Below are 72,089 nucleotides of genomic sequence, written 5' to 3'. Positions count from 1 at the left end.
ATGGGGATGGTCTTGATCCCTGTCTCCTGTACAATGTCACGAACCTCATTCCATAGTTCATCAGGCACTCTATCTATCAGATCCAGGCCCTTAAATCTATTTCTCACTTCCACTGTATAATCATAAGGGATTTGATTTAGGTCATACTTGAATGGTCTAGTGGTTTTCCCTACTTTCTTCAATTTCAGTCTGAATTTGGTAATAAGGAGTTCATGATCTGAGCCACAGTCAGCTCCTGGTCTTGTTTTTGTTGACTGTATACAGCTTCTCTATCTTTGGCTGCAGAGAATAGAATCAATCTAATTTTGGTGTTGACCATCTGGTGATGTCCATGTGTAGAGTCTTCTCTTGTGTTGTTGGAAGAGGGTGTTTGCTATGACCATTGCGTTCTCTTGGCAAAACTCTATTAGTCTTTGCCCTGCTTCATTCCATATTTCAAGGCCAAATTTGCCTGTTACTCCAGGTGTTTCTTGACTTCCTACTTTTGCATTCCAGGCCCCTATAATGAAAAGGACATCTTTGGGGGGTGTTAGTTCTAAAAGGTCTTGTAAGTCTTCATAAAACCATTCAACTTCAGCTTCTTCAGCATTACTGGTTGGGGCATAGACTTGGGTAACTGTGATATTGAATGGTTTGCCTTGGAGACGAACAGAGATCATTCTGTCGTTTTTTAGATTGCATCCAAGTCCTGCATTTTGGACTCTTTTGTTGACCATGATGGCTACTCCATTTCTTCTCAGAGATTCTTTAGTAAGTTATTTTAGTTGCCTTCTTTATTCTTTGCTTAACCTTAGCTTTAGTGCCTTTATTTATGAAATGTGGAACATGAAGTTAATAATTTTATGTCATAAATGTCATATAAAGAAAAACATTTCATACATTCATATGAATAAAGAACTCAGGAAATTACTTAATTGTAGCCCTTAATAGGCAGAGAAGGCAATGGCAACCCACTCCCAGTACTCTTGCCTGGAAAATCCCATGGACGGAGGAGCCTGGTGCCCTGCAGTCCATGGGGTCTCGAAGAGTCGGACACGAATTCACTTTCACTTTCACTTTTCACTTTCATGCATTTGAAAGGGAAATGGCAACCCACTCCAGCGTTCTTGCCTGGAGAATCCCAGGGACGGTGGAGCCTGGTGGGCTGCTGTCTATAGGGTCGCACAGAGTAGGACACGACTGAAGTGACTTTAGCAGCAGCAGCAGCAGCAGCCTTAATAGTAAGGACAGGGAAGAGTGGCAGGCTGCAGTCCATGGGTTTACAAGGAGTTGGACACCACTTGTGTGCTTAGTCATGTCTTACTGTTTGTGACCCCATAGACTGTAGCCCACCAGGCTCCTCAGTCCATGGGGATTCTTCAGGCAAGAATACTGGAGTGGGTTGCCATGCCCTCCTCCAGGAGATCTTCTCAACCCATGGATCAAACCCAGGTCTCCTGCACTGCAGGCAAATTCTTTACTGTCTGAGCTACAAGGGAAGCCCAAGAATACTGGAGTGGGTAGCCTATCCCTTCTCCAGGGGATTTTCCTGACCCAGGAATCATACTGGGGTCTCCTGCATTGCAGGTGGATTCTTTATCAGCTGAGCTACCACTTAGCTACTGAGTAACAAAAATGACTATTTCTGGCATTTATCTCTTTGTCTGCAAAGACTCAGAGGTGACTTAGCAACTGAACAACAACAACAACAATCTCTTTAAAGACTGTCAGTGGAGGAGGCATTCATCTCTTAAAAGTGAGACAAAATTTTTTTTAAAGAAATTGTTTACAAAATTAGTGCCAAAATTGATTTTGATATTCAAACCTTGTTTTCGAATCTACTTCTTCTTTTTTTATGTTTTAGGAAACCCTAGCCAAAACTTATGCCCTAATGGCCGGGTGCAGAAGAAAGGGAAATGCTGTAACTTTTTCAAAACCTATCAATCATGGATAGATAGCCAAAAGTTCTGTTCAACAATGAAATCACATCTCTTGGTGATCCAAGATAAGGCTGAGTTGGTAAGAGCTCATTTGCCATGAAAAAGGGGGAAAAAAGCCCTTTTAAAACAAAGAGAAGAGCTTCTGTGTACTCAGTGGTGTCTGACTCTTTGTGACCCCATGGACTATAGCCCACCAGATTCATCTGTCCATGGATTTCCCAGGCGAGAATACTGGAATGGGTTGCCATTTCCTTCTCCAGGGAAATCTTCCCAACCCAGGGATCAAACCTGGGTCTCCTGCACTACAGGCAGATTCTTTACTGACTGAACCACCAGGGAAGCCCAGAGAGGTACTCATCAAAGGCGCTACCCATATCTGACAATATTTCTGGTATCTTGGGTAGGACAGATGGAGGCTCCTTAGTGTTGTTATTTATTTTCCCCATAAACATCAGTCTTCTTCAAGACTGCACATTGGTAGGAACAGGATAGCTATCTCTCCTTTGGAAAGACATTAATTCCCAGTTTTTGCTTCAAATTCTCTTTGCACCCCTTCATCAGTTGCTGTTTATGTCATCCTCATGAATTCCATTAAGTAGCAAATACCTTTACACAATATATGCAAGAATACTTCAGAAACCTTTCCATATTAATTTCCTACCTTAAGTATGTAGAAAACCTCTTCAACCTTCTTAAGATTTTCCTGAGTAAGAGGATAAATATCAAACTTTTTAAAGTCTGAACAAAGGTCAGAAGAAGCTGTTTTAATAGTGTAACAGTTCATTTCCTCTGGATCCCTGTCACAGGATTTCTTACAGAGCAGTATACAAGATGGAATTTACTTTTGGATTGGATTGAACATTTCTCATCCACAAAATACGTGGACCTGGCTGGATGGCACCCCATTAAATCTACAACTGTGCATGTTTGGCATTTGAGTGTGTGTGTATGGCCAGTCATGTCCAACTCTTTGCGACCCTATGGACTGTAGCCTGTCAGGCTGCCCGGTCCATGGAATTTTCCAGGCAGGAGTCCTGAAGTGGGTTCCACTCCAGAGGATCTCCCCGGCCCAGGGATTAAACCAGAGTCTCTTGCATCTCCTTCATTGGTAGGCAGATTATTTAACAGTGCATCACCTGGCATTGGAGTACTTTTGGGGGAATTTAATAGTTCAACAGCCAATCCCTACTGGGGGCTGCCTGAACCTGCAGGGAGCCAACTTGTTCCTACAGACTGAAGACTTTAATCTTTGTTAGTGTGTAAATGATCAGGAAATTTGCCTTAGAGAAACAGACTCCTAAACTAATTTATTTTCATATATTCGGCTTTCTTTTAGCTTACAGATAATGCTAGAGGTATAAATGGAAAATCATAATCAATGCAAAATTCTCTAAATTTAAATTCTTATTACATATTTCTTAAGAAAAGAGGTTTACAGAATAATTCTTATTTTTCTAAATTGGAGTATAACTGCTTTACAATGATGTGTTAGCTCTTGCTGTAGCACAGCATGAAATGGTCACATGTATACATATATCTCCTCTCTCACAGCAAAATGAAGATCTTAGAGGACTGCTATGATCTGCATGTTTGTATTACCCAAAAATTCATGTGTTAAAATCCTAACCACGATGTATTAATACACCATGATATATTAAGAAATAGGACCTTTGAGAGATGCTTAAATCATGACGGTGGAGCTTTCACAAAGGTAGCTTCCCCACCCCAATAACTGAGAAATATTAAGGAAGAAGTTATATGTAACACAACAGACAACTATTTGACTCTTTTCAAATTCTATTATCCCAATAAACAATATATGTATCTATTTTATGTACCTCATTCATTTCTGTTTAAATTCTATGGGTAGAGAGTACTGAATCTTCGGGGATTCTGTGCTAATCCTCAAAACACAGACAGGTTTGGAGTGTCCAGGGCAAAAACTTCTACTCTCATTATCAAGGCTTGGGGGATCATTAAAAGTTGATTTAACTACTTGAAAATTTGAAATGTTGTGGTATCTCTTAAAGAGATGTGATGTGGAGGAAATGAAGAAAGAAAATAGAGATGTTCGAGAGTGATACAGCAGCCTTATCAGGTTGGCTGAGGGGAAGTAAAAATTGCTCAAAAGAAGAAAGTCACCCAGCAAACGAATATTCTTAACCAGAGACTATTTACAATATCTTTTGTTAGAATTCATACTCTGTACTCACATATGCCACAATTTCTGTACACCCTCCACACTAAATTAACTTAAAAAATTTATCATTGATTATTTTAATGGCTATCTCCCAGCATATTTTTACTAGAAAATCAGCATGACCCTTTTTTATTTTTTAAATATTTTATTTTTAAGTGTTGTTGGAGTATGTATAATTGATTTAACATGTCCTATTAGCTTCAGACCGAGAAGGTGATGGCACCCACTGCTGTACTCTTGCTTGGAAAATCCCATGGATGGAGGAGCCTGGTGGGCTGCTGTCTATGGGGTAGCAAAGCGTTGGACACGACTGAAGTGACTTAGCAGCAGCAGCAGCACCACCACCACCACCACCAGCATTAGCTTCAGATGTATAGCAAAGTGAATCAGTTCTACATATATCCACTCCTTCTACCATTATATTTTTCATATAGAATGTGATGCTCTGCCACCCAAATGCAAACCTGCTTAGAATTATTAATTTGCTAATCTGATTCTTTGAGTATTTTCTGATTTCTAAGATATTTTGCAACTTATTTGTTTAAGACAGGAAAAGTTGGTTTGAACATCATGGAAAACAGAATTTAAGGGAAGTTTCCTTCTTTTAAGTTAAGGATAAAGAATCTGGGTATATCCTTATACACTGACATTTACAGAAATTTTCTTGTTGAGGTGTCTATGTGAGTTTACAAATTTTAAAACGGGGTTGATCTTTTGTAGAAGCAAAGAGGCTCATTACAAACAGTGAAAAAAGATTTTTGAAAGGTCTCATTCTATTTTGGCTCCTATAACAAAATACCACAGGCTGGGTAGCTTATAAGCAACAGAAATGTATTTCCCACAGTTCTGGAGTGTGGGATTCCAAGATAAAAGTACCTGAACGATCCTGTTTTGTTAAGAGGATTCTTCTTGGTTTGCAGCCAGAGCCTTCTCAACATGTTCTCACATAGTGGAAGGGGCTCGAGATCTCTCTAGAACCTCCTTTGTAAGGAAAGAATCGCATTCGTGAAGGTTCCACCCTCATGACTTAAGCATCTCTCAAAGGTCCTAATTCCTAATATATCATTTTGAGGTTAGGATTTTAACATACGAATTTTGGGGTGATATAAACATGCAGATCCTAGTAGTCTCCTAAAATCTTTAGTTTTCACATGATGGAATGGATTGGGAAACCAATGTTTCTTACATTTTAATTTTCATTTTAATTCCACATAGTAATGATATTTACAAATGACTGTTTAGGTTAGAAAACTATTTGGAGGAACTCCTTCATTAAATAAATTGCTTTTAATGCGCATTTGCTCTCTAAATATTGCAATGTCTCAAACCTCCAGATTGGAGAGTACACTCTTCCTAAGAACAGAGAAAGCACAGAATACAGAGAGTTGTGCTTTTAGCAGAGTGAGAACAGATGTCTGGGAAAGAGTCCAGCTTTCATGGGAGTCACTAGCATGTTGCGTTCTCCTCTATAGATTTCAAGTTCTTGATGAGATTGAAGATGATGCTTGTGCCTTAATAACAAAGAAGGGGTGTTTTTTTTCTGAAAAGTGCCTCATTCAGAATTACTGGATTTGTCAAGGTGTCATTCCTTCAACTACAGACAATGACCTCTGAATTGATCACAGGTATAAATCTTCCTGTTTAAAAAAATCATACATTTTTGTGGAAACACTTTGTTTCTACAACAAATATTATTGTGATAGTGCTGATAATAGTGTGGATGTGGGTCACTACCCATCAAGGCAATCAGCCTTGCGTTCTTGACTCTACTTGAGGACTGAAATGACATTTTCATAGTCATCTCTCATGAACGATACTAGCTGTTTCAGACAGAAACTATTGCTTTGTCTCCTCAAGAATTCTCTTCCTACACCTTGCTTTCACCATTAATGGAAAAAATTTTACTTTTTCAAAGACAAGCCATTGGATATTACATTTTCGAATTTTCTACCATTGAATCTACACGTTTTTCTGTGTCTTGTCTGTCACTTTTTTTCTCTCCATTTCCAAAAAAAAAAAAAAAAAAAAAAAGCCACACTGCTTTCTATCTAAATCAGATCTCCAAGTCTATGGTCAGGATTGCATCCACTTAATTTTTTTCAAGGAGATCCCTTCCTTGATTTTGTCTTCTTTAACCTCTCTCTTCTTATGCCTTCCTTTACAAGAAAATTGTTCATTAACCACATGCGTCTTTTGGTTTCCACCCAGTTTTCCTCATCCCTTTTAAGTCAAATTTCCTACAAATTTTTATGCTTGCCTTCCTCTTTCTGTTTCTCAGTCCACATTCTATAATGTAGTTTCTGCTTTTCCTACTATTGCACTGAAGTGTTCTCTCCACACTTTTGACTAAATACAGTCAGGACTGTTTACTTTCACTTTATCTCTCAGCAGTGTTGCTCATTGCTGGCCCGGCATTCATTTTTGAAATATTTTTTAACCTTAGCATCTATGATGCAAAGTTTTCTTGAAATTCTCTCTACCTCTCCAACTATTCCTCCTCAGTATTTTCTGCAACATCTATTCTCTCGTCTGATCTCTTAAATAATGATATTCCTCAGAGTTCTTGTGGGTCCTCTATTACATGAAAATATTGGCTGAACTCATCCAGTCTATAACTTCAATTGCTATCAATTTATTTTATTTTTAAATAATTTTTATTGACGTGTAGTTGATTTACAATGTGCTAGTTTCAAGTGTACAGCAAAGTGAATCAGTTATCAGTCAGTTCAGTTCAGTTGCTCAGTCAGGTCCGGCTCTTTGTGACACCATGGACTGCGGCATGCTAGGCTACCCTGTTCATCACCAACTCCCAAAGCTTGCTCAAACTTATGTCCATCGAGTCAGTGATGCTATACAACCGTCTCATCTTCTGTCATCCCCTTCTCCTCCTGCCTTCAATGTTTCCCAGCATCATGGTCTTTTCCAGTGAGTCAGTACTTTGCATCATGTGGCTAGAGTATTGGAGTTTCAGCTTTAGCATCAGTCCTTCCAATGAATATTCAGGACAGATTTCCTTTAGGATTAACTGGTTTGATCTTGCAGTCCAAGGGACTCTCAAGAGTCTTCTCCAACACCACACGTAGAGTTATACATATACATATATTCATTCTTTTTTTAAAGAATCTTTTTACATACAGGTCATTACAGAGTATTAAGTAGAGTTCCTTGTGCTATACAGCAGATCCTTATCAGTTATACATATAAAACAACTAATTTTATATGTAGTTTCGTGTATATGTTGGGGCTTCCCTGGTAGCTCTGTCATAAAGAATTTGCCTTCAATACATGCAGGTTTGACCCCTTATCACTTGTTTTCTTTGTTATCCTCCTGTCCAGGTGAAGCAGCAACAGCTGCTCCAGAAGCACTTCTGGAGATGTCAGAGGTACAGGGCACTAATCCTAGCCGCTCACCAAATTTCAAGTCACTTGTTACTATCCCACTGGCTGGTGCTCCTTTCTGGCTGACCGCAAACCCATGGGAAGTACCCTTGACTTCTAGTGAAAGCCATACCGCATGTTTACAAGGGCCTTTTTGGGGACATTTGTGCATGCTAGGTCGCTTCAGTCGTGCCTGACTCTGTGAGACCCTATGGCTCTTCTGTCCATGGGATTCTCCAGGCAGGAATACTAGGGTGGGTTACCATGCCCTCCTCCAGGGGGTCTTCCCGACCCAGGGATCGAACCCATGTCTCTTACATCTCCTGCATTGTCAGACAGGTTCTTTACCACTAGCAATATCTGGGAAGCCCTTCTTGGGGAAGTGATCCACACAATGCAGCTCGCTGGAGCACTTACGGAGCTCTCCTGCTCAAATCTGCGTTATCTGCCATTGGTCTGCTTTTGTGTTTTAAATCAGTCTTGAATCTTTTTTGTTTGTCTTTTAATTAAGGAGTTTACCTAAAGAATGAGATGGTTGGATGGCATCACTGACTCAATGGACATGAGTTTGCGTAAACTCCAGGAGTTGGTGATGGACATAGAGGCCTGGCATGCTGGTCCATGGGTTCACAGAGTTAGACATGACTGAGCAACTGAACTGAACTTACATAAGAAAGCTGTTTTCAGCCTGTTGGCATCCTTTAGGGACAATAGTGATAGGCAGTTACTTATATAAGGTAAGGTTCATCTTTTTTCAAAATGATTTGCATATAAACTTTTCACATTTCTCCTGTATATTATCAACCCCCTTTCAAATTTATCTTTTGTTAAATGAAGAATGACCAGAAACACTTAATAATGGGCAGATCACAAGCTTAATTTTATCACTGAATCATCCCATAACATCCATCTGGTCATATAATTTTGTGTATGCTCATTTGCTTCAGTAGTATCCAAGTCATTGGGACTCTATGGGTTGTAGCCTGCCAGGCTCCTCTGTCCCTGGGGATTCTCCAGACAATAATACTGAAGTGGGTTGCCATGCCCTCCTCCAGGGGATCTTCTTGACCCAGGGATTGAACCTGAGTCTCCTAAGTCTCCTGCACTGTAGGCAGATTCTTTACCCTCTGAGCCATCAGGGAAGTCCATATAATTTTGAAATTACTCCTTATTTTAACTTTGAAATTGTTTGCTAAATAGTCTTATTCAATCAACTCAGCAATCACTGTTCTACAGGCAATTTAGGAGAAAACTAAGAGAACTCTTTTCTTTCCAAGTCCATTTCTTGCTTTCTGGGCTCATATAGTCACAGATATTCTCTCTGTGGTCCTCTCAAGTGCTATTCAAACTATCTGTAGCTCAGTGATACCTTTACAGGTATTTGACATGTATTAGATAAGTTTCAAAGCACTGTCCCTACAGAGGTAAGATGAGGAATCATAGAAAATTATATTAGCTCTCCAATTTAATTCTCAGGGTTCCCTGTTCTAAGATCTTACTGAAGCAATAATTAAACAAACAAACAAACAAAAACCTCCCATTTACAGCAATATGAGGGAAAGAGAGGGCCTGGGACAATTACGAGCAGCCAAGAACCTCAGAGCCTAAATGCAATCAAACCTAACCGTGGGTCTATATACTTGAGGATAAACAAAAAAGCAAACACATAACCTCCCAAAGAAAAAAGGCAAATGCATGGGTGAGAAGTGCGGACACCATAGGGGCTGAGCAAACTGGAAATACCTGGAAAGGTCAAGCACAGACCTTAACTCTCTTCCATATCCTTAGGAATGTCTTTCTCCTTATTTGTTCACATTCTAATCTGCCTTTAAGATACTTATTATCCCTTCTCAAAGTGTTGATAAAACTGACTTTGTTGTTGTTGTTTAGTCACTCAGTCTTGTCCAACTATTTGCCACCCCCATGGACTGTAGCCCCCCAGGCTTCTCTGTCGATGGGCCTTCCCCAGGCAAGAATACTGGAGTCGGTTTCCGTTTCCTTCTCCAGGGGCTATTCCCCACCCAGGGGTCAAACTTGTGTCTCCTGCATTGGCAGGCAGATTCTTTACCACTGAGTCACCAGGGAAATTCTAAAACTTCTTTGGAACTTTTCATGTATACATTTTATGAGCTTTGTTTTTATATGTGTATTCCTTCTTTCTTTTAATAAATATTGTTAGAAAGAATCAATGTATAAAATCCTCCAGGATAAAGAATTTTGTTACATGCCAAAAGAAAGGAAAGACCAGTGCTTCTCAAGTTCTTCATTGCCACCCACCTTCCTCTTAATGTTAAAGGAAATGTACTTGCTACTGCAGATGAGATGTATATTATAAAATGTAAGAAGGGGTAGTTTTGCCACTTAAATTACATCACTTTTCATATTTTTAGAATAAATAATGTGAAAACTCACCATGACCAGTCATTGTTATGTGAGATATCTTTTTTCTCATGGAGAAAAAGTGTTGTTTATTTTAATACTTCTTATTTATTACATTGATTATTTCATTTATGCTTTTCTTTACTTGTTTTCCAAAAGGGAAAGTAAAGTTTGAGATCAAAAGTGTGGTATATAACCCATGGCCTAAAATAATTTGTCCAAGTTTTGGAAAAAATACATTTAGCATGTTTTTCTCTTTTTAGAAATTATTCTCCAGGGACTTCCCTAGTAGTCCAGGGGTTAAGACTTCGCCTTCCAATGCAGGAGGTGTGGGTTTTATCCTAGTCAGGGGGCTAAGATCTCATATGCCTCTCGAAGATCTCACATTCCTCTCACCAAATAAACAAAACAAAAAACAGAAGCAAAGTTGTAACAGATTCAATAAAGGCTTTAAAAATGGTCCACATCAAAGTAGAAAGAAAGAAAGAGAACCACAACAAGAGAACAAAAGAAAAAGAAAAAATTATTCTCCAAGTCTCATATCATGGGCTTTCAGCTACTTCTTTTCTTTGTGGGCATAGAAAGATTAACTGTTACTCTTTGCTACATAGTAATTTTTCATGCACAATCTTTGAAGCCACTTCTTTAATTTCTCTCTGCCCTATCTATTTAATTTTCTTATTTTTTAACAAACATGTTTTGTCTGGGAATAGCTTCTAGCATTTTAATTTTCCTTTGGAGCAAATTCCTTCCCAAATCTAATCTGGACCCTTTGGAATTACCACATATGGGCCCCGCCCCCCCCCCACCTGTCAAGGGTTATGCACATAAACTAGACTGATCAATTAGAGTTTTCCATCTCTCCTAAACAGAAACTATTTCAGAAATAGATATTGTCCTAAACTAAGTCTTTCTTAATTAACTTTTGTGTGTGTGCTTAGTTGCTCAGTCATGTCCAACTCTCTGGGACCCCACAGACGGTAGCCCTCCAGGCTCTTGTGTCAGTGGAATTCTCCAGACAGGAATACTGGAGTGGGTTGCCACTTCCTCCTCCAGGGGATCTTTCAGACCCAGGAATCAAACTTCTGTCTCCTGCATTGCAGGCAGATTCTTTATTAGCCCTCTTAATTAACTTACCTGATATTTAACATATGAACTCTGGGAGAGGAAAGGCATCTCTCTTCCTCTAGGATTAGGAAGTATAAACAGTTAAAATGCAGAAGTTATTTTCCAGTTTCATGGAGAAAGCAATGTACAAACGAAGTCCAGATCCATGGGATAAAAAACAAAACTATAGCAGTAACTGCAGATCCCTGGAGAAACCAGTTGAGTTCCCACATCCAGCCAGAAGACAGAGCTGGTGAAACAATATGCTTTCCTAGGTATAGCAGAGTTGATGTAACTCCTATGTTTTATAGGTAGGCCATATTTTAGTATATGCATTTTACAGATCAGAAATCAAAAGACTGAAGAAGTTAGTTTTGTACAGCTAAAAATAGGATGTCTGTACCCATCTTAGGTGTAATGAAGTGAAGCCTCTTTTTCCAAATTTAAAAAATCGCACTTGTATGTTTATTATAGTAAGTATGTACTGGATAGATATCTAGTTCCTGTTTTACTTAAAGAAAATAACGTCTTTGTAGATTGAGCTAACCATCCAACCCTAGAGCAGTAGAATATAGTAGTGGAAATTAGAGATTTTTGAAGGAAGTGACTTTATTTCTACCAAACCAGAAAGCTGATTCATAATGAAAACAAATAGTGGGAAGAGATGGAATGTTTTGGAAATAGATTTCTAACCTCAATTCTCAATATTGAAAGACAAACTTCTGGTTTCACTTCTTACATGGAAATGTGTGAAACTGCAATTTTCTTTCTGGGAAGTCCCTGTTCTACTGCCAGAAAGGAGTTGGAGGTTTGACTGGTTTCAGCACCTTAAGATTGAGGATATTCACTTTATTCATTGACTTATTAATTCATTTATTTGAATGCCTCCTCTGTTCATAGCTTTGTGCTTAGTGCTATAGGAGACGCAAAATATACAGTTCCTCAGGGGAGAGTAATAAATCAGGCTCCTTGTATTCAGTAATCTACTGTCAAAACATTCTGGAAGTACTCAGGTATAAATCCCAATCTAGATATCTGCTAATAGAAGAAACATCCTGGAGTTGACTTAAAAAAAGAAATAAAACAAATCAATCCCCACATTTATATACACAAAATTTTATTTTAAAAGTTTTTGAGTTGATTTGAAAAAACATATACACTTACAGAAATAGTTATTAATTATCAGGACCAAAGAAAAGAATGCAGTTTGGTATACTGCCATTTAAAAAGCTAAGCAAACTTGTGATTAGTAAGTAAGGATTAAGTTTTGAGCTTTCAGGTAGTCAGATCTGAGAGGAAAACATGATTATTTCTATATCTCTCATTGAAAACATTGAATATGTCAATTCCTTAGGGTTGAGAAATTTATTTTTCTAATATCTGAATGTATATTTCTTACATGGAATTTTCTGTATTGAGATATAATAACATTAACATTAGACCATAAACTATTTTGTTGTCATTCTGTCACCAAAATGCAAGTGGTTCCTCCAGGACTAAAATAATTGTTAATGATTGATGCTGTTAAAATTTGTGGATTAAGATGTATATATGATACATGTGATGAATTTGTGCAGTGCTGGTCCAAGGCAGACTGCATACCAAGAATGGCCAGGATGTTTGATTTACAGGAACAGGGGTTTTGTCCTACAGGGGTTCAAGTAGAAAACAGCAATATTGATTTTGAATAGCCTGCACAACTTCACCACTGTTCCCCAAACTCTCATCTCTCAACTAAATTTGCCGTCTGGCCATTAAGCACAATATAATCAAATAGCTAAGGATAGACTCTGAAACCAGGTAATCTGAGTTTAAATTTCAGATCTGGCACTTTCTAGATGTGAGACCTTGTGAAGTTTACTCCAATTCTCCAGAATGTTTCCTTATCTTTAAAATGAAAATAATAGGAATTTTTCTGGTGGTCCAGTGATTAAGACCCTGCACTTTCACTGCAGGGGGAGTGGATTCCTTCCCTGGTTGGGAAACTGAGATCCCATAAGCCCGGTAGCCAAAAAATTGAAAAAATAATTGAAAATGAGAATAATAACAGTGTCCCCTTAGTAGTTTTTTTTTTTTTTTTTCCTATGAGGTTCTAATATATTTAAGATTTTTAAAACTCTTAGAAATATGCTAAAAAAATACTAAGTGCTATTGTAAGTGGTGATTTTTCAGTATTTGAGCTTTGGACCCCAGACAGTGAGTTGTTTACAGCAAATATGGGATTATTTGAGTATTAATCTTCTATTTGTTCCGTTAACATCTGAATTACTGTTTATTTCAACTCTTCCAAGTATTCTGATAAAATGAATTTCTACTTCATATCTCTGTGGTCGATTCTTTTTCCAAAAAGCATCAGTTTCTAGTAGTCATGTTGATCTTGTAATATCCTGGTCTTTCTGTCTTTTAGTTGGCACAGCTCTGACTCTCAATCTTTCTGTTGCCACGATTCTTATTATAACAACCTAATTCTCACCTTCTGTGTGTCAGTTTTATAGCCCATGTCTGTATTTAGAGTCAGGTAGTATAATTAATTTCTGCTTAATGATAACTATAGAATTGTGATGAAAGACTAGCTTACTTACATGTTTTCACCGCTTTTTTTTTTTTCCTTCAAAATTTAAGACTAATTCAACTGTTTGATTGTCCTGTACAAGGAGTTAGGAGCATTGGGTAGATGAACAAATGGTAATCTAACTAGTGGCAAATGAGCTCTATGTTCTCAACACTTCTGCTATTTGGAAACTCAGTATTACCTCCCTCTGTAAATCCTTGACTTGAATTTTAAAACTTGTAAATTGGCCTCAAATTTACTGAGGGATTGATGTGTGTGGATTTCCATATTGATGTATGTTGATGTATATGGATTACATATAAATGATAATAATTTACAAATGTTGACATTTGTATCAGATTTGAGAAAAGATTCTAATCTAATTGAATGAAAATTCCTTCAGAAACTCAAATTTTGTTGCTTTTGATTTATTCCACTAGATATTTGATGAATGCTCACTTGATCGTTTTCTAATATAAAAATCACATTGCCACTGGGAGATTATAATTTATAAGCTTCTATAAATGCTAGACTCCTTCCATACATTTATTTATTTTTCTGCTTATTCCACTAAGCATATTTAGTGTATACAGTACTTGAGACGAAATTAATAATATTTGATTAAGCAGATCCTATTCTAAAGCTAATCTTTAGTTCAGTCAGTTCAGTCACTCAGTCGTGTCTGAATCTTTGTGACTATATGGACTCTTCCCTGTCCATCACCAACTCCCGGAACTTACTAAAACTCATGTCTTTTGAGTGGGTGATGACATCCAACTATCTCATCCTCTGTCATCCACTTATCTTCCCGCCTTCAATCTTTCCCAGCATCAGGGTCTTTTCCAATGCGTCAGGTCTTCGCATCAGGTGGCCAAAGTAATGGAGTGTCAGCCTCAGCATCAGTCCTTCCAATGAATATTCAGGACTGATTTCCTTTTGGATGGACTGGTTGGATCTCCTTGCAGTCCATGGGACTCTCAAGGTTCTTCTCCAACACCACAGTTCAAAAGTATAATTTTTCAGAGATTAGCTTTCTTTACAGTCCAAATCTTACATCCATACATGACTACTGGAAAAACTATAGCTTTGACTAGAGGAACCTCTGTTGGCAAAGTAATGTCTCTGCTTTTTAATATGCTGTCTAGGTTGGTCATGATTTTCATTCAAGGAGCAAGTGTCTTTTAATTTCATGGCTGCAATTACCATCTGCAGTGATTTTGGAGCCCAGGAAAATAAAATCTGTCACTGTTTCCATTGTTTCCCCATCTATTTGCCATGAAAGTGATGGGACCAGATGCCATGACCTTAGTTTTCTGAATGTTGAGTTTTGAGTCAACTTTTTCACTCCTCTTTCACCTTCATCAAGAGGTTCTTTAATTCTTCTTCACTTTCTGCCATAAGGGTGGTGTCATCTGCATATTTGAGGTTATTGATATTTCTCCTGGCAATCTTGATTTCAGCTTGTGCTTCATCCAGTCTGGCATTTCTCATGATATATTCTGCATATAATTTAAATAAGCAGAGTGACGATATACAGCCTTGACGTACTCCTTTTCCTATTTGGAACCAGTCTGTTGTTCCATGTCCACTTCTATCTGTTGCTTCCTGACCTACATACAGATTTCTTAAGAGGCAGGTCAGGTGATCTAGTGCTGCCATCAATTGTAGAATTTTCCAGTTTTTTGTGATCCACATAGTCAAAGGCTTAGGTGTAGTCAATACAGCAAAAGTAGATGCTTTTCTGGAACTCTATTGCTTTTTCAATGACCCAGTGTTGGCAATTTGAACTCTGGTTCCTCTGCCATTTGTAAATCAAGCTTGAACATCCAGAATTTCATGGTTAACGTAATGTTGAAGACTGGCTTGGAGAATTTTGAGCAGTACTTTTCTAGTGTGTGAGATGAGTGCAACTGTGTGGTAGTTGGAACATTCTTTGGCATTGCCTTTCTTTGGGATTGGAATGAAAACTGACCTTTTCCAGTCCTGTGGCCACTGCTGAGTTTTCCAAATGTGCTGGCATATTGAGTGCAGCACTTTCACAGCATCATCTTTCAGGATTTGAAATAGCTCAGCTGGAATTCCATCACCTTCATTAGCTCTGTTCATAGTGATTCTTCCTAAGGCCCATTTGACTTCACATCCCATAATGTCTGGCTCCAGGTGAGTGATTATACCATCGTGGTTATCTGGATCATGAAGATCTTTTTGCATAGTCCTTCTGCGTATTCTTGCCCCCTCTTCTTCATATCTTCTGCCTCTGTTAGGTCCATACAATTTATGTCCTTTATCAAGCCCATCTTTGCAAGAAATGTTCCGATGGTATCTCTAATTTTCTTAAAGAGATCTCTAATCCTTCACATTCTATTGTTTCTTGTATTTCTTTGCACTGATCACTGAGGAAGGCTTTCTTATCTCTCCTTGATAGTCTTTGGAACTCTGCATTCAGATGGGTATATCTTTCCTTTTCTCCTTTGCCTTTTGGTTCCCTTCTTTTCACAGCTATCTGTAAGGCCTCCTCAGGCAAGCATTTTGCCTTTTTGCATTTCTTTTTCTTGGGGATGATCTTGATCACTGCCTCCTGTACAATGTCACAAACCTCCATCCATAGTTCATCAGGCACTCTGTTTATCAGATCCAATCCCTTGAATCTATTTGTCACTTCCACTGTATGGTGGTGGTGGTTTAGTCACATAGTCGTGTCCAACTCTTTGTGACCTCATGGACTGTAGACCGCCAGGATCCTCTGTCCATGGGATTCTCCAGGCAAGAATACTGGAGTGGGTTGCCATTTCCTTCTCCAAGAGATCTTCCCAATCCAAGGATCAAACTTGGATTTTCGGCATTGCAGCCAGAATCTTTACCAACTGAGCCAACAGGGAAGCACTCCCTTCCACTGTATAGTGGAGTGGATAAGGAGTTCATGATCTGAGCCACAGCCAGCCCCTGGTCTTGTTTTTCTTGACTGTGTAGAGCCTGTCCATCTTTGGCTGCAAAAATATAATCAGTCTGATTTCGATATTGACCGTCTGGTGATTTCCATGTGTAGAGTCTTCTCTTGTGTTGTTGGAAGAGGGTGTTTGCTATGACCAGTGCGTTCTCTTGGCAAAACTCTATTAGTCTTTGCCCTGCTTCATTCTGTACTCCAAGCCCAAACTTGCCTGTCACTCCAGGTATCTCTTGACTAATCTTACAATCTCTTTGTATCTCACAGACTCACGTGTCTGTTTAGCCCATAAAATCAAGTCAGTTTTCTTCTTGGATGTATTGGATAGAAATCATTTATGTTAGAAAACATGAAATTGAGAGATTAATAAACTCATTGTTGTTTTTAATGGAGGGACATGTATTTCGTTTTAGTTTCAATTCTCTTTGTGGTACAAAAAATTAGTATCAAACAATGTATCCAAAATAAATAAAGGGTAATAGAAAGTTTGATCATTGTTCAAATAAGTATCTGATCTGATCGATATTCACTAAATCATGTCTGATTTTTGTGCGACCTCATGGACTGTAGCCCATCAGGTCCTCTGCCAATGGGCTTTCCCAGTCAAGAATATCATGGTGGGTAGCTATTTCCTTCTCCAGAGAATCTTCCCCTGGAGATCGAACACAGGTCTCCTGCATTGGCAGGCAGATTCTTTACTACTGAGCAACAGGGAAGCCCCCAGAGAATATAATATAGCTCTAAAATGGCAAATACTGACACTGTAATTTATAGCATGTATAGCAACATAGAATAGGTCTATGAAATGTTGGAAAGTAAAGCATAGAACACAGAATTGTGTAGAAACACTGTTATTCTTCCACTGCACTGTCTGGGTGTCATGGTGAATCCTCATATTTCCCAGTTTTTGCAGTTTCTGGATTTAGGTATTGTTTCAGCAATACCAACAGACAGTTTGCCTGACTGCCCGGGCCTTAATATCCCCTCTGTCCCTCTCCCTTCCCCAGTCTCCGGAAAATCCAGATATACTTCCTTTATTTCTGGAAATCACCAGAGATGTTTTCCAGTGTGTGGAATCACACAGTGTATGGCCAAGCTCTGAAGACAGATTAGGGCACACTCTTATGCTCTTGTCTCCGTATCCATTTGCCTCTCTTGAGGTGAGAGTTTTATAAAGTTTTTTTCTCTTATTCCTTAAGCTTCTTATAGGGTATCAACTCATTGCCTTTCCCCCCTTTTCCTTTCTTATTACTAAGCTCTAGTAGGGAAGTCAGTTACCGATTGTTTTTAAATTTTCTGTTTTTGCAAATCGAGTTATTCTTGATGTGCAACAGGATATTTGTTTCAAGTATATAGCATAGTGATTTATTATTCATATTGAGAGAGTCATTTCCTAGGCAGGTTGATAAGAAGTCTAGGGGTCCCCAAGGAGAGAGGGGTCTAGACTTCTCAAGGAGGAAGAAAGGACAAACTTTTTCTCCTCTACATTCCTTAGGATTATATAACAATAATGTATCCTGCCTGAGGACAGTCTCTGGATTAAACCTTCTGGCTAATCCTGTTATCTTAAAATGTAAATTATGGGAGTAGGTCTGGTCTTTAAAGTGAAGTCACTCAGTCGTGTCCGACTCTTTGCTACCCCATGGACTATAGCCCACCAGACTCCTCTGTCCATGGGATTTACCAGGCAAGAATACGGGTGGGGTTGCCATTTCCTTTTCCAGGGGATCTTCTCAACCCAGGGATCGAACCCAGGTCTCCTGCATTGCAGGCAGATGCTTTAACCTCTGCACCACTGGGATCTTTACAAGGATTATATAATAATAATGTATCCTGTATGAGGACAGTCTCTGGATGAAACCTTCTGGCTAATTATGTTAGCTTAAAATGTAAATTATGGGAGTTGGTCTGGTGAGGTCTTTACAACCTCCAGACATTCTTTGGATTCATTGGAGAGTATATGACTCCATTGCTAACACTAGCAAGGGGGTACTCTTTCTACCTCCTTCTGATGTCTATGTCAGAAACTTTCTCTATCTCCTTTGTACTTTAATAAAACTTTATTACACAAAAGCTCTGAGCAATCAAGCCTCGTCTCTGGCCCTGGATTTAATTCTTCTCCTCCAGAGGCCAAGAATCTCAGCATCTTTGCGTGGTTCAGTAACAACCTTTCAATATGCACCATGAAACAATCACAAGTCTAGCTCACATCTGTCATTACACAGAGTATTTTCTCTTGTGATGAGAAATTTTAAGATCCACTCTCTCAGCAACTTTCAAATATGCAACACAGTGTTATTAACTAGAGTTGCTATGCTTTATATGACAGCTACGGGATTTACAGAATGTATTTGCTTTACAACTGGAAGTTTGTATCCTTGACTTCTTTTATCCTTCAACTTCTTTTGCCCACCTTCCACCCTCTGCCTATGGTAGCCACCAATATGATTTCTGTGTCCGTATCCAGGAATTTTTTTGTTTTTTAGATTTTACACACGAGTGAGATCATATGGTATTTGTCTTTCTCTGCTCTGTCTGATCCATTTCACTTAGCATGATACTCTCAAGGTCCATCCAGTTTGTCACAAATGGTAGTTTCATTCTTTTTTATGGCTGAATTATATCCTATTGTGTATATGCTACATTTTCTTAATCTATTCAGACATCAGTGGACACTTAGGTCATTTCCATATCTTGCCTGTTGCAAATAATTCAGCAGTGAGTATGAAGGTGCATATATCTTTTCAAGTTACTATTTTCTTTTCTTTCTTTCTTTTTTTTTTTTTTTTTTTCAGTTGCACTGCAAGGCTTGTGGGATCTTAGTTTCCTGACCAAACATGGGCCTGTGGCAGTGAACATGCAGAGTCCTAACTACTGGACCACCAGGGAGTTCCCTCAAGTCAGTGTTTTCATTTTTTTTGGATAAACATCTAGAAGTGGGGTTGCAGGATGGCATGGCATGGCAGTTCTATTTTTAACTTTTTTTAAAAAGCTTTCTCTCGACTCTTTGATTTTATTTTTAATTTTTTATCTTAGTGTTCTAAGCCTTAGGAAACTAATTTCTGATGTTAAAGTTCTAGAAGTTTCCCCCCCCCCCCTTGAGGGATAGTTGCTTTACAGAATTTTGTTGTTTTCTGTCAAATCTCAACATGAATCAACCATAGGTATATATATATATCCCCTCCCTCTTGAACCTCCCTCCCATCTCCCTCCCCATCCCATTCCTCTAGGTTGATACAGATCCCCTGTTTGAGTTTCCTGAGCCATATAGCAAATTCCCATTGGTGATCTGTTATACACATGGTAATGTAAGTTTCCATGTTACTCTTTCCATACATCTCACTCTCTTCTCCCCTCCCCATATCCATAAGTCAATTCTCTATGTCTGTTTCTCCATTGCTGTAAATAAATTCTACAGTACCATTTTTCTAGATTCCATATATGTGTGTTAGAATACGATATTTATCTTCCTCTTTCTGACTCACTTCATGCTGTATAATAGGTTCTAGGTTCATCCACCTCATCAAAACTGACTCAGTTGTGTTCCTTTTTATGGCTGAGTTAATATTCCACTGTGTATATGTACCACAACTTCTTTATCCATTCATCTGTTGATGGACATCTAGATTGCTTCCATGTTCTAGGTATTATAAATAGTGCTGCAATGAACAGTGGGTATGTGTGTCTGTTTCAACCCTAGTTTCCTCAGGGTATATACCTAGGAGTGGGATTGCTGGGTCATATGGTGCTTTTATTCCTACTTTTTTTAAGGAATCTCCATACTGTCTTCCATACTGGTTGTATCAATTTATATTTCCACCAACAGTGCAAGAGCATTTCCTTTTCTCCACACCATCTCCAGCATTTATTGTTTGTAGACTTTTTGATGATGGCCATTCTGACTGGTGTGAGGTGATATTGCATTGTGGTTTTGATTTGCATTTGTCTAACAATGAGCAATGTTGGGCATCTTTTAATGTGTTTGTTAGCCATCTGTATGTTTTCTTTGGAGAAACGTCTGTTTAGGTCTTTTCCCCACTTTTTGATTGGGTTGTTTGTTTTTCTGACATTGAGTTGTATGAGCTGCTTGTATATTTTGGAAATTCATCCTTTATCAATTTTATTAGCTATTATTTTCTCCCATTCAGTGGGTTGTCTTTTCACTTTGCTTATAGCTTCCTTTGCTGTGCTAAAGCTTTTAAGTTATCAGGTCCCACTTGTTTACTTTTGTTTTTATTTCTGTTACTCTAGGAAGTGGGTCATAAAGGATCTTGCTTTGATTTATATCATCGAGTGTTCTGCCTATGTTTTCCTCTAAGAGTTTCATAGTTTCTGGTCTTACATTTAGGTCTTTAATCCATTTTGAGTTTATCCTTGTGTGTGGTGTTAGGAAGTGTTCTAATTTCATTCTTTTATGTATAGCTGTCCAGTTTTCCCAGCACCATTTATTGAAGAGGCTGTCTTTGCCCCATTGTATATTCTTGTCTTCTTTGTCAAAAACAAGCTACCCATAGGTGCATGGGTTTATTTCTGGGTTTTCTATCTTGTTCCATTGTTCTATATTTCTGTTTTTATGCCAGTACCATACTGTCTTGATGACTGTAGCTTTGTAGTATAATCTGAAGTCAGGAAGGTTGATTCCTCCAGCTCCATTCTACTTTCTCAAGACTGCTTTGGCTATTCAGGGTCTTTTCTGTTTCCATATGAATTGTGAAACTTTTTGTTCTAGTTCTGTGAAAAATGCCATTAGTAATTTGATAGGGACCACATTGAATCTGTGGATTGCATTTGATAGTATAGTCATTTTCACAATATTGATTCTTCCTACCCAGGAACATGGAATATCTCTCCATCTGTTTACATTGTCTTTGATTTCTTTCATGAGTGTCTTCTACTTTTCTGTGTCCAGTTCTCTTGTCTCCTTAGGTAAGTTTATTCCTAGATATTTAATTCTTTTTGTTGCAATGGTGAATGGGATTGATTCTTTAATTTTTCTTTCTGATTTTCCATTGTTAGTATATAGAAATGCAAGTGATTTCTGTGTATTGATTTTGCATCCTGCAAATTTGCTAAATTCACTGTTTGGCTTTAGTAATTTTCTGATAATATCTTTAGGATATTCTATGTACAGTATCATGTCATGTGCAGACAGTGAGAGCTTTACTTCTTCTTTTTCTATCTGGATTCCTTTTATTTCTTTTTTTTTCTCATTGCTATAGCTAGGACTTCTAGGACTATGTTGAATAATAATGGTGAAAGTGGACACCCATGTCTTGTTCCTGATCTTAGGTGGAATGGTTTCAGTTTTTCACCATTGAGAATAATGTTTGCTGTAGGCTTATCATATATGGCCTTTACAATGTTGAGGTAGGTTCCTTCTTTTTTTTTTTTTTTTCAAATTTTATTTTTTTACTTTACAATACTGTATTGGTTTTGCCATACATTGACATGAATCCACCGCAGGTGTACATGAGTTCCCAACCCTGAACCCCGCTCCCACCACCCTCCCCATATCATCTTTCTGGATCATCCCAGTGCACCAGCCCCAAGCATCCTGTATCCTGTATCGAACCTAGACTAGCGATTCATTTCTTACATGACAGAATACATGTTTCAATGCCATTCTCCTGAATCATCCCACCCTCTCCGTCTCCCTCTGAGTCCAAAAGTCTGTTCTATACATCTGTGTCTCTTTTGCTGTCTCGCATATAGGGTTATCATTACCATCTTTCTAAATTCCATATATATGTGTTAGTATACTGTATTGGTGTTTTTCTTTCTGGCTTACTTCACTCTGTATAATCGGCTCCAGTTTCATCCACGTCATTAGAACTGATTCAAATGTATTCTTTTTAATGGCTGAGTAATACTCCATTGTGTATATGTACCACAGCTTTCTTATCCATTCATCTGTTGATGGACATCTAGGTTGCTTCCATGTCCTGGCTATTATAAACAGTGCTGTGATGAACATTGGGATACACGTGTCTCTTTCAATTCTGGTTTCCTTGGTGTGTATGCCCAGCAGTGGGATTGCTGGGTCATAAGGCAGTTCTATTTCCAGTTTTTTAGGGAATCTCCACACTTTTCTCCATAGTGGCTGTACTAGTTTGCATTCCCACCAACAGTGTAAGAGGGTTCCCTTTTCTCCACACCCTCTCCAGCATTTATTGGAGCCATTCTGACTGGTGTGAAATAGTACCTTATTGTGGCCTTGATTGCATTTCTCTGATAATGAGTGATGTTGAGCATCTTTTCATGTGTTTGTTAGCTATCTCTATGTCTTCTTTGGAGAAATGTCTTTTTAGTTCGTTGGCCCATTTTTTGATTGGGTCATTTATTTTTCTGGAATTGAGCTTCAGGAGTTGCTTGTATATTTTTGAGATTAGTTGTTTGTCATTTGCTTCATTTGCTATTATTTTCTCCCATTCCAAAGGCTGTCTTTTCACCTTGCTTATCATTTCCTTTGTTGTGCAGAAGCTTTTAATTTTAATTAGATACCATTTGTTTATTTTTGCTTTTATTTCCAGTATTCTGGGAAGTGGGTCATAGAGGATCCTGCTGTGATTTATGTCGGAGAGTGTTTTGCCTATGTTCTCCTCTAGGAATTTTATAGTTTCTGGTCTTACGTTTAGATCTTTAATCCATTTTGAGTTTATTTTTTTGACTCCACCAGGAAATTACTAGAACTATTCAATGAATATAGTAAAGTTGCAGGATACAAAATCAACACACAGAAATCCCTTGCATTCCTATACATTAATAATGAGAAAGCAGAAAAATAAATTAAGGAAACAATTCCATTCACCATTGCAACGAAAAGAATAAAATACTTGGGAATATATCTACCTAAAGAAACTAAAGACCTATATAGAGAAAACTATAAAACACTGATGAAAGAAACCAAAGAGGACACTAATAGATGGAGAAATATACCATGTTCATGGATCGGAAGAATCAATATAGTGTAAATGAGTATACTACCCAAAGCAATCTACAGATTCAATGCAATTCCTATCAAGTTACCAGGCTATTTTTCACAGAGCTAGATCAAATAATTTCACAATTTGTATGGAAATGCAAAAAACCTAGAATAGCCAAAGCAATCTTGAGAAAGAAGAATGGAACTGGAGGAATCAACCTGCCTGACTTCAGGCTCTACTACAAAGACACAATCATCAAGACAGTATGGTACTGGCACAAAGACAGAAATATAGATCAATGGAACAAAATAGAAAGCCCAGAGATAAATCCACACACCTATGGACACCTTATCGTCGACAAAGGAGGCAGGAATATACAATGGATTAAAGACAATCTCTTTAACAAGTGTTGCTGGGAAAACTGGTCAACCACTTGTAAAAGAATGAAACTGAGGTAGGTTCCTTCTATGCTCGTTTTTTGAAGAGTTTTAATCATAAATGGGTGTTAACTTTGTCAAAGGCTTTTTCTGCATCTATTGAGATTATCATATGGTTTTTAATCTTTGAGTTTGTTAATGTGGTGTATCACATTGATTGATTTGCATATCTTGACGAATCCTTGTATTCCTGGAATAAACCCAACTTGATCATGGTGTATGAGCTTTTGATGTGTTGCTGAATTCTGTTTGCTAAAATTTTATTGAGGATTTTTGCATCTATGTTCATCAGTGATATTGACCTATAGTTTTCTTTTCTTGTGCTGTCTTTGTCTGATCTTGGTATCAGGGTGATGGTGGCCTCGTGAAAAGAGTTTGGAAGTGTTCCTTCCTCTGCAATTTTTTGAAATAGTTTTAGAAAGATATGCTCAAATCTTCTCTAAATGTTTGATAGAATTCTCCTGTGAACCCATCTGGTCCTGGGTTTTGTTTTGGGGGAGATTTTTGATCACAGCTTCAATTTCAGTGCTTGTAATTGGTTTATTCATAATTTCTATTTCTTCCTGGTTCAATCTTGGAAGATTGAACTTTTCTAAGAATCTGCCCATTACTTCTAGGTTATCCATTTTATTGCCATATAGTTGTTCATAATAGTCTCTTATAATCCTTTGTATTTCTGCATTGTCTGATGCAACCTCTCCTTTTTCATTTCTTATTTTGTTGATTTGATTCTTCTCTTTTTTCCTCAATGAGTCTGGCTAAAGGTTTGTCAATTTTATCTTCTCAAAGAACCAGCTTTTAGTTTTATTAATCTTTACTATTGTTTCTGCCATTTCTTTTCCATTTATATCTGTTCAGAGCTTTATGATTTCTTTCCTTCTACTATTTTCTGTTGTTGTTGTTCTTTTTCCAGTTATTTTAGGTGTAAAGTTAGGTTGTCTATTCAATGTTTTTCTTGTTTCTTGTGTGGTTATATACTTCCCTCTTAGGACTGCTTTTGCTGCATCCCATAGGTTTTGAGTTGTCATGGTTTCATTGTCACTTGTTTCTAGAAATTTTTTTTATTTCCCTTTTGATTTTATCAGTAACCTGTTGGTTATTTAGAAGCGTGTTGTTTAATCTCCATGTGTTTGTGTTTCTTACAGTGTTTTTCTTGTAATTGATATCTAGTCTCATAGGGTTGTGGTTGAAGAAAATGATTGATATGATTTCAATTTTCTTAAATTTACTGAGGTTTTATTTGTGACCCAATGTGGTCTATCCTAGAGAATGTTCCATGTGCATTTGAGAAGAAGGTGTATTCTTCTGCATTTGGATGGAATGTCCTGAAGATATCAATGAGATCCATCTCATCTAATGTATCATTTAAGACTTGCATATCCTTATTAATTTTATGTTTTTATGATCTGTCTATTGGTGTGAGTGGGGTGTTAAAGCCTCCTACTATTATTGTGTTACTGTCAATTTCTCCTTTTATGTCTGTTATTGTTTGTCTTATGTATTGAGGTGCTCCTATGTAGGCTGCATAGATATTTACAATTATTATATCCTCCTCTTGGATTGATCCCTTGATCACTATGTAGTGTCCTTTCTTATCTCTTGTAATCTTCTTTATTTTAAAGTCTATTTTGTCTGATATGAGGATTCCTACTCCAGCTTTTTTTTGCTTCCCACTTGCATGGAATATATCTTTCCATCCTTCACTTTCCATCTATATGTGTCTTTAGGTCTGAAGTGGGTTTCTTGTAGACAGCATATATAGGGTTCTTGTTTTTTTATCCATTCAGCCAGTCTGTGTCTTTTGGTTGGAATATTCAATCAATTTACACTTAAAGTAATTATTGATATATATGTTCCTATTGCCATTTTCTTGTTTGGGGTCAATTTTGTAGATCTTTTTTCTTCTCTTGTATTTCTTGACTATATAAGTTCGTTTAACATTTGTTGTAAAGCTGGTTTGGTGGTACTGAATTCTCTTAACTTTTGCTTGTCTGAAAAGCTTTTTATTTTTCCATCAATTTTGAAGGAGATCCTTGCTGAGTACAGTAATCTTGGTTGTAGATTTCTCCCTTTCAGTACTTTAAATATATCCTGCCATTCCCTTCTGGCCTGCAGAGTTTCTGCTGAAACATCAGCTGTTAAGTGTATGGGGTCTCCCTTGTATGTTACTTGTTCCTTCTCCCTTGCTGCTTCTAATATTCTTTCATTGTGTTTAGTCTTTGTTAGTTTGATTAGTATGTGTCTTGGTGTGTTTTTCCTTGGGTTTTTCCTGTACTGAACTCTTTGTGCCTCTTGAACTTGGTTGACTATTTCCTTTTCCATATTGGGGAAATTTTCAACTATAATCTCTTCAAAAATATTCTCATACTTTTTCTTTATCTTTTCTTTTTCTGGGACCCCTATTATTCAAATGTTGGTGCATTTGATATTGTCCCAGAGGTCTCTGAGACTATCCTTAGTTCTTTTCACTCTTTTTACTTTATTCTGCTCCTCAGAAGTTATTTCCACCATTTTTTCTTTCATCTCACTGATTCGTTCTTCTGCTTCAGATATTTTGCTTTTGATTCCTTCTAGAATATTTTTAATTTCAGCATTGTGTTGTTTGTCTCTGCATGTTTATTCTTTAATTCTTCTAGGCTTTTGTTAATTGATTCTTGCATTTTCTCCATTTTGCTTTCAAGGTTTTTGGTCATCTTTACTATCATTATTCTGAATTCTTTTTCAGGTAGTTTGGCTATTTCCTTTTCATTTATTTGGATTTCTGTGTTTCAAGTTTGTTCCTTCCTTTTTGTAGTATTTCTCTGCCTTTTCATTATTTTTTTTAAACTTATTGTGTTTGAGATATCTTTCTCCCAGGCTTCAAGATTGAATTCTTTCTTCCTTTTGGCTTCTGCCCTCTAAGATTGGTCCAGTGGTTTGTGTAAGCTTCTGTTAGGGTGAGATTTGTGCTGAATGTTTGTTTGTTTATTTTTCCTCTGATAGGCAAGGCTGAGTGAGGTGGTGATCCTGTCTGCTGATGACTGAGTTTGTATTTTTGTTTTACTTGTTGTTTAGATGAGGTGTCCTGCACCAGAATGGTATTGGTGGTTGGGTAATGCTGGGTCTTGTAGTCTAGTGGTTTCCTTTGTGTGAGTTCTCATTATTTGATACCCCCAAGGGTTAGTTCTCTGGAGTCAGTGCTCCCACTCCAAAGGCTCAGGGGTTGATCCCTGGTAAGGAACGAAGATTTCATAACTGGCTTGTTATGATATTAAGCGAGATTAAAACAAATATCCAAAAATGATAAACCGAATATGAACCCCACAAATGGCAGTTACAAAATGCAAATAATAATTAAATTAATGGAATATACACAAATACATAAACACCAATAAGCAAAATCAAAACAGTTCAACAAAAATAAAGTGCAATAGATTGACCCAGTGAATAAAGGAAAGCAAAAATTATATTTAATAGTTAAGAACAAAACTAACTAAAGCACAAACTGGAAAACAATATAAAAGCAAGGTGCCAAATGGGGAGTAAAGCAATGAAAACAAAACTAACAAATATGTTGAGAGGAAAGGAAAGAAAGAAAAGAAAGGAAGAATATGCAAAGCTAACAGAGGTAGAAGAACAAGATTTACATACATTAAAGATTAACTGCAAAGGGGAAAGTATATTAGGAAAGGCAAACAAAGGAATAAATGTAGGAAAAAAAAAAGGTTAAGAAAATTAGAACCTAAAATTATGAAAAAGAGAAAAGAAAAAATAAATAAACAGAAGAAGATAGAAGAAAGGAAAAAAGGGAAACTCAACAGAACTGCAAAAGTCCAACATAGAGGCAGAGGTTTATAACAACAATAAAAAATGTGACTGAATAAACACATATATACCCATAAGCAAAATCGAAACAGTCCAACAAAAATAAAGTACAATAGAATGACCTGGTGAACAAGAGAAACCAAAAATTATGTCTCAGTTCAGTTCAGTTCAGTCGCTCAGTCGTGTCCGACTCTTTGAGACCCTATGAACCACAGCATGCCAGGCTTCTCTGTCCATCACCAACTCCCAGAGTTCACTCAGACTCATGTCCATCGAGTCAGTGATGCTATCCAGCCATCTCATTATCTGTCGTCCCCTTCTTCTCCTTCCCCAAATCCCTCCCAGCATCAAAGTCTTTTCCAATGAGTCAACCCTTTGCATGAGGTGGCCAAAGTACTGGAGTTTCAGCTTCAGCATCATTCCTTCCAAAGAAATCCCAGGGTTGATCTCCTTCAGAATGGACTAGTTGGATCTCCTTGCAGTCCAAGGGACTCTCAAGAGTCTTCTCCAACACCACAGTTCAAAAGCATCAATACTGCGGTGCTCAGCCTTCTTCACAGTCCAACTCTCACATCCATACATGACTACTGGAAACCATAGCCTTGACTAGTCGGACCTTAGTCAGCAAAGTAATGTCTCTGCTTTTGAATATACTGTCTACGTTGGTCATAACTTTTCTTCCAAGGAGTAAGCATCTTTTAATTTCATGGCTGCAGTCACCATCAGCAGTGATTTTGGAGCCCAGAAAAATAAAGTCTCACACTGTTTCTACTGTTTTCCCATCTATTTGCCATGAAGTGATGGGACGGACGCCATGATCTTCGTTTTCTGAATGCTGAGCTTTAAGCCAACTTTTTCACTCTCCACTTTCACTTTCATCAAGAGGTTTTTTAGTTCCTCTTCACTTTCTGCCATAAGAGTGGTGTCTTCTGCATACCTGAGGTTATTGATATTTCTCCCGGCAATCTTGATTCCAGCTTGTGTTTCCTCTCGTCCAGCGTTTCTCATGATGTCCTCTGCATAGAAGTTAAATAAGCAGGGTGACAATATACAGCCTTGACGCACTCCTTTTCCTATTTGGAACCAATCTGTTGTTCCATGTCCAGTTCTAACTGTTGCTTCTTGGCCTGCATACAGATTTCTCAAGAGGCAGGTCAGGTGGTCTGGTATTCCCACCTCTCTCAGAATTTTCCACAGTTGATTGTGATCCACACAGTCAAAGGCTTTGGCATAGTGAATAAAGCAGAAATAGAGGTTTTCCTGGAACTCTCTTGCTTTTTCGATGATCCAGCAGATGTTGGCAATTTGATTTCTGGTTCCTCTGCCTTTTCTAAAGCTATCTTGAACATCAGAAAATTCATGGTTCATGTATTGCTGAAGCCTGGCTTGGAGAATTTTGAGCATTACTTTACTAGCGTGTGAGATGAGTGCAATTGTGTGGTAGTTTGATCATTCTTTGGCATTGCCTTTTTTGGGGATTGGAATGAAAACTGACCTTTTCCAGTCCTGTGGCCACTGCTGAGTTTTCCAAATTTGTTGGCATATTGACTGCAGCACTTTCACAGCACAAAAATAATTGAAGTACAAACTGGAAAACAAAACTAAAGCAAGGTGCCAATTGTGGAATAAAACAATGAAAATAAAAGTAACAAATATGTTGAGAGGAAAGGAAAGAAAGAAAAAGAAAAAATAGATATGCAAAGTTAAATAGAGGTAGAAAAAGATTTATATACATTAATGATTAACTGCAAGGGGAACAGAACTGTAGGAAAAGCAAACAAAGGAATAAATGTAGAAAAAATAATGATAGGTTTAAAAAATTATAAATAAAAAAAAGAGGAAAAAAAAAAAGGAAAACTCCTTAGAACTGCAAAAGCCCAATGTAGAGGCAGAGGTTTATATCAACAATAAACATGTGATTGAGAAAAAAAGGAAAAGAAAAAAAATCTCAAAAGCTTAATTAGATTTCATAGTGCTTATAAAATCGACAACTATAATGGGGGGGTAGTGTGGGAGAATGAAAAAAAAAAAAAAGAAAAGAAAAAAAATCCAAAGAATCTATGGAACAAATAAAAACATAAGAATAATAAATGTTTTTCTTGAGTCACCGCTGTCAGAGTCCTCCTACGCCTGTGTGTTCTTGCCTCCAATGTCCACAACTATCAGAACTAGTGCATTTTCTTTTGTGGGAGTTCTCAATGACCTTTTATATATTCCATAGACACAGGGTCTGCCTAGTTGATCATGTGGATTTAATCTGCAACTTGTACAGCTGGTGGGAAGGTTTTTGGGTCTTCGTCCCTAGCCGCACTGCCCCTGGGTTTCAACTGTGGCTTTATTTCCACCTCTGCATGTGGGTCACCCACTGGGCTTTGCTCCTGAGGCTGCCCTGGAGGACTTGGGTTTGCCCCTGTGAGGGTCAGGTGTGGAGGTGGTGCAGCTGCTTGGGTCAGAGGGGTTCAGGAAGTGCCAGGTACTCAGGGGAGTTGGCAGCTAGGGCAGCAGGAAACACAGTGCTTTAGAAGAGCATGGCAAGCAGTATTGGCCAATGCGCTTCAGTATTTTTGCCTGGAGAACCCCCCTGCCTGACAGAGAACCCTAGCAGGTGACAGTCTACAGGGTCACAAAGGATCAGACACAACCAAAGTGACCCTGCGCGAATAGCCACAGTACTTTTTTGCCTGTGGCAGCTCTGCCCCAGTGAGAGTTGAGTCTGAAGGTGGCGCAGTTGCTTAGCTTGCAGGGGTTCTGGCAACAACAAGTGTGCAGGGACACGGGCTGCCTCCACCATGGGAGTTATGGCCCTATCAGTGTCTTTTATCTGAGCCTCTTGTGGCTGGCTATCAGAAGGCCTCTTTGGCCAGTCTTTCTCTGTAGCTCAACCCATTTAGGCACCTAGAAGGTTTCCTTGCCTGGGGTCCATTTTTGTTGTTTGGTGAGTGAGGCATATAGAGGGCCCCCCCTGGCTGGGGTCCTACTCTGCAGACCAGCAAGTCAGGCACTTAAAGGGCACCCAGGGTGAGGTCCTACTCTGTAGTACAGTGCATCAGGTGTTTGATGGGCCCTCCTCTCTACTGGTCAGCTGCTGATGCTGGTGAATGGGGGAAGAGAGGCTATGGTGATGGCTCCACCCCCTATGATTGACTCAGCAGTATCGCCGTGCTTCCATGGCTGCCCGGCTTTCCTCCACAGACATTTTCCACACGTTTCCCACCACAACCTCCTCTCACACATCACCTCCATCCATCTCTCCACAGCAACAGCAGTCCTCACCCGGGGATTGCTCCACGATCCCCAAACTCCAGCTCCCAGCCACTGCACCTTCCAGCGGATGGGCGGCCCTGTCTACAGCAAGGACTGTCTGATTCTCATTCTATTTAGGCTGCCACAGATCAGCTGTTTCACTCTTGGCCTTAAATGTTTTTCCTCTGACTCAGACAATTGCCCCAATGTAGAGATTGGACCCCCTGTTTCAGTTCCCCCACCTGCTGAGGGCAGGTCCAGTCCTACTAACACTCTTGTTCCCTGCCCCCCGCCCCGCCACTTCCTTAGTCCTATGGAGTTTTGTGTGGTTCTATATATTCTTTTCCCCTGGTCAAGTACTCCTGTCCACTTTCAGCTGGTGTTCTTCATACACGTCCATGTCTGAAGGTGTATTCCTAATGCATCCATGGAGAGAGATGTATCCCATGTCTACCTTCTCCTCTGCCATCTTGTTCTCTCCTATTTTTAATTTTTTGGGGAACTTCTATAGTGTTTTCCACAGTGACTGCAATCATGTACATTCCCACCAATAGTGCACAAGGATTTTCTTTTCTCTACAGCCTTTCCTGCACTTGTTAGTGCTTGTCTTTTTGATAATAGTCATTCTAACATGTGTGAGATGATATTTCCTCATGGTATTGATTTGCCTTTTCCCTGATGATTAGTGACGTTGAACATCTTCTATTGTACCCATTGACTATCTATCTGTATATCTTTTTTGAAAAATGTCTATGTAGATTCTCTGCCCATTTTTAAATCAGATTTGAATTTTTATTTTATTTTTTGCTATTGAGTTGCATGTATTCTTTATATATTTTAGATATTAACCTCATATAAGATACATAATTTGAAAATATTTTCTCCCATTCGGTAGGTTGCCTTTTAATTTTGTTGATGGTTTTCTTTGCTGTTCAGAGGCTTTTTAGTTTGATGTAGTCTTACTTGTTTATTTTTCACTTTTACCTTCTTTGCTTTGGGTGTCAAATCCAAGAAATCATCACCAAGACTGATGTTAAGGAAATTATTACTTATTTTTTCTTTTAAGAGATTTTTGGTTTGAGGTCTTACACTCACTTACACTCACTTCTTTACACTTTCGCAACAACTTTGTTTATGAAGTAAGGCAGTGGTTCAGCTTCACTACCTTTCATGTGGCTGTCCACTTATCCCCACACCATTTACTGAAGAGATTGTCCCTTCCTTTTGGGTATTCCTCATTCCTCTGTCATGAATTAATTGACCATATACATGTGGCTTTATTTCTGAGATCTCTATTGTGTTCCATTGATCTATATGTCTGTTTTTATGCCAGTATGATACTATTTTGATTACTATAACTTTGTAATGCATTTTGAAATCAGAGAGCATCATGCCTTCAGTTCTGTTCTTTCTCAGTTTCTTTGGCTACTCTACGTCTTCTGTGTTTCCATACAAATTTTAGGATTTTTTGGTTCTATTTATGAAAAATGCCAGTGCAATTTTAACAGAAATTACATTGAATCTCCAGATGTATAAGCATGGAATGTCTTTCCTTTTATTTCTGTTATTTTATTTCTTTCATCAATGTCTTATAGTTTTCAGTGTATAGGTCTTTCAGCTCCTTGGTTAAATTTATTCCTAGGTATTTTATTCTTTATGATACAATTATAAATGTGATTGTTTTCTTAATTTCTCTTTCTGATTGTTATTAGCATATAGAAATGCAACATATTTCTGTATATTGATTTTATATCCTGCAACTGTACTGAATTCATTTATTAGTTCTACAGCTTTTTTGGTGGAATCTTTGGGGTTTTCTGTATATAATATCATGTCATCTGCAGTAGTGTAAGTTTTACTTCTTCCTTTCCAATATTAACACATTTTCTTTCTTATCAGTTGGGCTTTCCAGGTGGCTCAATGATAAAGGATCTGCCCACCAAAGCAGGAAGTGTGAGTTTGATCCCTGGTGGGGAAGATCCCCTAAAGAAGGAAATAGTAACCTACTCCAGTATTCTTGCCTGGGAAATCCCATGGACAGAGGAGCCTGGTGGGCTACAGTACATGAGGTTGCAAAAAGAGCTGGACACGACTTAGCAACTAAACAATAACAACACATTTATTAATTATTAATGTTAAGAGTTGCTTTCCATGTCCTGAAAACGATAAACAGGAAACCTTTCTTAATAACACCCAAGAATACCTTTGTTGAATGGCCCCCTCTGCTGGACAAAATCTGCACTGCTTATTGTTGTCAGACACGATGCTGGGACAATCTAGGCACAGCACAAGCAAGGTCCTAAAAATATCTGGAATTTTCTGGGAAATAAGATTTCCTGAAACCACTGTTAGCTGCGTTGTGAGGGGGAGTGGAGAGAGGGTTGTTCTGTATTCCCAACACTGCAGACCTCTTCTGTTAACATTTCAACAGTAATTAGAAAGGAATGAGGTCTTGAAAACTAGAATGGGGACATATGGGAAGATTCCAAACAAACTAGGGATATGGAACTCTAACTCCTATCGAGCTCTTTTACCATTAGAAGTATCCCTGTGACCCGTGTGTGAGAAGGTTAACCTTATTTTGCCTGAAGAGACTGTAAATGGCCTCCCTTAAGTGGAAGAGTCCTGGGTGAGTGAACAGAATGATAACTTGAATCAACAAAACATCGTCCCCTCAGTCAACTCCTAGACATGAGCCGGTTTATAGAGCCAGAACGTCCTTAATTAAGAGTGAGAGGCACGTCCCTTGAGGAAGTGCCCTGCTAAACTGACAGACTTCTTATAGTTAACCTTTTCCCCATGTTTCCCCAAAGAGATTTGTGACCATTTACCTAGGCGACTATGATTTGAAGAATCAGACTTTGGAAGAGTTACGGAAACACTGACTCTGACTGACATTAATTTCAGGAGACCCAAGACAGCACTAGCCAGAATAAGTCAGTAGGTCAGTATAAGAAGTGAGTTCTGTGACCGACTAGACATTGAGTCCAACGGGTTGTAGAATCAATCATGTGGTTTTCCTTCTGGTTCTTAGTAGGGACCTGAGAAAGAGGGACCAGAAAAGTGTGGGATCTGGCATGGATGGAGAGGGGAGACTTGAGACCATCAAAGGCAGAGTCCAAAAGAGCTTTGGGCAAGAAAAAAATCACACCTGGAGTGTGATGCACATTTATTTCTCTAGATGTTACCATTCCAGTATCAGTTTTTGCTAATATTCGGGAAAGACATCAATTAGATAAGGGAAATCTAAGCTCAGCCTCTAGCAGATTCTACATTGGTCCTGCAGTCTTCACACTTTTCTACCTCTATTATGTAAACTCAGAGAGACAACGAAGATGGGAACTCTTAGAAAATAGTAGGATATCATTCTTCTCAGAGGACAGATTGCACAAAAAAGGAGCAGTATGGATAGAAGCTCTCAGACCTTCAAGCTAGGTATGGTTTTGGGCTCCAGAATAAAATCCTAAACACAGTGACTCAATGGCTATTATTTATTATAAGAATTCAAAATACTTGAAGAATGAGAGGAGTTTATCAATGTTAATCAGTCACTCACCCATATCAAGTATAATCAAAGGTAGAATGTTGGCTTGGAATATTGACTTGGAATATTGGCACAAGTGGTTTAATTTTATTATATCTTTGATTCCTAATTGAGAAAAAAACAAAAACTGGACTCCATACAGAATTATTGTGAGTTTCACATAGGATACTAGATATGTGTATGATTTCTTTGTGTATTATTAAGCAACTCATACACACATTGTATACACATCTTACTATTTTGATGTGGATCATTTGACCTTGTATACTAAAGACTGGAGATACTAAAGTCTAATCTCTCAAGGGTTTTCCCCTAGGACTGTGTTCTACTCAGCCTCACATAAGACAGTCTTGAACACTTGTAATAGATTCTCCTCATTTCCAGTCTTTGAGAGCTTGACCCAAGACTGGCTTTCTTTTCTGAGAAGGTAATGAACTGACTTTCATTCTTTCCTGTATCCTTCTTTAACACACAAGATATGAAGTTCCAGAGGCCCAGCACAATTTGCATTGACACTGAGTAGGGGAAACCACAGGCAAGGCCATATGAAGAAAATCGTCAGTTGAGAGTAAAAGGGGTGAGGGAAGTCGGGGATATGGGGCAAATGACCAGATCCTGCTGTTCCTGTTCTGCTTCTGGCTGGAGCCTGTATCTTCTGTTTCTTGCAGCCACCAGAACAAACTCTATCTTAAGGGACACTGTCAGCAACTCTGCTGTAGCAATGGTGGCAGCTGGCTGCTGTGTGTGGAACTTGTGGGGAATGTGTCTTCCTCTTTGTCCTCTTTAGTTTCCTTAGCTCCATGGTTTTAGCCTTCTGTAGCTCTGGTGTCCTCTTTTTATGGCAAACACCCCATAGTCACCTTTCCAATCACTAACCACAAGTCCACTAACTCCAATCACTAACCATGCCAAGCTGAGCACTGTCTAGTTCTGGTCTTTTTGTCCCCTCTTTCCCTGAGAGCTCTAAAAAAGTTCTTCTTATTGGTTCTGATCTATTCTCCCTCACATCTCCCATCTTCTTATTTTTTTCACAGCTTCACACTGGGTTCCAATGATGTGAGTAAAAGGACCCATTGTCCCTTCTTTCCCTGAGACCTCTATACAGGCTCTTCTCATTGGTTCCTATCTCAGTTCTGATCTATTCTTTATCACATCTCCCATCTATTTATTTTGTCATAGCTTCACACTGGATCCTTTTACTCACATCATTGACTGTCTCCCTGCTACCAGACACCATTCTGACATTGGTCAACATGTGTTAACACATCAATTTCTTCACGTCCAACCAACGGTCTTATATCCTGTCTTGAGTCTTCTTGGCCACTGGGTTCTGCTAATCTTTCAAGTGTTCTTTGTTGACTTTTATCCTTGTCTTATGAACAGTATTGTGTCCCTAAAATGAAACAATTTTTTGTTGTTGTTGGGATGTAGTGCCAACATGTTATTGTTAAGTCATGTCTGACCCTTTGCGACCTCATGAACTGCAGCACACAAGGTTTCTCTTCCTTTACTATCTCCCTTAGTTTGCTCAAACTCATGTCCATTGAGTGAGTGATGCCATCCAACCATCTCATCCTCTGTTGCCCCCTTTTCCTCTTGCCTCAGTTTTTCCCAGCATCAGTGCCAATATGCCACATGTTTAAATGCTTTGCTCACCAGTTTATACACAATGTTCAACTCAGCACATACAAGGTGATTTGTGTTACACATGATATGCAAGAAAACTTGTACAGATATCATCACCTGTGAGCATAAACATCACAAGAAAGTTTGTCTCTGAAGCACTTAAAGTCCTTTGGTATTTATAAGATTCTCTTTCCATATCAGTCATACAAGCAGACAAATACTTGGATTTTCAGTTGGCTTTTAATGATGTAACAATTAAACTTCTGTTATCTCAGTCTGCTTCTTTTACACCTCTTCCCCCCAACCACCTATCGGCATTTTTACTTCTGTGGTCTCTTAGGGAAAACCCAATGCAAAAAAATTTTTTCGTACTTATTATGTAGTAGGTAATTTAAGAGGCAGTAGAAATATAAAAACAGCGATTGGACCCTCGTGTTATTTACAGTCAAGTGAGGGCAGAGGATAGTAATCAAATATTCACTCAAAAAACTGATATAATTAAGAGTAAAAATGTAATATGTGCTGGGGAGGGGAATGTAATGTCAGGATATTCAACCTTATCCTGGAGCTGAAGGGAAAACTCTTAAAAACTGAGCAGAGATGCAGAGAATGTTTGGGAGGTAACTTGATGGTGAAGAGAGGAAAGATTCCAGGTCGAGAGAGCCACTTCTGTTAAGGCAAAGTGGTGAAATGTATTATGAGTTCCAAATGCTAGTTAGATGAAGTTGTGGTCCTGAGAGTTTGGATAAGTTTGGTGTTCATGCTCAGTCATGTCTAAATCTTTGAGACCCCATGGACTGTAGCCCACCAGGCTCCTCTGTCCATGGAATTTTCCAGGCAAGAATACTGGGGTGTGCCAGGGGCCAGTGTGAGGAACTCTGCCCATGGCAAAGGTCATGAGGAAGGAGGCTTGGCATACGCAAAGGCGTGATCAAGCCTCAGGAAACCCTCTGTTTCTGAGCATCTAACCGCAAAACCAGAGTCTGTTTTATGCTCTCACCGACACCTCTGACTTTACGGGGGGCTCTCCCTCATAGCCATTTCTCTCGGAGAAGGAGTAAATGTGCAGCTCCAAGGCAATAAAAATTCCTGGGCATGACAAGAGTGTTTCAGCTTACAGACTCCTCTGAAGGTTATCTAGCCCACCTGTATAGGTTCGTCCGGCCACATGTGATTGTTTACAGCCTCCTAATCTGAGAGGCACGAGATATTTTAGACTCACTAAAGGCAAATTCTTTTGGGGAGTTAGAAATTATTAGTATAGTGGGTTGGTTAGGAATTATATTGGTGAAGGGTTTTTCATTTGTTGTGTCAATAATTGCTGCTAATTCCCTGCTCTGGGTGGGACCAGGATGTCTTAGGTCAAACTTCTCTGCTGACAGACTAGCTTGTGTGACAGGATTATCCATACTCCTGCCACATGATTGTTTACTACCTCTCAACCATAAACAGCACAGAGAGTTTTGGAGTATTTTGAAAGTCTTAATTAGCATAGGGCTTTTCTTCTTGTTGAGTCAATGATTGCCGCCAGGCCTCCGTATCCTTAGGCACCTGGGAATATATTAATCAATGTATTTGGAATATAGCAAAGGAAATATAGTAGTTTTTGATGTTAGCAATACTAGACTTTTTGAGTTAATGAATTTTCTCTTTTGTAATAGATCACTGTACTTTGTTATAAATCACTGTGTCCTTGCTATGTAAAAATGTAACTTTATCACTATCTTAAGACCAAATAGATCTTAAGGGGAGCATTGGTGAAAGGATTTTCATTTGTTGGGCTCATGTTTGCTGCTAAATCTCCATATTCCCTGCCCTTATAATGAATATAACTAGCATATAGGAGAAATAAGCATTAACCTTTAAGCATATAGGAGAAATAAGTATTAACCTTTAAGATTAATCATGTTAACCTTGGGTTAAATAAATCTTTCTTGATTGTAACTCACTACACCCTCACCCTATAGGAATGTAACTTTATTTGGAGGGTGGTGCCCGGTTTAAGAAAAAACACCCTTGGAAAAAATAAGTTTTTGGTTATCAGAAAGAAAGCATCATAAAATCCCTAAGACCTTTTTATATGAAGCACCTGATTTTGATAAAGGTCAGGACTGCTGACCCCCACGTGACTCTGTATTCATCTCTATGTGTAACAAAAAGTATATAAGCAAACCCAAAAATAAAGAAATCGGATCAGTTTCTGGAAAGACTGATTCCCCCATGTCATTTCTTTCTTGCTCCCTGTTTTTCTGGCTGAATTCCCATCTGGAGCATGGATGCTATTCCATGTAATTCAAGTTATTCAGCCTCTTTTTCTCCACTAATCTTCCTACTACACTATCCGTTTCTAATCTCTCTTTATATCTGTAATTAAATATGTATTTTTCCAAGGACGCTGACACCGTCCCCACCTTCGAATTCCCTGGATTCACCGGGGCTGGACCCCAGCAGGGGTGGGCTGCTGTTTCCTACTCCAAGGAATCTTCCTGACCCAAGAATCAAACCCATGTCTTTTGCATCTCCCCTATTGTGAGGCAGATTCTTTACCACTGGGCTACCTGGGAAACCCAAGTGGAGGAAGAGACAATAAAGATTAGATCTGATAGGGATTGCTAGGCTTTGTTATGGAATTTGGTATTATTATAAGGAAAATAGAGGTGTTTTTTAAAGGGAAAAATTGCATTATCAGTATTTATTTTTAAAATGTTACAGAATTCATGGCAGAGAATGATTGAAATGGAGTGGAGATGTTGTTATTACAGCTATTTAATATTTTAGTGTCTTTGTGTTAAGATCATGAAAGTGGTGATAAAGAGAGGAGGACATGTTTGAGAGATATTTCTGCTGTTTTTCAGTGGCTCAGTAGTGTCCCACTCTTTGTGACCCCATTGACTGCAGCATGACAGGCATTCCTGTACTTCACCAGAGATATTTAGTTAAAAATAAATAAAACCTGGAATTTTCCCTGGTGGCTCAGAGGGTAAAGAGTCTGTCAGCAATGCGGGACACCTGGGTTCAATCCCTGGGTTGGGGAGAGCCTCTGGAGAAGGAAATGACAACCCACTCCAATATTCTTGCCTGGAAAATCCCATGGACAGAGGAGCCTCATGGGCTATGATCCATGGGGCCACAAAGAGTCAGACATGACTGAGCGACTAACACACACACAAATAAAACCTGGTGATATGAGGTGAAGGTGGAGAGCAGCCTAGAGGTATGCATGTGAGAGAGAGTAATATCAAGATGAGATGGTTGGATAGCATCACTGATTCAAGAGACATGATTTTGAACAAATTCCAGGAGACAGTGAAGGGCAGGGATGCCTGGTATGCTGCAGTTCATGGGGTTGCAGATTCGGACATGATTTAGTAACTGAACAACAACAACAACTGGTTTATAGATGGCATAATTGTCTTGTATGGCATATCCTTTACTGAGATATGGAGTGCTGGAAGATGGTTCCTTTTATGTTGAATTTAGTAGACTATTTTTGTAAGTTGGGTTGGAAGTACCTTTGAGGTTTTAGACCTGCTGTGTTAAATGGCCAGTAGGGTATATAGGTCTTGTGATTAGAGAATGATCTGAATGGCAGATATGACTTTGTTATGCATTGCTTTGTATGTGGTAGTTGAAACTATGAGAATGTAAGAAATTAACTAAGGATATCAAGTTAAGCTAAGTGAAAGTGTGAATCACTCAGTCTGAAGATACAGAAAAGATAAAGGCTAAAGTTCAAAAAATACTGGTAAGATGAGATGGATGATTGAATCACCACATCATTCAGATGTAAAAATATATTCATCATACACACTCATTTTCTAAAACATTTTATTTTGTGTATCTCCCTTTCTACACTTCTGAGAATAGTACTATAAAAAACTCACACAGACAGCCCTCTGAGCTTTCTTATGATCTGAGCTCAAACTTCATGTGGTGTCTCTTAGTCAGACAAATAGAGACTTATTTTCTGCCAAGTGGATTATAGTTGACAAATCCATGGATAATTTTTCTGACAACTTTCTTTGGTTATCTTGGTAGAAGACACCCAGGCACATTTCATACTCCGGCTCTCTCGTTCATTTGAAAACCTACAGAAAGAAAGCAGATTGTTTTCTTTACACCAGCCATGAGTATATGCATATGGCCAGAGGCTTACAAGGACTTCAGAAAATGTTTTCTATTTTTTTTTAATAAAGAATAAACTCATTAAAACTATTTAAATGCACAACAATATGACAGGCAAAGCAATTCTTCTCACTTTATGTTTTATTTCTCAAACGTCTCTCCAGAGAAGTTAATAGTTCATTTTTGTTGTTTAGTCTCTTAGTTGTGTCTGACTCTTTGTGACCATATAGACCATAACCTGCCAGACTCCTCTGTCCATGGATTCTCCAGGCAAGAATACTGGAGTAGGTTGGCATTTCATTCTCCAGGGGATCTTCCTAACCTAGGGATTGAACCTGCATCTCTTGCATTGGCAGGCAGATTCTTTACCACTGAGCCACCAAGGAAGCCCTAATAGTTCATTAAAGAGAGCTAAAATATCACCTCTGACTTTTTTTTAGTCCACTCTGAGCAGTGTGTGGGATCCTAGTTCCCCGTGATAGGAGATGGGTTTGAATCCATGTCCCCTGTATTGGGAATGCGGAGTCTTAGCCACTAAAACGTCAGGGAAGTCCCTCAGCTCTGAAATTTTTATTGCTTAAAAACTGATCACTGTAAGAAGTGAGCAGAAAGTTAGGCTCTGTAAAACAAACATGTGCACTCATAAAAGAATTTACACTTGCTAATTTACCTTTTATATAAAAAGGTAAAATCAGGCAACAAGGCAATCTTGTTTAATACATAAGTTTTTTGAGTGGATGGAGGGAGATTTCTTTCTCAACTTTCTGTGTGAACCATTTTATAGAAATATTTATCAAACTGTAGCAGTCAGGAAAATAATACTCATTAGATCACTTCAAAGCCAATGATGTCATATGTCTCTTTCTTGTCACATACAACATGGGATTAAAAACCACAAAAAGAAAAAATGCAAAAGACTTACAGCTGAGTGTCAAAAGTGCTGTTGTCCAACCAGGTCCATAATTTCCCTCCAGGAGGAATCCTCAAACCAACCCAAAATGAATCATGTATATTTTGCCATATGAAAGTCTAAAAAGAATAGGAAATGTTGTATGAAATCAAGTGATTCTTACAGATGCAAGATAAAATACCACAGGAGCACCTTCTATGTGGCTGGCACTGCACTAGAAGCTAGGAATGAACAGGTAAGACATGCTTCATGTTTGCAAATAGATCACAGTGGAGGGGAAATCCACAGTAATGCAATGGGATAAAAGCTAAAGAAAAATTACTAAATGTCTATCGACAAATGAATGGATAAAGATGTGCCATATATGTACAGTGGAATATTACTCAGCCACGAAAAGAATGAAATTTTATCATGTGTCATAAAGAGTGAAGTAAGGCAGAAAGAGAAAAACAAATACCATATGTTAACAGACACATATATATAAGGGATCTAAACATAAATTTAAAAAAATCTAAATGTACCTATTTGCAAGGCAGGAATGCAGACATAGAGAAAGCACATGTGGACACAAGAAGACAGGGAGAGTGGGAAAAACTGGGAGATTGGGATATATATATATATATATATATATATATATATATATATATCACCGTGTGCAAAATAGATAGCTAACGGGAAGCTGTTGTATAGCACAGGGAGCTCAGCTCAGTGCTCTGTGATGATCTAAAGGGGTATTATGGCAGAGTGGAAGGGAGGTTCAAGAGGGAGGGAATATATGTATACCAATTATACTCCAATATAAAAACATAAACTGAGACTGTGAAGAAAAAAAGAACTATTATGGACAGTGTTAGTAGACACCAAGGCTGTGGAATCAGGCTGCAGCTACTATTACTACTACACATCTTTGCACAGTTATTCATTCTCTTTCTGTATTTTTCCAGTCACTAAAACTCTGACTGTGATAATAGTCATACCTATCTCAAAGAACTGTTATTGTTTTGTTAATAAGTAATATTAAACACTGTTTAGCACATAATGAATGCTTCTTGCCTAAATAATAGTGATTACTACTAAATACAAGTATTAAACAATAATCTAGAAGCGTTACAGGAAGAGTTACAGAAAGAAAACAATCTCTGAGCTGATGGAGCACATATTGTTCAAAAGTTTTTGTTTTGTTTTGTTTTTAATTGGAGGACAATTGCTTTACAATATTGTGTTGGTTTCTGCTATATATCAACATGAATCACCCATAGGTATACATGTGTCCCCTCCCTCTTTAATCTCCTTCCCACCTCCTATCCTATCCCACCTCTCTAGGTTGTCAAAGAACACCTGATTTGAACTCCTTCCATCACATATAGCAAATTTCCACTGGACATGGTAATCTATGTGCGTGCATGCTACTCTCTCAATTCCTCCCACCCACTCCTTTCCCGACTATGTCCACCAGTCTGTTCTGTATGTCTGCATCTCCATTGCTGAAAATAGGATCATCAGTATCATCTTTCTAGATTCCATATATATGCATTAATATATGATATTTATTTTTCTCTTTCTGCCTTAACTTTACTTTGTATAACAGGCTCTAGGTTCATCCACCTTATTGGAACCGACTCAAATGTGTTCTATTTATGGCTGAGTAATATTCCATTGTATATATGTACCATAACTTCTTTATCCATTCATCTACTGATGGCCATCTAGGTTGCCTCCTTATCTTAGCTATTGTAAATAGTGCTGCAACAAACATTGAGGTACATATGTCTCTTTCAACTATGGTTTTCTCAACGTATATGCCCAGTAGTGGGATTGTTGGGTTATATGGTAGTTTTATTCCTAGTTTTTTAAAGTAATTTTCATACTGTTCTCCACAGTGGCTGTATTAATTAACATTTCCACCAACAGTGAAAGAGCATTCCCTTTTCTCCACACCCTCTCCAGCATTTATTGTTTATAGAGATTTTGATGATGGCCATTCTGACCCTTGTGAGTTGATACCTTATTGTAGTTTTGATTTGCATTTCTCTAATGATGAGCAATGCTGAGCACCTCTTCATGTGTTTATTAGCCATCTGTATGTCTTTGGAGAAATGTCTGATTAGGTCCTCTGCCCATTTTTTTCTTTGGGCTCTTTGTTTTCCTGATATTGAGCTGCATGAGCTGCTTATATATCCTGGAGATTAATCCTTTGTCAGTTTTTTCCTTTGCAATTATTTTCTCCTATTCTGAAGGTTGTCTTTTAATCTTGTTTCTTTTGCTGTGCAAAAGCTTTTAAGTTTAATTGTCCCATTTGTTTATTTTTGTTTTTATGTCCATTACTCTAGGAGGTGGGTAATATCTTCTTTTTGTACAATACCATAACCCCTGAGACAAAGTATATGGCTGGCCATAATGTGCTAAGTTGCTGAAGTTTTGTCTGACTCTTTGTGACTGTAGCCTGCAAGACTCCTCTGTCCATGGGATTTCCAAGGCAAGAATACTGGAGTGAGTTGCCATCTCCTCCTCCAGGAGGTCTTCCCAGCCCAGGTCGACCCGTGTCTCTTGTATCTCCTGCATTGGTAGGTAGATTCTTTACCACTGCCCAGTTCACATGTATGCCATGCCATGCTCAGTTGCTTCACATGTACAATTGACCCCTATTACAGGCTTCAGGGGCCAGAGGATAGAATATTATGGGCTTAACTATGTCTCTTCAAAATGTATGCATTTGAAGCTCTAACCCCTAGTGCTTCAAAATGCGGCTGCCTTTGGAGACACAGCTTTCAGAGAGGTGACTAAGCAGAAATGAGGCTGTTAGGGTAGATCTTAATCCACTCTGATTATTGTCCTTATAAGAAGCAGAAATTTGGACATACAGAGAGACACAGATGCATGCATACAGAGGAAAGACCATGTGAGGACAGAGCAAGCAGGTGGCCATCTAGAAACTAAGGAGCGAGGCCTTGGAAGAAACCACATCTGCCAACACCTCGATCTTGAACTTTATTTCTGATGCTTAAGCCGCCGAGTCCATGGTACTTTGTTATGTTAGCTCTGACAAACTCATACAACCCCTTTGAGTGCTTGCATGCTAAGTCACTTCAGTTGTGTCTGACTCTTTGTAACCTCATGGACTGTAGCTGCCCAGCTCCTCTATCCATAGGATTCCCCAGGCCAGAATTCTGGAGGAGCTGCCATGCCCTCCTTCAGGAGATCTTCCTGACCCAAGGATCAAACTTGCATGTCCTGCATCAGCAGGCAGGTTCTTTACCACTAGCACCACCTGGAAAGCCTTACAGCCCCTTTATTATTCTGTTGGTGGCTCAGATGGTAAAAAAACTGCTTGAAATGCGAGAGATCTGGGTTCAATTCCTGGGTAGAAACAGACAATAAATCACTGCATGGAGAAACAGTGCAATGAAGACTTCCCTAAAAACCTTATCTGTTTCCTGCTCATCATCAAATGGAAAAATGCTGAAATGCAGAAAAGACATGTTTTCTGAGCAACAAGAAACCTACCCATCACTTAAAAATGAACTGAAACTCCACATTAAAGACCTAGGAGGAACTGCGTGTTCATTTCCAACCACAAAGCTATGTAACTCAGTCTTTTCTTATTAGATGCTTTCTTATTAGATCCTTTAAGTTGATACCTTCTTCCCCTTTTTTGTCTTAAGCTGACTTCTAAGAGAAGAAAAAAGTCTCTTTTTAGTTCTTCACCCTTTCTGGATTTGGTTCATATTCAAACCAATTTGGACTGGATCTGACAAAGAGTTTTACAGTTTAATATTTGGGGTTACATTGCTTACACTGAAGATAACTTACTTTCCATTTTGATTTTCTTGTTGTTGTGGATTTCTATGAAACTCAGATGAGTTTTTTCTTCCCCCTACAAAAGTTTCAACAGCTGCCCTTATATAAGCACTCCAGACTTAACCAGGCTTGTAAAGCCCTGTTTGTCATTGAGTTTTCTAAAACTGAGCCTTTGACATCGCTTGTAATTTCAACATACTAATTCTTATGCTTAGAATCCTTATTTGATGTTTGCCAACTAATATCTATACTGGCCTTATTAAGGTTTAGTGTCCAACCTTTGTGTAAGAAAATTTCAATTTAAATTATGCCAGAGTTAGAAAAATATTGGCTTTCTTCAACAAAAAACAAAGTTTAATGAGAAGGGCTATACTGTATTTCCTTTCTCTGAACATTATTTTTAATTTCAGCTGCCATGCTGTCTGACTACAAACTTTCTGAGCAATGATGGATTAAATATGGGCGATGAGACTGATGTCATACTTTTAAAATGCAGTCTGGGAAATGGATCCCTTATAGAGAACAACTTAGGTATATATTACTAAAAGGATTTCTCCTATCTCTAGCTAAGCAAATGTGAAAGTAAATGTTGCTCAGTCGTGTTTGACTCTTTGCAACCCCATGGGCTATACAGTTCATGAAATTCTCCAGGCCAGAATACTGGAGTGGGTAGCCTTTCCCTTTTCCAGGGGATCTTCCCAACCCAGGGATCAAACCCAGATCTCCCGCATTGCAGGCAGATTCTTTACCAGCTGAACCACAAAGGAAGAAAAAGAAGCTTAAAATAATACTATAGTTTCAAGTATTCATTCAACCAATAATTGTGCAGTTAATATCAATGAGGTTTAATTTTTTTTCACCGAAATTTTCAAATTTGTAGCACAAAGAAGTACTGAAGTTGTGAAGGATGTTATAATCTTAAAATTTTATACCTTACCATATCACTGAAGTCTCGGACCACCATGAGATGTGATTCTTTCATGACACAGTCATTTTTACTTTCATTCCAAGATTTCTTATTTTCATGTTCAGCAATCCAGTAGCATTTCCCCCCATGTAGCTTCCAATCTTTGCTGGGGCATGATGTATAAACAGTGGAAGAATTGAAAGGAATTGGAAAGAAAAATGACAAGAAATTAAAAGAAACATGAGAATGCACCCCTAATATTGTATAATAATTAAAGCCTCTCAAAGTTTGTAAAATCAGGGCCTAAGCTGTGGTCATGTATGGATGTGAGAGTTGGACTGTGAAGAAGGCTGAGCGCCAAAGAATTGATGCTTTTGAACTGTGGTGTTGGAGAAGACCCTTGAGAGTCCCTTGGACTGCAAGGATATCCAACGAGTCCATTCTGAAGGAGATCAACCCTGGGATTTCTTTGGAAGGAATGATGCTAAAACTGAAGCTCCAGTACTTTGGCCACCTCATGAGAAGAGCTGACTCATTGGAAAAGACTCTGATGCTGGGAAGGATTGGGGGCAGGAGGAGAAGGGGACGACCCAGGATAAGATGGCTGGATGGCATCACGGACTCGATGGACGTGAGTCTGAGTGAACTCCGGGAGATGGTGATGGACAGGGAGGCCTGGTGTGCTGCAATTCATGGGGTCACAAAGAGTCGGACACGACTGAGCAACTGAACTGAACTGAACTGAACTGAAGCTTTCTTTAACAAAAGTATGGGCTTTTCTCAGGATGGATTTTGAAAAAAATAAAACCTAACAGAATTTCAATTGTGTATTTATTTCTTTCTCTCTTTTCTTCTTTCTCCCATTTAATTTATTCTCTTTGAAATATGTTATGTTTTCCATAAACTAGGCAATGCACAGACACTAGGATAAAGTGATCAACATCCAAACTTCAGGAAGATAAAAATTTTTGGAGGAAAACTAGAAATTAAAGATTTCAACTAGTGATCCATCAAAAAACCAGACATTTTGAGAATTATATATCACTATAATTTTGAGAATTATAAAATCATGAGAAGAATTTTCATTGGGCAAAATTTGTATGATAGGTCTCTAAAACTCAGGTAGATTGATCTTTCTATGTATAAAAGGGTCTGGACAGAATTTAAAGCAATTTTATTCAATACCATGTTATCACCTCTATCAAGGGTAGGAGGACTATTATGTGCTTTTGTATTGGGAATAATGTCCCAGAAAATTTGCTATCATAGTCTCACTAGTTTAAAAAAATTAAAGTTTTTGGAAAGAGGTTGAGGAGACTTTGAAAAATTAAAATCCATTTTAAAGTTTTAATGATTTCCTAGAAGCCAAAATCACTCTATAACATGGACTGGTAAGTCTTAATAATAACATTATATATGCAGGTTCAAAAAAAGAAAGGAATATAGTTTTTCAATATAGAATACAAACTTAAATCAACAGATTTAGTTCAGTTCAGCACAGTTCAGTGCAGTCGCTCAGTTGTGTCCGACTCTTTGTGACCCCAAGAATCGCAGCATGCCAGGCCTCCCTGTCCATCACCAACTCCCGGAGTTCACTCAGACTCACATCCATCGAGTCAGTGATGCCACCAGCCATCTCATTCTCCATTTCCCACTTCTCTTCCTGCCCCGAATTCCTGCCAGCATCAGAGTCTTTTCCAATGAGTCAACTCATCACATGAGGTGGCCAAAGTACTGAAATTTCAGCTTCAGCATCATTCCTTGCAAAGAAATCCCAGGGCTGATCTCCTTCAGAATAAGCTGGTTGGATCTCCTTGTAGTCCAAGGGACTCTTAAAAGTCTTCTCCAACACCACAGTTCAAAAGCATCAATTCTTTGGTGCTCAGCCTTCTTCACAGTCCAACTCTCACATTCATATATGACCACTGGAAAAAACCATAGCCTTGACTACATGGACATTTGTTGGTAAAGTAATGTCTCTGCTTTTCAATATGCTATCTAGGTTGGTCATAATTTTTCTTCCAAGGAGTAAGTATCTTTTAATTTCATGGCTGCAATCACGATCTGCAGTGATTTTGGAGCCCCCCAAAAATAAAGTCTGACACTGTTTCCACTGTTTGCCCATCTATTTCTTATGAAGTGATGGGACCAGATGCCATGATCTTAATTTTCTGAATGTTGAGCTTTAAGCTAACTTTTTCACTTTCCACTTTAAAATAATATAGAAAACAGAAAGAAAAATAAAACAGAAAATCTAAATAATTGAGTGTTTTCTTGACTTTTAAAAGTATATAAATACATTCATATGTAAAAGATAGAAACTTGCATAAAATGATCATTTATAATATTTTTCATTTTAGTTCAGTTGCTAGTCGTGTCCGACTCTTTGCGACCCCATGAATCGCAGCACGCCAGGCCTCCCTGTCCATCACCATCTCTCGGAGTTCACCCAGACTCACGTCCATCTAGTCGGTGATGCCATCCAGCCATCTCATCCTCGGTCGTCCCCTTCTCCTCCTGCCCCCAATCCCTCCCAGCATCAGAAGTTTATCCAATGAGTCAACTCTTCTCATGAGGTGGCCAAAGTATTGGAGTTTCAGCTTTAGCATCATTCCCTCCAAAGAAATCCCAGGGTTGATCTCCTTCAGAATGGACTGGTTGGATCTCCTTGAAGTCCAAGGGACTCTCAAGAGTCTTCTCCAACACCACAGTTCAAAAGCATCAATTCTTCAGTGCTCAGCTTTCTTCACAGTCCAACTCTCACATCCATACATGACCACAGGAAAAATCATAGCCTTGACTAGATGGACCTTAGTTGGCAAAGTAATGTCGCTGCTTTTGAATACGCTATCTAGGTTGATCAAAACTTTTCTTCCAAGAAGTAAGCGTCTTTTAATTTCATGGCTGCAGTCACCATCTGCAGTGATTCTGGATCCCAAAACAATAAAGTCTGACACTGTTTCTACTGTTTCCCCGTCTAATTCCCATGAAGTGATGGTACCGGATGCCATGATCTTCGTTTTCTGAATGTTGAGCTTTAGGCCAACTTTTTTGCTCTCCTCTTTACTTCCATCAAGAGGCTTTGAATCATTTAGTACATTAAAAATTCACCCATTCCAGTGCATTTTAGTTCACTGATTCCTAGAATGTCGACGTTCACTCTTGCAATCTCTTGTTTGAACACTTCCAGTTTGCCTTGATTCATGGACCTGACATTCCAGGTTCCTATGCAATATTGCTCTTTACAGCATCAGACCTTGGTTCTATCACCAATAACATCCACAGCTGGCTATTGTTTTTGCTTTGGCTCCATCCCTTCATTCCTTCTAGAGTTATTTCTCCACTGATCTCCAGTAGCATATTGGGCACCTACTGACCTGGGGAGTTCCTTATTCAGTATCCTATCATTTTGCCTTTTCATACTGTTCATGGGGCTCTCAAGGCAAGAATACTGAAGTGGTTTGCCATTCCCTTCTCCAGTGGACCACATTCTGTCAGACATGTCCACCATGACCCGCCTGTCTTGAGTTGCCCCGCAGGCATGGCTTGGTTTCATTGAGTTAGACAAGGCTGTGGTCCCGGTGTGATTAGATTGACTAGTTTTCTGTGAGTATGGTTTCAGTGTGTCTGCCCTCTGATGCCCTCTTGCAACACCTACCATCTTACTTGGGTTTCTCATTCCTTGGGCATGGGGTATTGCTTCACGGTTGCCCCAGCAAAGCGCAGCTGCTGCTTCTGACCTTGGATAAGGGGTATCTCCTCACCACCGCCAGATTACCATTATATCTACTACTGTGGGCAGGAATCCCTCAGAAGAAATGGAGTAGCCATTATGGTCCACAAAAGATTCTGAAATGCAGTACTTGGATGCAATCTCAAAAACGACAGAATGATCTCTGTTCGTCTCCAAGGCAAACTATTCAATGTCACGGTAATCCAAGTCTATGCCCCAACCACTAACGCTGAAGAAGCTGAAGTTCAATGGTTCTATGAAGGCGTTCAAGACCTTTTAGAACTAACACCCCAAAAAATATGTTCTTTTTATTATAGGGGACTGGAATGCAAAAGTAAGAAGTCAAGAAACACCTGGAGTAACAGGAAAATTTGGCCTTGGAATGCAGAATGAAGTAGGGCAAAGACTAATAGAGTTTTGCCAAGAAAATGCACTGGTCATAGCAAACACCCTCTTCCAACAACATAAGAGAAGACTCTACACATGGACATCACCATATGGTCAACACTGAAATCAGATTGATTATATTCTTTGCAGCCAAAGATGGAGAAGCCCTATACAGTCAACAAAAAAAAGACCAGAAACTGACTGTGGCTCAGATCATGAAGTCCTTATTACCAAATTCAGACTGAAATTGAAGAAAGCAGGGAAAACCGCTAGACCATTCAGGTATGACCTAAATCAAATCCCTTATGATTAATCCCTTATGATTATGGAAGTGAGAAATAGATTTAAGGGCCTAGATCTGATAGATAGAGTGCCTGATGAACTATGGAATGAAGTTCATGACATTGTACAGGAGACAGGGATCAAGACCACCCCATGGAAAAGAAATGCAAAAAAGCAAAATGGCTGTCTGGGGAGGCCTTACAAATAGCTGTGAAATGAAGATAAGTGAAAAGCCAAGGAGAAAAGGAAAGATATAAGCATCTGAATGCAGAGTTCCAAAGAATAGCAAGAAGAGGTAAGGACATTTTTCAGTGATCAATGCAAAGAAATAGAGGAAAACAACAGAATGGGAAAGACTAGAGATCTCTTCAAGAAAATTAGAGATACCAAGGAAACATTTCATTCAAAGATGGGCTCTGAAGGACAGAAATGGTCTGGACCTAACAGAAGAAGAAGATATTAAGAAGAGGTGGCAAGAAAACACAGAAGAACTGTACAAAAAAGATCTTCACAACCCAGATAATCAAAATGGTGTGATCACTCACATAGAGCCAGACATCCTGAAATGTGAAGTCAAGTGGGCCTTAGAAAGCATCACTACGAACAAAGTTAGTGGAGGTGATGGAATTCCAGTTGAGCTGTTTCAAATCCTGAAAGATGATGCTGTGAAAGTGCTGCACTCAATAAGCCAGCAAATTTGGACAACTCAGCAGTGGCGACAGGACTGGAAAAGGGCCGTTTTCATTCCAATCCCAAAGAAAGGTAATGTAAAAGAATGCTCAAACTACCACACAATTGCACTCATCTCACATGCTAGTAATGTAATGCTCAAAATTCTCCAAGCCAGACTTCAGCAATATGTAAATCATGAACTTCCTGATGTTCAAGCTGGTTTTAGAAAAGGCAGAGGAACCAGAGATCAAATTGCCAACATCCGCTGGATCATCAAAAAAGCAAGAGAGTTCCAGAAAAGCATCTGCTTTATTGACTATGCCAAAGCCTTTGGCTGTGTGGATCACAACAAACTGTGGAAAATTCTGAAAGAGATGGGAATATCAGACCACCTGACCTGCCTCTTGAGAAATCTGTATGCAGGCCAGGAAGCAACTGTTAGAACTGGACATGGAACAACAGACTGGTTCCAAATAGGAAAAGGAGTATATCAAGGCTGTATATTGTCACCCTGCTTATTTAACTTCTATGCAGAATACATCATGAGAAATGCTGGACTGGAAGATACACAAGCTGGAATCAAGTTTGCTGGGAGAAATATCAATAACCTCAGATATGCAGATGACACTACTCTTATGGCAGAAAGTGAAGAGGAACTAAAAAGCCTCTTGATGAAAGTGAAAGAGGAGAGTGAAAAAGTTGGCTTAAAGCTCAGCATTCAGAAAATGAAAATCATGGCATTCGGTCCGATCACTTCATGGGAAATAGATGGGGAAACAGTGTAAACAGTGTCAGACTTTATTTTTTTGGGCTCCAAAATCACTGCAGATGGTGACTGCAGCCATGAAATTAAAAGATACTTACTCCTTGGAAGAAAAGGTATCGCCAACTTAGTTAGTATATTCAAAAGCAGAGACATTACTTTGCCAACTAAGGTCCGTCTAGTCAAGGCTATGGTTTTTCCTGTGGTCATGTATGGATGTGAGAGTTGGACTGTGAAGAAGGCTGAGCACTGAGGAAGTGATGCTCTTGAACTGTGGTGTTGGAGAAGACTCTTGAGAGTCCCTTGGACTTCAAGGAGATCCAACTAGTCCATTCTGAAGGAGATCAACCCTGGGATGTCTTTAGAAGTAATGATGCTAAAGCTGAAACTCCAGTACTTTGGCCACCTCATGTGAAGTGTTGACTCATTGGAAAAAACTCTGATGCTGGGAGGGATTGGAGGCAGGAGGAGAAGGGGACGACAGAGGATGAGATGGCTGGATGGCATCACGGACTCAATGGACGTGAGTCTGAGTGAACTCTGGGAGTTGGTGCTGGGCAGAGATGCCTGGTACTCTGCGATTCATGGGGTCGCAAAGAGTCGGACACGACTGAGTGACTGAACTGAACTGAACTGAACCATTAAAAAACTGACAAAAACTATGTGATGTTGATCATGAATTTTAGGAAAGGAAATATTTTGACCAGCATTCTACACCTGCACATGTCCCAGTAGAATTAAAAATACTAATAAAATGCAACGATTTCAACACAGTACCTTTAAATTCATTTAAAACACAGACAAGTTTATTTTTCTCATTTGTCTTCAATCTTTAAATACTTTTGTCAAGGACTGTAATAGGCCCATGAAAAACAATGGTCTAAACCATCCCTCTGTACAGGTAGAGGAATTTCCCCTTTATTCAGATATACCCAAGTAAAATACATGCTACTGTCCACACTTGCTTTTTCAGGAATTCAGTTCAGTTCAGTTCAGTCATTCAGTCATGTCTGACTTTGCAATCCCATGGACTGCAACACGCTAGGCTTGCCTGTCCATTACCAACACCTGGAGTTGACTCAAACTTATGTCCATTGAATTGGTGATGTCGTCCAACCATCTTATCCTCTATTGTCCCCTTCTTCTCCTGCCTTCAATCTTTCCCAGCATCAGAGTTTTTTTCCAGTGAGTCAGTTCTTCACATCAGGTGGGCAAAATATTGGAGTTTCAGCTTGAGTATTAGTCCTTTCAATGAATATTCAGAACTGATTTCCTTTAGGATAGACTGGTTGGATCTTGCCGTCCAAGGGACTCTCAAGAGTCTTCTCCAACACCACAGTTCGAAAGCATCAATTCTTTGGTGCTTAGCTTTCTTTATGGTCCAACTCTCACATCCATACATGACTACTGGAAAAACAATAGCTTTAACTAGATGGATCTTTGATGGCAAAGTAATGTCTCTGCTTTTTAATATGCTCTCTAGATTGGCCATAACTTTTCTTCCAAGGAGCAAGCGTCTGTTAATTTCAGGGCTGCAGTCACCCTATGCAGTGATTTTGGAGACCGAAATAATAAAGTCTGTCACTGTTTCCATTGTTTCCCCATCTATTTGCCATGAAGTGATGGGACGGGATGCCATGATGTTAGTTTTCTGAACGTTGAGCTTTAAGCCAACTTTTTCACTCTCCTCTTTCACTTTTATCAAGAGGCTCTTTAGTTCTTCTTCACTTTCTACTATAAGGGTGGTGTCATCTGCATATCTGAGGCTATTGATATTTCTCCCGGCAATCTTGATTCCAGCTTGTGCTTCATCCAGCCTGGTGTTTCTCATGATGCACTCTGCATATAAGTTAAATAAGCAGGGTGACAATATACAGCCTTGACATACTCCTTTCCCTATTTGGAACCAGTCTGTTGTTTCAACAGAAAATTGGATTAAAGACTTAGTGCACATGGCCCCGCCCATCAGAACAATACCCAGTTTCCCCCGCAGTCAGTCTCTCCCATCGGGAAGCTTCCATAAGCCTCTTATCCTTCTCCATTAGAGGGAAGACAGAATGAAAACCACAATCACAGAAAAGTAACCCATCTGATCATATGGACCTCAGCCTTATCTAACTCAGTGAAACTATGAGCCATGCTGTGTAGGGCCACCCAGCACGGATGGGTGATAGTGGAGAGTCCTGACAAAATGTCGTCCACTGGAGAAAGGAATGGCAGACCACTTCAGTATTCTTGCCTTGAGAGTCCCATGAACAGTATGAAAAGGCAAAAAGATAGGACACCGAAAGATGAACTCCCTTGGTCGGTAGGTGCCCAATATGCTACTGGAGATCAGTGGACAGATAACTCCAGACAGTATGAAGAGACAGAGTCAAAGCAAAAACAACACCCAGTTGTAGATGTGACTGGTGATAGAAGCAAGGTCCGATGCTGTAAAGAGCAATATTGCATAGGATCCTGGAATGTTAGGTCCATGAATCAAGGCAAACTGGAAGGGATCAAACAGGAGATGGCAAGAGTGAACATCGACATTTCAGCAATCAGCAAACTAAAATGGACTCGAATGGGTGACTTTAACTCAGATGACCATTATGTCTACTACTGTGAGCAAGAATCCCTTACAAGAAATGGAGTAGCCATCACAGTCAACTCAGGAATTAGGCAATATAAAATAACATTACCTATTGAGCTACTTGCTTCAGATTTATCTTGCTCAGTACAATATTTCTTCTTTGATTCATTATCCACTTCAGTTTGTCTTGCAGATTTGAACTGAATAACTAGTGAAAGAAGACACATCTTTTCTTAATTAAATATAAAGCAGAAAACGGTCAGGTTGTAGTGACTCAGTGAAGTTGATTAATGTGGAAACTCCAGAGCAATTAAAGTGATTAAAATTTATGGGAAAAAAAATTCCTTTTTCCAAGATTGGACCTTCTTTTGCACATAGTCCTGTTAATTTTATTAATATCAAATTTAGGGAAATTGGTAAAATATGATCTGGGACCAGAAGGAAACTCACTTGATTTTTTCCGGAGTTTTCATATTTATCTTAATAAATGCAAAATAACCAGCTTTGAATGTAAGCTTCATTTGGAGAATTTGTGTTTGGTAAGTTCCTATTAACTGTACCAGGTGTCACCTGATTCATGGAAAGAGCTTTATGTGTTTTGATTTCAGTTCATGATTCTGTTCCTTTTGAGCTTGTCCATTTAAAGTCTACATATGGAAGGACAGGGTGAGCCCAGAGTATTTTTCTACCATGAGGAAGACATTTGTCTTTCTGATGGCCATTTCACTGAAATTACTTTGGGTTATTTATAATCTCACAATAGTGTGTATTAATCAGTTAAGTCTTTAAAATCTATTGTAGTAACAAATCTGTTACTAACAAACTACTGTTTTGATAACAAGCAAATTGATTAGCCTATACCAAAAAGAAACATAGCAGAGAGGGTACTTTTTTTCTTTCTTTTTTTTTTTAATGGTCATGCCCCATGGCATGTGGGATAATAGTTCCCTGACCATGGATCAAACCTTGACCCTCTGCGGTGGAAATGCAGAGTCGTTTTAACCATTGGACTGCCAGGGAAGTCCCAGCAGAGGTGTTGAATGTTAAGTATTTTTTGCTTCATCCCCTCAATGTTAAATTCCCAATTCGGCCACTGCCTAGTTATATTAAACTAGTCAAACCACTTATCACTCTGGGCTGTAGACAGTTCACCTCAACTGGAGGCTTGACCTTGTTGATTTCTAGGGCCCCATCCAGTTCTAGAATTCTGATTCTGCCCATTGACCTCTAGTAACTAATGACATACATAATTACTAATATCCTTCACAAGGACAATACAGGCAGATATTGCCTTGATCTGTTCTAGGGTTTGGTTCAATCTGGAAACCTGAATTCCTTAGAGTATACATCATCTGGAAGTTTTTCTCCAAGCATTTACTTAATGAACTATTAAAATAATTGCCATATAAAGTTGGACTATATTTCACTACATCCATGGCATATGAGTATAATTTTAAAATGCCTGATTGAATTGATTGGTTTTAGACAAAATTTTCACCCATGGATGCAAGATTGAGGATGCCCCTGAGTAGTTAATGGGGCTTCCTTTGTGGCTCAGCTGGTAAAGAAACCACATGCAATGCAGGAAGCCCGGTTCAATTCCTGGGTTGGGAAGATCCCCTGGAGAAGGGAAAGGCTACCCACTCCAGTATTCTGGCCTGGAGAATTCCACAGACTGTATAGTCTATGGGGTAACAAAGAGCTGGACACGACTGAGTGACTTTCACTTCACTTTCAGGATGCCGTGATTTTAGTAAGCTTGAATAAGATCTTGAATAAACTTAAACAGAAATATACTTCATAGTTTAGTTTGCTTTCCAGAACATGGTTCAGAAAAGCTGATTTTGATCATAAAATATAAATCTAGCATCCTTCATATATCAATGAAATGAATCCATAATATATGTAATATCACATGATGAAGTTCTATGGAAAATCTCTAATTTTATTTGTGTATCAAATTTCTTTCTTTTTGTGAAATTGTACTGAACTGTGTAGAAACCACTTTAACAGCAAACACAATTACAACAGGTCATGATAAAATAATACTTTGGGGTAAATAAAGGTTATTGGTAATTACTTACCAAGCATGCTCAGCACAATTACTATTACAAGAAGAATGATAATCATAGCACATCCAACTTTCAGGAAAATTCCGTGGTGATGAGAATCTATAAAATTGGATAAATTTCACTAGTAAGCCCAGTAAGTACTTCCTTAGGTGGTAAGAAAGGGCTGAATAAACTTTGTCAGTTATGCTCTTGAGGTATTTTCCTTTGAAATATGCAGACCTAACTTCCTCTTACATACAAATTTGGTCCCCTGATTTGTGAAGAAGGGGGAATTTATAAAACTGAATGAATATATTTTTTCTTTTTGATTCACAATTCATAATCTTAAATTATGATCTACTCTGCATCCCTAAGTTTTTATATAAGACTGAAATTCTCAAGATTCTCTAATAAACATACTGACAGCCCTCACTCATTTGGGTTGATCCATTCTTTCATGAAAAACGCAGAGGAACCAGAGATCAAATTGCCAACATCCGCTGGATCATCAAAAAAGCAAGAGAGTTCCAGAAAAACATCTATTTCTGCTTTATTGACTATGCCAAGGCCTTTGACTGTGTGGATCAGAATCAACTGTGGAAAATTCTGAAAGAGATGGGAATACCAGACCACCTGACCTGCCTCTTGAGAAACTTATATGCAGGTCAGGAAGCAACAGTTAGAACTGGACATGGAACAACAGACTGGTTCCAAATAGGAAAAGGAGTATATCAAGGCTGTATATTGTATATTGTCACCCTGCTTATTTAACTTCTATGCAGAGTACATCATGAGAAACGCTGGAATGGAAGAAACACAAGCTGGAATAAAGATTGCTGGAAAAGATAAGAATAACCTCAGATATGCACATGACACCACCCTTATGGCAGAAAGTGAAGAGGAACTAAAAAGCCTCTTGATGAAAGTGAAAGAGGAGAGTGAAAAAGTTGGCTTAAAGCTCAGCATTCAGAAAACGAAGATCATGGCATCCGGTCCCATCACTTCATGGGAAATAGATGGGGAAACAGTGGAAACAGTGGCAGACTTTATTTTTTTGAGCTACAAAATCACTGCAGATGGTGACTGCAGCCATGAAATTAAAAGATGCTTACTCCTTGGAAGAAAAGTTATGACCGACTTAGATAGCATATTCAAAAGCAGAGACATTACTTTACCAACAAAGGTCCATCTTGTCAAGGCTATGGTTTTTCCTGTGGTCATGTATGGATGCGAGAGTTGGACTGTGAAGAACGCTGAGCACTGAAGAATTGATGCTTTTGAACTGTGGTGTTGGAGAAGACTCTTGAGAGTCCCTTGGATTGCAAGGAGATCCAACCAGTTCATCCTGAAGGAGATCAACCCTGGGATTTCTTTGGAAGGAATAATGCTAAAGCTGAAACTCCAGTACTTTGGCCACCTCATGCGAAGAGTTGACTCATTGGAAAAGATTTTGATGCTGCGAGGGGTTGGGGGCAGGAGGAGAAGGGGATGACAGAGGATGAGATGGCTGGATGGCATCACGGACTCAATGGACGTGAGTCTGAGTGAACTCCGGGAGTTGGTGATGGACAGGGAGGCCTGGCGTGCCGCCCTGTCCATGGGGTCACAAAGAGTTGGACACAACTGAGCAACTGAACTTACTGATTCTTTTATGCTTTCTTATACAATAAATCTATTTCCTGTTATATGTAATTGCAGTTTCATAAAATTATACGTTTTAAAATAAAAGTAATTTAGAGATAATCTTGTGCAACATTTGAATGTTAAAATGGGGATTTTAAGTCCACAAAACACAGTTACTTGATAGTAGAGTTGAGATCATACCTCAGGTTTCTTGACTACCAAATTAGACCTTTGTTCACTATCCATTCTATCACTTGTAATCAGATAAATAGGTCATAAAAAGAAAATGACATTTTTAGCTCTGGGATGATTGATGACTAAAACCAAGAGGCTCTTATCCAAAGTAGTTTAGTTCAGTTCATTTCAGTGGCTCAGTCGTGTCCGACTCTTTGCGACCCCATGAAACGCAGCACGCCAGGCCTCCCTATCTCCCGGAGTTCACTCAGACTCACGTCCATTGAGTCTGTGATGCCATCCAGCCATCTCATCCTCTGTCATCCCCTTCTCCTCCTGCCCCCAATCCTTCCCAGCATCAGAGTCTTTTCCAATGAGTCAACTCTTCACATGAGGTGGCCAAAGTACTGGAGTTTCAGCTTTAGCATTATTCCTTCCAAAGAAATCCCAGGGCTGATCTCCTTCAGAATCAACTGGTTGGATCTCCTTGCAGTCCAAGGGACTCTCAAGAGTCTTCTCCAACACCACAGTTCAAAAGCATCAATTCTTCGGCGCTCAGCTTTCTTCACAGTCCAACTCTCACATTCATACATGACCACAGGAAAAACCATAGCCTTGACTAGACGGACCTTAGTCGGCCAAGTAATGTCTCTGCTTTTGAATATGCTATCTAAGTCGGTCATAACTTTTCTTCCAAGGAGTAAGCATCTTTTAATTTCATGGCTGCAGTCACCATCTGCAGTGATTTTGTAGCTCAAAAAAATAAAGTCTGCCACTGTTTCCACTGTTTCCCCATCTATTTCCCATGAAGTGATGGGACCGGATGCCATGATCTTCGTTTTCTGAATGCTGAGCTTTAAGCCAACTTTTTCACTCTCCTCTTTCACTTTCATCAAGAGGCTTTTTAGTTCCTCTTCACTTTCTGCCATAAGGGTGATGTCATCTGCATATCTGAGGTTATTGATATCTCTCCCAGCAATCCTGATTCCAGCTTGTGTTTCTTCCAGTCCAGCGTTTCTCATGATGTCCTCTGCATAGAAGTTAAATAAGCAGGGTGACAATATACAGCCTTGATGTACTCCTTTTCCTATTTGGAACCAGTCTGTTGTTCCATGTTCAGTTCTAACTGTTGCTTCCTGACCTGCATATCAGTTTCTCAAGAGGCAGGTCAGGTGGTCTGATATTCCCATTTCTTTCAGAATTTTCCACAGTTGATTGTGATCCACACAGTCAAAGGATTTGACATAGTCAATAAGGCAGAAATAGATGTTTTCCTGGAACTCTCTTGTTTTTTTGATGATCCAGCGGATGTTGGCAATTTGATCTCCGGTTCCTTTGCCTTTTCTAAAACCAGCTTGAACATCAGAAGTTCACGGTTCACGTATTGCTGAAGCCTGGTTTGGAGAATTTTGAGTATTACGTTACTAGCATGTGAGATGTTTGAGCATTCTTTGGCATTGCCTTTCTTTGGGATTGGAATGAAAACTGACCTTTTCCAGTCCTGTGGCCACTGTTACAATATATCAATTCCACCAGATATGTGATATATACACATCTACATGGGACTTTCCTGGTGGCTCAGGCAGTAAAACATCTGCCTACAGTGCAGCTGACCCAGGTTCATTCCCTGGATCGGGAAGATTCTCTGGAGAAGGGAATCGCCCACTCCACCATTCTTGCCTGAAGAATTCCACGGATATGGGAGCCTGGTGGGCTACAGTCCCTGGGGTCGCAAAGAGTCAGACACAACTGATACTTTCACAAACTGAGAGCCTACTACTATAACTGATGTGAAAATACAACCAATTACAAAATCAAATGTCAAGAATGATTAACATGAATGCTTATTTAGTGGAATACTATTAGAGAGTCCTTGTTCAAATTATTAGTGTTTAAGTAAAACATCTTTAATGAGAATTTATTAAATTCCCAAAACACTAAAAGAAGTCCATGCATTTCCTTTTATCAGGCAAGCAATGCAAATGGTGCCTGACTAGGCAATAGTGAGAAGAATGTGATAATATCCCAACACACATTTCTAGGGTGAAGAACTGAGATTTCAAACCTAAAAAGTTGGAGAATAAATCATCAGAGTTCATGAATGGAATTAATACAAGGAGTACTACATCATTTCTTTAGGCCACTTAAGTAAAGTTTAAGAGAATCATGAATTTCTGAGTCTTAGTCTGGGATATTCTCAATTGTATTACCTTTTCTCACTGATATTTCACTCAGTTTCATGGGAGTACCCTCTTGTTTTATATCTTGGAGAACCAATGAAACTATAATATTTAAAATATTTAAAATAAATCAAATCTATTGATTTAAAATCCATTTGTACATTTATCTGCCTACCAAGCATCTATTAATTGCTTACCGAGGACTTAGTACTGTGAGAGGCAGTGGAAATTCAAAGATTAAGATTAGGGAGAGCGTTTCAACACAAATGAAGCTCTGAAATAGGAATGAATATGATAATTCTAAAGAGCAAAGAGAAAGTCAACAATCAGAGTTAAACAAGTGAAATTTAGCAACTTCAAAGAGAAAGCTCGGGGAAAATTGTGTAGGGCTCTGTGGGACATTACAATCCAATGTAGCAATTTTCTTGTAGCATCTTTCTTTTCCTCTTGAATATGACACATGGTAACAGAAGTTGCATTTATCCACAACAGAGATATGCAATGAAACAGTAATAAAATATTTGACTTCTAGTCATGACTATAGGTAGGTAATTTAATTTTTATGCATTCATATTTCCTCATTTTTAACATTACAATAAAATTGGACTAGATAGCATTAAAGACAGTGTCCCCAAATCTCTTTTCCTTGTTCAGTTCAGATCAGTTGCTCAGTCGTGTCCGACTCTTTGCGACCCCATGAATCGCAACACACCAAGCTTCCCTGTCCATCACCAACTGCCAGAGTTCAGTCAGACTCACCTCCATCGAGTCAGTGATGCCATCCAGCCATCTCATCCTCTGTCGTCCCCTTCTTCTCCTGCCCCCAATCCCTCCCAGCATCAAAGTCTTTTCCAATGAGTCAACTCTTCGCATGAGGTGGCCAAAGTACTGGAGTTTCAGCTTTAGCATCATTCCTTCCAAAGAAATCCCAGGGTTGATCTCCTTCAGGATGGACTGGTTGGATCTCCTTGAAGTCCAAGGGACTCTCAAGAGTCTTCTCCAACACCACAGTTCAAAAGCATCAATTCTTCGGCGCTCAGCCTTCTTCACAGTCCAACTCTCACATCCATACATGACCACAGGAAAAACCATAGCCTTGACTAGGCGGACCTTAGTCAGCAAAGTAATGTCTCTGCTTTTGAATATACTATCTAGATTGGTCATAACTTTTCTTCCAAGGAGTAAGCATCTTTTAATTTCATGGCTGCAGTCACTATCTACAGTGATTTTGGAGCCCCCAAAAGTAAAGTCTGACAGTGTTTCTACTGTTTCCCCATCTATTTCCCATGAAGTGATGGGACCGGATGCCATGATCTTTGTTTTCTGAATGCTGAGCTTTAAGCCAACTTTTTCACTCTCCTCTTTCACTTTCATCAAGAGGCGTTTTAGTTCCTCTTCACTTTCTGCCATAAGGGTGGTGTCATCTGCATATCTCAGGTTATTGATATTTCTCCCAGCAATCTTGATTCCAACTTGTGTTTCTTCCAGTCCAGCATTCCTCATGATATACTCTACATATTCTCTTTTAAATTAATTTTTATTGGAGTATAGCTGATTTGCATGCTTAGTCACTTAGTTGTGTCCGACCCTTCATGACCCTTTGGACTGTAGCCTGACAGCCTCCTCTGTCCATGGGATTCTCCAGGCAAGAATACTGGAGTGGGTTGCCATTTCCTTCTCCAGGGGATCTTCCCAAACCAAGGATCAAACCCATGTCTCCTGCATTGGTAGGCTGATTCTTTGCCACTGAGACACCAGAGAAGCCCATTTGATAAATTTGTATGTCAATCCCAGTCTCCCAATTTTTCCCCTCCTTCTTTTCCCCTTGGTAACCATAAATTTGTTTACTAAGTCTGTGACTCTGTATCTGTTTTGTAAATGGGTTCATTTATACCATTTTCTTTCTTTCTTTCTTTTTTTTTTTTTTTTGACCAGGAAAAAAGTAATGTTCTTTCCATAAACAGACAAAATTAAATCCTGGTATGCAGAATCAAAAATATTGATCTTGTAGCTTGAAGTGAGTTAAAATAACCTCAAGAAAAATCGACCAATTATATGAGATTTGTGGGAAACGGAGGAATAAGAATACAGGTTTCATCCATATTACTTCTCAAACTAAGTTCCATTAGCTCACACAAAATGAAAGCTCCCAGTCTGTCAAGAAAAGAAAGCAGATAAGCCCATATTGAGCAAGTTGTGCTGTGCTGTGTTAAGTCGCTTCAGTCATGTCTGACTCTTTATGATGTTATGGACTGTAGCCCACCAGGTTCCTCTGTCTATGGGATTCTCTAGACAGGAATACTGGAGTGGTTTGCCATGCCCTCCTCTAGATCTGCCCGACCCAGGGACCAAACCCACGTCTCTTACATCTCCTGCATTGGCAGGTGGGTTCTTTATTACTAATACCACCTGGGAAGCCCCATTGAGCAAGTTAGAGAGAGAGAGCATTTAAACATGGGAAATTTCTTTCAACTGGAGAAAACCATACATAAGATCCACTTGAAAACTGCAAACTTAAAGATATGAAAGAAGAAATGGATTCTTGGGAATAAAAGGAAAGTAAGACATCAGTTTTACTCCACAAGGACAAGCTTGTGGAGACTTTAAACATTTTATGTAACCTTTACAATACAAAAATTCTTACCCTAGAGGAGATAATATAAATGCAACGTGGAATGTTCCCTAAAGCTTCATTTGTATAGAATGTATGTAGAACATACATTGGATTTGAAAAAGCTATTGGTTTTGAGGTGGTTTGTGATTAAGGTACAATCTTATCTTTAGCTGTATGCCTATCTACTTGTGCTCCAAAAATATTCTATTACTCAGATAATCATTAATTCTAAACTTCAGGAAATAAGATATTAACACTTTATGTCTTTTTATTTTAGTTTAACATTTTTATCCTACTGATACACAACTTCCAAAAGGCTAAATAACAATGTGAATAATTGTCAGAGATATTTTCCTCAGTGTGAATGAGTTTATTATATTATTTTCAAAGGGCAGATTCGGATGAGTAAAATTATAGAGCAGAAAGAGGTTATGAGTATCAATGTTACCACAGGAATATAATAAATTTCCGCCACAAGAAATATAAGGAATAGAGTTCATGGAAACCAAAAGCAAATGTCTACATATTAAGACTAAAGTTACAATTAACTTCACAAACACTTTGTGTCATTAAAATCCTTCACTTTCTCCCTGGCATTCAGTAGATTTTGCTTTGAATCCAGTCTCCTATTTCCAGTAAATCTCCTGGAGAAGGAAGTGGCAACCAAACTCCAGGATTCTTGCCTAGAGAATCCCACGGACAGAGGAGACTGGTGGGCTACAGTCCACAGGGTTGCAAAGAGTTGGACACAGTGAAGTGACTTAGCACATTTTTAGTAAGACAGATGTAAACACAGGACAGAAACAAGGGAGATTTAAAGTAAAACATTAATTTTAACAGGAGTTCTAGATCCAGCTTACCAGATCTCTGAAGTGAAGATGGATGTTCTGAAGATGTATGTTTGATATCAGCATAGACTATCTCTTTAGCCATTGCATAAATTAAAAAGAATCCTATATTTTTGCAAACTTCCTATAAATGAGATATATTGAGACAGATAATTTCCTTCCTCTCTCCCAAGTTTGGTAGATTCCCTCAATGAATAAATAAAAACAATGTGCTCAGCCTTATCAATCAAGGCAATAGATTATTGAACACTTGCATGATCTGGAAGAAAACTACTATCCATGCAGTAGTTTCTTGCACTTCAGTTAGTTTTCTGCCCTCAGTTGGAATGATTTTGACCTTTATTAGTACCAGAAAAGAGATTGCATCACTTTCTTCTATAAACCACTTCCTCTTTTAGGTTAGACATATTTTCAGGCAGAAACCCTTTGACCTTCTAGCATTTTCTCCAAAGTGGAATAGCAACTTGGAAGGATGGACAAGAAAAAGAGGATTTTTTTTTTTTTTAAATGAAAGTAGTAGAAAGAATTGACAGAATCCTCATCTTTGAAATGCATTGTAATTACTTAGGCAATACTTTAAAATGCCCTTAAAGCTATTTCTTCTCTTGTACACTTTATAATATTAACAGCAAGCTAAATTGAAGCATAGATTATGCAGAGGATTTCCAAACTGAAAAATAATCTATATGAAATAGAAATAACTCTATGTCAAAATATCTCGAGACAAATATTACAAATATGACAAAATATCTTTTGTCATAAAAGAAAATAAATCTTATCTTTTAAATGAAGTTCACAGAAATTTATCACTGAATGCAATGTATTAAGCATAGATTTTAATTTCCCATTTCTTCTGTGCTGTGCTGTGCTCAGTCTCTCAGTTGTGTTCAACTCTTTTGTGAACCCCATGGATTGTAATCTGTCAGGCTCCTCTGTTCATGGGATTTCCCAGGCAAAAATACCAGAGTGGGTTGCTGTTGTCTTCTCCAGGAACCACAAATTTTTTAATTGATTATGTCTAATTCTTGTTATTCCATTGTGGCTGATAGTGTTTACATTTTAAACACATTTTCATTCATATTGTATTCTATAAACAAAAGTTAGAAAAGTTGAATATTATAAGGCTAAATTGTTTTAGTTTCATTTTTTTCTATATTATTTGATTATGTTTCCATCATGGTCTATTGTAAGCTAGATTTGGAACTTTAAAAGCCTGGGCCTAAATCTTGACTTCAAAATGTAACAGCTAAACACCTTTGGACAAATTTATCTTTTCAATGCCAAAGTCCTAATCTATAACAGATATAATGAGAGTACTATTATATTATTGAACATTGCAATGTATAATAAACTATATGATATAGTTTAATAAACTATAAATAAAGTATACAAATATTCCTCCTTTTTCTTGTACCCCACTGGCTTCCTTTGCCAGTATTTTTCTAACTTCTTCCTTATCCTTTTGTGGTACTTTACTTTTCCTCTACTTACCTCTGAAAGAGGTACCTTTGTGTTTAGAAAAAGAGACTAAAAATAGTAATGCTTAAGGAAGACGGATTATTTAACAATAGCTTGCATGCATCCTTAAGAATTTAGAAAGTCCCTTTTTCTACCAACATTGTTAAAGTGCAGTGAAGAAAAATAAGATGCAACAGCATGATAAAAAAAATGAAGGTCTGTAATGGTTAACGTCCAAGACATAGATAATACAGTGGGTTGAGTAATTAACCACATTGTGGGGCGTTGTAAGAAAAGGAAAGTGTGCAAATCAGGAATGTGAGATGGTTACAAAAACAGGAAATACGTTCTAAGATGAAGAGTGAAATTTTACATTAAAAGAAAAAATAGAATCTTTAACTTCAAGTACACGAAATGAGATTAAGGTTTAAACAAAAATGAAGGGACCAGTAGTCTCTAACTGGTAATTGATTTAAAATACCTAAGACATCTTTTATTTATCAGCACAGAAATTTGTTCAAAATAGTGAAAGATTGTTGCTGAACCACAAAAGATGCCGGGATTCTTGGCCTCTGGAGAAGGATTCAATCTGGGTTCAGAGACGAGGCTTGATTGCTCAGAGCTTTTGTGTAATAAAGTTTTATGAAAGTATAAAAGAGATAGAGAAAGCTTCTGACATAGACATCAGAAGGGGGCAGAAAGAGTGCCCCCTCACCAGTGTTAGAAATGGAGTTATATACTTTCAATTAGTTATTACAGTGAATCAAAAGAATGTCTGGAGGTTGTAAAGACCTTACTAGACCCACTCCCATTATTTACATTTTAAGATAGCAGGATTAGCCAGAAGGTTTTTTTTCCCCAGAAACTGTCTTCAAGCAGGAAACATTATTATTATGTAATCCTAAGGAATGTAGAGGGGAAAAAAAATGTTCTTTTTCTCTTCCTTGAGAAATCCAGACCCCTCTCTCCTTGGGGACCCCCAGACTTCTTATCAACCTGCCTAGGAATTGACTCTCTCAATAGAATAAAAAGATTTTTGTCAACAAATACAACATAAATGTTGTCAGAGAAATGACAATTTTCAGTAATTTGTCTGAATAGGTTTTTATACTGTGAACTTAAAATGTAGTTTGAAAGTTTAGATGGATTGTCACAATTCCCCTGTATTTTAGTGGCACTTTCTGTCAGATGACACATTGTTGTTAAAATATACAGAATCATTTCAATTTATTTTCCTGTGCCTGCCTGGATTTATTTATATGTTGTGAGGTATGCATCAAAAGAGAAAAAGCTCTCCAAATATTTTCTGTTCAGGGAAACATTGGGTGTATTTCCATTAGTAGATCAATTTTCATGAAATATATATAAAGCTTATAATATTTTATAAAATTTTCACAAGTTTAATCTAAAGATATTCTCATAAAGACAGTAAAGTCAATTTGCATTAAATCTGTAAATATATACTGGAGATTGCACTAGCTAAAAATTAACATTTATTAAGATCATCATGTGTTTTAGATATTAGCTCATTTAAACCTCACATATTGCAACAAATATAAAAAGCTAGGTGACTTATTATCCCTATTTATTGATGAGGAAGCAAAGTAACTTACCTAAATCACACAGAAGGATAGGAGCTGATCAGAAATCTGAAAGATTATTTGACACCAACGCATATAAACTCACTGGGTAAACTCAATGGCTTCTCTTGGAACCAGAAGCTGAGATTCAAAAGAATATCCTCTCCCCAGGGAGCTGAGTTTTTAGTGGGTTAGACAAACCATTTACTTAATATATGAATAAAAAAATTATCCAGCAGAGCAAGCACGAGGTTCTACTGCAGCCTAGCAGTTCATCAGAGAGAAACTTGAAATGAGATGTGAATATCAAAGAAAAAAACGAATTTAGTTTTAGTAACAAATAAGGCCGATGAACAAATGGACCAGCCGGACAGAAAGGTAGCTTAAAGAAGTACCTTCAGGATTTGGAGCAATCCTTGTCACTCCAGGGTTTCAAAGAGCTTCATAAAAATAGAATCGCACAGTTTGTAGTCTTTTTATAAAGTAATTAGCCTCCAATTAAAATGAATAAATTTATATTAAAAAAATAGAATCGCACAGTTTGTAGTCTTTTATTTCAAGCTACTCCGCTCATCAGATTTTCAGTCCTTATTTGTGCTGTCACAGATACAAAGCATCATAGTACCATTGCACCACAACTGATCTGTTTTACAGCTGCTGGACATCTGTGTTGTTTCCAGTTCACGGCTGTGATGAATAAAACTGCTGTGAATTTTTTTGCACCATTCTTCAAGTGGAGAAGGAAATGGCAACCCACGGCAGTATTCTTGCCTGAAGAATCCCATGGATGGAGGAGCCTGGTGGGCTACAGTCCATGGGGTTGCAAGGAGTCGGACACAACTGAGCGACTTCACTTAGCCTCATATGCATACCACATTTATTTTTGTTAGCAAATAAGTCAAATTTCTGGATCCTGAGCTACCTGCACATTCAGTTATAGTATATATTGTCAAACCGAGGGTGTCCTCCTCAATTTACCCTCCCTTTAGAAGTTTTTCTTCTTTTTTCCAACTAGAACAAATTCTCACTAATACTTGGTATTCTCTTTTTATTCTTGTTCATTTTTTAATTAAAATTTTGATACTGTAGTAGATGTGCAGTCACTCCTTTTAGTTTTCGTGTCATTTCTCTGATGACAATTTTGAGGGTTTGAGAAAGCTGATGTGTCATTTTGATGTCTATTTTTTGTGCAACTCTCTTTCAAGTCTTTTGCCCCCTTAAAAATTTGCATTTTCCTGTCTTTTTCTTATTCATTTTTCGTTTTTTTTTAAGGTGTAAATCTCAGTCTTTGTTAAGATAATCTGGGCGGCTATGGATACAGCTTCATCACTCACACAGACAACTAAAAACTTCCCTTGGCCTTCAATTCTTATTGGTACAGCATCTCAAGGTCAGTCAGAAGTGAGTTTTGGGCTTTTTGAAATCATTCTTGGACATGCATACTCTAAATGTGCATGACCTTCCAGATTACTAGGAGTAGGTTCAAAGTCCACTTTTCAAAATCCACAGGCAACAAACAGCACAAATAAGTATCAAAAACTTACCAATGAGCAAAATTTTTCCTTTTAAATTTTGGTCAGCTTTTTGTCTCCACGGATAGTATTGTTGCTTTAGAAAATGAAGTAGTTGTCGCTGATGTTTTTGACAGACACCTATAGGAATTATGGAAAGAGTTGTTGTTGTGTTAGTCACTCAATCATCTCTGACTCTGTAAACCCATGGACTGTTGCCCACCAGGCTCCTCTGTCCATGGGATTCTCCAGGCAAGAATACTGGAGTAGGTTGCCATTCCCTTCTCCAGGGGACCTTCCCGACCCAGGGATCAAACCTAGGTTTCCTGCATTGCAGGCAGATTCTCTACCGTTTGAGCCACTAGAGAAGCCTAGGAAAAGAGTAGATGGTTTTAAAAGGATCTCACCTGAAGAGCTCCTTCCCTGGTGGCTCAGACAGTAAGGGTTCATCCCTGGGTCAGGAAGATCTCTTGGAGAAGGAAATGGCAACCCACTCCAGTATTCCTGCTTGGAAAATCCCATGGATGGAGGAGCCTGGTAGGCTACAGTCCATAGGGTTGCAAAGAGTCGTACACGACTGAGTGACTTCACTTACACTTTCACACCTGAAGAACTGAAAGTTTTAGAAAGTGGAAACTGCGGCGGAAAAAACCTCCTACCAGCAGAGGGCGCTGTGAGATTGTGGTTACCATAAACAATAACAGCAATCTGCGACCCCATGAGCTATAGCCTGCCAGGCTCCTCAGTCCATGGGATTTCACTCAGTTTTAAATATTCCTTGGGGCTGGTGCACTGGGATGACCCGGAGGGATGGTGTGTGTGGGGGGGCGGGGGGGTGGGTGGTTCTGGATTGGGAACAAGTGTACACCCGTGATGGATTCATGTTGATGTGTGGCAAAACCAATACAATATTGTAAAGTAAAAAAATAATAATAAATTTTTCAAAATTATAAATATTCCATATTTTTATATGCCCAAATAAGCCAAATTTCCCCCAGTCTGGCTATGGGTCCTAGATCTGAAATGTAAAGACTTTGGGCAAAGTACTTAATTCCCTTGTGACTTAGTTTCCTTCTACATAAAATGCAATAGCAGTAACATTGAAGTCAGAGTTGTGAGAATTAAGTAAATTGATCATATTTATTTAGTAATAGTTAGTCGCTCAGTCATGTCTGACTCTTTGCGACTCCATAACTGTAGCTCGCCAGGCTCCTCTGTCCATGGAATTCTCCAGGCAAGAATACCGGAGAGACACACCAAATAAAGCTGTTATAATTATTGCCATTTAAAAATTATGTGTATTGGAACAATATCATCATTCAGTGCGAACTTTTGTCACTTTTATATTTTTGGTGCTTTGGATAATATAAGGAACAGATGTCCTCAAACTTAGTCAAGTAGTGTGAACTGAAACTTGCGCCACATGGAATCTGGTATAATTCAGCAAAATGTGACTAAGGAAAGCCTGGAACAACAGTTCAGTGTCAGAGACAGAAAATGACCAACAAGTTTCTAAGCACTCTCCAAAAAGTTTGAGAGTTATTCAGAAGAAATTTCTTAGAGGCAGCATGAGACTTCAAGTAATCTTATTGGGCTAATCATAAAAGGCATGGGTAATCATTCAATAGGTCATACTAAGCCTGTCCCTACTGAGGGCAACTTATAAAGTGGTAAAATATTTTAAACCATATTAAAGGCATCAGTGAGATGGCAAAGTAATGAAAACTGGCATAATGCAAACCTAGAAGAAGCTGAAACCAGGAAAGAAGAGCTCCTTTATCTATAGAAGATTTTCAAAGATGGACAAAAGAAACTGATTTCCTGAACAAGGCTCTGGTGTCTTAGAAGTGAGAATAATTCTGGTCTTCGAGTGGGACTGAGGGACTGAAAAATCAGTATATCTGACTGGGTTGGTTCACCAAAATCTACACCCAAGGACATGAGTTTGCAGTCTGGAAACTACTGACAATTTAAGTCAGATGGTTCTTTGTTGTTCGGGGATGTTCAGAAGCTTCCTTTACTTCTACCTTCTGGATGCCAGGAGCAAACCTCTTCCTACTTTTACTCCGTACCATGTTGAAGAATCAAAAATATCTCTAGACATGGCTAAATATCCTCTGAGAAACAAAATCCTCCCAGGTTGAAAAACACCACTCTAGGAGGAAGACTGATCTGAAAGCAGGCTCGTTTTTGAAGGAGACCAAGCTTAACTTCAAGTCCCTTCAGTGTCTAAAGTTAAAGGAAGGGATCCTAGATTGTTCATGACTTTGATGATTTGCTAGAAGCAAATTTAACTTCTGCCAGATGCCAAAGAAAAATTATACTGAATGAGCTGTATAGGAGAGGAAGAGTTTATTGAAGCCTATTTTAGTAAGTGAAGAAATTGAAATCAACTCTACTGAAACAAAAGGCAAGAGGATTTCTGAGTGTTGGAGTCAGAAGGTGCTGGAGAATGTTAGAAGGTAGTCAATGTACTTAGGCCATTTGTGTTGACTAATTGGTGCTTATTTACTCAACAGTATTTTAGCCACATTGTTCTATGGTGGTTCCACGGTTTAAAAAAAAAAAAATCTGCCAGCAGTGGGAAAGACCTGGGTTTGATCCCTGGGTGGAGAAGACCCCCTGGAGAAGGAAATGGCAACCCACTCCAGTATTCTTGCCTGGGAGATACCATAGACAGAGGAGCTTGTGGGCTACAGTCTCTGGGGTCACAAAAAGTTGAATACAACTGAGCACAGCACATACATTTTGCTCTTAGGTTAGATTCCTACCCTTCTATTGAGACTGGGAGGCAGCGGTGCTCTCTTCTTGGTGATCATACTTCAAAGGGATGGCTCACAGGTGTTTGAGAAGAGTATTTCTTGGCCTCCAACCTTGCAAGAGGCTGGAAGAAAATTTATATCTCAAAGCAACAGAGAAAGAAATTTCAATTACAAAATTTTTTGAATAAATGCTCTAAGAAGAGGGAGGTCAGGAGTCTGCAGTCAGGAAGAAACCTAAGATTTAGTTACTGTAAGAGGAATACTAAGTCTGGCTTGGTCAAAGGATATAATATTATTTTAGCTCTAAGACATTTATTACAGTCTTTCACAGACAAAATCTAGTACTCCACAACAGTGGTACAAAATGGGTATTTGAGTAAATAAGGTAACATGAAAAATAACAATTAGAAATAATAGCAGTTAAAGACCTCCAAGGGCTCTAAGTAAAGTAAGTGAAGGTCACTCAGTCATGTCCAACTCTTTGTGACCCCATGGACAGTAGTCCATGGAATTCTTCAGGCCAAAATACTGGAGTGGGTAGCCTTTCCCTTCTCCAGGGATCTTCTCAACTCAGGGATCGAACCCAGGTCTCCCACATTGCAGATGGATTCTTTGCCAGCTGAGCCACAAGTATTAGTAATCTTGAAAGTATTAATACAAATTCAAGCAGACCTTGACATAGGAAAATCCAAATATAATTTAAAGATAATTAGACTTGCATATAATTATTTCTTAAATATACATATTTTGTATTTTTAAAAGAAATGCAAATAGTTGAAATAATAGCATACTTAAAATGAATTCAAGGAAATAAAATACATTAGAATTTAGGCTGAAACTTGGAAATTACAAAAAAAAATGATGAAAATGGAATTTTAGAACTAAAAACTATAATGATAAAGTTAATATCACAGAAGAAAAAAAATTTTTTCTTAATTTGATAATATGTATCACTACCACCACCCCTCCAAAAAGAACAAACAACCAAACAAGCAAATAATACTATATTAAACATCATGTTAAAGGTAATTGTTGAAAACTTTCTCTTTGAGATTGAGAACAAGACAAAATATTCACTGTC

The 72,089-nt window shown here is 38.6% G+C and overlaps 1 protein-coding gene across 1 annotated transcript; it reads right to left on the bottom strand.

The window, feature by feature from the left end:
* Nucleotides 1-40,034: 40,034 nt before the first annotated feature.
* LOC128048999 (killer cell lectin-like receptor subfamily B member 1B allele A) lies at nucleotides 40,035-63,782 on the bottom strand. Its single transcript, XM_052641503.1, has 6 exons — nucleotides 63,710-63,782; nucleotides 56,292-56,378; nucleotides 54,317-54,415; nucleotides 45,826-46,001; nucleotides 41,103-41,209; nucleotides 40,035-40,143 (listed from the first exon to the last, which is right to left on the bottom strand). The coding sequence occupies exons 1-6, from the start codon at nucleotides 63,780-63,782 to the stop codon at nucleotides 40,035-40,037; spliced, it is 651 nt and encodes a 216-aa protein (XP_052497463.1).
* Between the last annotated feature and the right edge of the window lie 8,307 nt (nucleotides 63,783-72,089).

This window comes from Budorcas taxicolor, chromosome 5 (genome assembly GCF_023091745.1).
Source record: "Budorcas taxicolor isolate Tak-1 chromosome 5, Takin1.1, whole genome shotgun sequence".
NCBI classification, from domain to species: Eukaryota; Metazoa; Chordata; class Mammalia; order Artiodactyla; family Bovidae; genus Budorcas; species Budorcas taxicolor.
This window is presented reverse-complemented; position numbering and strand designations above follow the sequence as displayed.

Coding starts and splice junctions, on each gene's coding strand:
- LOC128048999 (XM_052641503.1), bottom strand. CDS start 63,782: ATGGCTAAAGAGATAGTCTATGCTGATATCAAACATACATCTTCAGAA. Junction 54,416..56,291: donor AATTGTGCTGAGCATGCTTG/GTAAGTAATTAC, acceptor TTCTTTCACTAG/TTATTCAGTTCAAATCTGCA. Junction 40,144..41,102: donor AGCACTTTTGACACTCAGCT/GTAAGTCTTTTG, acceptor TTCTTTCTGTAG/GTTTTCAAATGAACGAGAGA.